The sequence below is a fragment of the Balaenoptera physalus genome (genome assembly GCF_965194825.1).
Source record: "Balaenoptera physalus genome assembly, chromosome: 1".
Taxonomy (NCBI): Eukaryota; Metazoa; Chordata; class Mammalia; order Artiodactyla; family Balaenopteridae; genus Balaenoptera; species Balaenoptera physalus.
Window position 1 is genome coordinate 193,055,033 of NC_138882.1, and position 72,089 is coordinate 193,127,121.

Sequence of the window (72,089 nt, forward strand, 5' to 3'; positions counted from 1 at the left end):
ATTCAATTATGTATTCCTCGTAAAAGTCTGGCATGGGTGGTGTGATTATACTGTTCTGTATATGAAGACAATGAGATTTGGAGAGGGCAAACAGCACGGCCAAGGTCAGATAGCTGGCAGGAGATGGAACAGGAATTTGCATCTACAGAAAGGCTCTATTTTGTGGAGGGCTCCTCCTCATCTCCATAACTATTGTCACAGACTTCACCATTGTCATTTTGTTGTTTTCCTTGGAAGCTAACGTGGGGAGGGAACATCACTTCCTGCAAACTATGCATTTGCCAGGATAAAATATTAGTCATACCAGCATAATCGAGCGCTGAAACTTTTCAAATGAGTGGAGAGGAAAACAGGAACCAAAGGAGAAATGCTGTTTATTTAAAGAGACAGCTTGGACCCCAGTCCTGGAAAGGCTTAAACTAGGGTTCAGTGAAGAGAGAAATAATTGAGGTGAAGACCCCAAACACACAGAGAGAATGGATAAAAGGATTTCCCTGGGCCCCAAGGCACAATAACAAATTTAGGGTGACTTGAGGACCCATTCATTCATTCATTCATTCAATCAACATTTATTCAGTAGGCAGGATGCTATGCCCTGGAGAAAGAGTGCTAAAAGATGTGGAACTTACATGCTAGTGGGGGCAGCAAACAACACATAAACACATACTCCATCACTTCTACGGAGAAACACTGAGTAGAGCAAGAGGGTTAGAAGGTGCTAGATTGCCATGTATGTGTGTGTGTGTGTGTATATATATATATATATATATATATATATATATATATATATATATATATATACACACACACATATCAGGGTCAGGGAAGGTCCCGCTCAGAATGCAGAATGTAAGGTGTGAGCAGGGGTCTGAGGAAGAGAGGAAATATCTGGAATATCTTGGAATTTCTTGGAATATCTGGGAGACATGCATTGCAGCAGAGGAAGAGCCTGTACAAAGCCCTGAGGCTGAAGAATGCTTTGTGTGTCTGACGAACAGCAGAAGGTGAATGAGGTTTGAGAGGAGAAAGCAATGGAAAGGTTGCATTTATTAAAGTCAAACACGTACTCTGGGGCCCATCACCTGGGGCCATATGGATCATAGTGGAGGCTTTGGACTTAACTCTAATTGAGATGGAAGCCATTGGAGTGTTTTGAGTAGAGGAGAATCCTTTAAAACAATCACTCTGACTAAACTATTGAGAAGAACGGCAAGCACAGAAGCACAATCCAATTGGGATGCCATTGGTCCAGGTGAAACATGGGGGTGCTGGCTTGGTCTGGGTGCAGAAGTAAGACAGAGTGTAAGATGTCTTCAGAGTCTGGACACAATTTCAATGTAGAGGCAGCAGGAATTGGGCTTTGGGATATAACAGAGAAGAGTGAAAGGTAGTTTTTGTCTGAAAATTCAGAAAAACGGTGCTGCCATCAAATGAGATGAGGACAATCACAGGAGGATCAGTTTTTGAAGGGTTGGTAATCAGGATTGTGTCATGAATGTGTTAAATTCAATCTCACTTTTAGATTGCTAATGGAGATATCGAATAGGCATAACATATGCAAGTCTAGAATTTTGGAGTTGGTGTTTAAATTTGGCGGTTTTGAGAGAATTTAAAATCAAGGGATGGAATGTGGACAGAAGTGGAAGGAAGATTCTAAGGTGGCTTCCATGATCCCCACCTCCAGGGGGTCACGTCCTTGTGGGATTCCCTCCCCCTGAGTGTGAGTGGGACCTATGACCTGCCTCCAACAAATAGAATATGGTAATGGTGATGGGACATACACAATTATGTTACCACGATTCTTACAATTGTTACATTGTAACACTGCCATGCTTGTCTTGAGGACCCACGTGCTGGATTTGAAGATACAAGCCACCATCTTGTGAGTTATTCTTTGGAGAGGGCCATCTGGTGAGCAGCTGACAGTCAGCAAGAAACAGAACCCTCAGTTGAGTGGCCTTCAAGGAGCTGCAACAACCGTGAACTTCTGGGTCCTTCCCCAGTTGAGCTTCAGGTGAGACCACAGCCCCAGCTGACACCTCCACTAAAGCTTTGTGTCACCCTGAGCAGAGAACCTAGTTAATCTGTGCCTGAACTCCTGACCCATGGACACTGCAAGGCAACACTTGAGATTTGTAGAAAGCGGCTACATTTGTGTAATGTCATAATAGAAAACTAACACAAGAGGGAAAAGGAGAGGTCAAGAAGTGAAATCTAAGTGGGACCTGGGGACTCTTTAGAAGGGACACCTGGGCCAGGCAGCCCGATGGCAAGGACGCTTGTTAGGGGTGCATCCTGCTACCCAGGGGACTGAAGAGAACTACCACCAGCACTAACTGTGCTGCTTCACATCTTCTCCAGCTGATCTGAATTCAGTAAACTGGGCAGTGAGGGGCTGACTGGCAGGTGCCCAAAAGCCAGCCTGTCCCTCAGGGCTGCACAGTACACACTACAGCAAATTAGCTCTAAATAGAAAATGGAACATATGGATCAGGAGATAATGTTTTCTTATAAATGAGAGCCCTCTGGGCTACACTTCCTCCTGATCAAAGAGGGTTTCTTTCTCTCCTTTCTTTCCCCCATCCTGCTCAGTAAGTCCGAGGCCAGGAGCCAAACCCTCCCCTCCCCTCCCGTCACTGTTCTCAGCAGTTATTTGCAGAGGGATTTTTATTGTAATCTCAGAGTTTTTGCTGTTTGTCTTCCAAGTTGTAAAGGGCAGAAGCTCTCAGGCATCCCTGTTGACTGCCCAAGGAAGTGGCTTCTGGCTTCTCTCTACTGAATTCCAAAAAGTGCCGCTTGGTTTCCACGCCAGCTCATTTTGTTGTTTCCTGGGGCTACGTCGTTTCTCACTGATGGAATATTTATAGACAGCAGGAGAGAAGACGGTGCCTTTTCTAATTACACACCATCTGAGGAGCCTCTTCATTCATTCAACCGGCATTTACTAAAACCAAATACAGTCCTTGGCCCTGAGATGCAAAGAAAAGTGAAGCATGATTCCTGCATGGACACTGACATCACCATCTAAAGAATTGCTTCCCAACAACTTTAGTGACCTGAGGACTCACACCGGAGACACAAAACCCAGGTCTTTGCTTTACTTCCTCCTGACCATTCATGAGCACCTGCCTCTCTCAGTAAGTGGGCAGGAAATGCACAAGTCAGGCCAGATCATCTCCCCCCTTGACCACAGATCTTGTTTAAAATGATAGTTTGGTCAGGAAAGAGGCAGATGTGAAATGTGTACAAAAGCACTATTGTTCTACCGTGCAACAGAGCACACGATGGGGAGAGGATGTCCCTTACCAGAAGGAAGAAGACTTCCCTGGGTTCTATAGCTTCCATACAGGGCATTCACAAAACTATGGAATTGATGGGTACAAAAATAATTTGGATTAGATTGTTTTATAGACTGAAAATGGTTATTGCATGCAAGGTAAACCACATCTCTTCCAAAGAGCTCTAGCTTTCTGTAGCTCTACCTAAGAGATCAGAAACATGGGTCATGAGGCTTTGTGAGGAGGCATCTCACTGAGTACAAGAGCAAGTCACATGACTTGTTGGACAACAGTTGATTTGGTCCCCCAACCCCCAAGGGCCAGGCACTGTTCTAGGTGCTGGGGATGCAGCAGTGACCACAATATACCCCAATCCCCTCTCTCTTGGCTCTTACAGTCCAATGAATCTTGGATTGTACAGAACTCTGCTAAAAATGGGATTCTGGAACAGCCTTGGACACTGATTTTCCATTTTCTGGGGCTTTTGAAGAGCCTTAAGCCTAGGTATTGCAATCTGTGAAATTTGAATCTATGCCTCCACAGTATTTGGGAGGTAGAGGTCTGAGGACAAGAGACCTACTATTCTTATCCAAAGGACATCTTTGTTCCTTTGGCGTTAAAGGTATGAGTCTCTTTCCAAAGATGAGCAGGTCTTTAGTGTACAGAGGTGCAAACTCAACTTGAACAGCCCATTTGCCTTGCAAAGCCACAGCCCGACACCAGCACCACATATGTGTCTGGTGAATAACCAGTAAGCATCCCACAGGTCCATCTGTCTTCACAGAGTTGAAAAATGCCTAGGAATGATGTTCCTAAACAAAGACATGTTAGGTGTTTTGGACACACTTTAAATGAGATTATTATAGACTGAGAAACGTTTCTGCCTTAATTAGAAAAAAATCTTGGCGCTCATACTGGGAAGCTAATTGGCACCATCAAAGCACTGAATGATTCCTAATTTTGCTAGTTAGAGGCACACCTGGTGACTCATCTCTCAGTGGTACCCAAAATCTTGGGCAAAGAAGCTATAAAAAGTAACCGCTGCGGTGATGCCAAGGCTTCAGATATACACAGAGCTGAGAACTTGCTGATGGGCTCCATTCCCCTGGTGTTGAGTTGGTGCGGAGGCTCGGTGGGCGACGCAAGAAAGCTGCAGAGAGAGAGGCAGAGGACAGAAGGTACCCAACCAGGGGCAGTCTTGCCTCTAATGGGATTCAGGTGACATGAAATATCTTTGAGGATGGGATTGCAAGGGCACTCAGCCCCCTGAAATAGTTTCCATCCTTTTCATACAAAGACCGAAAGCCAAGAGAAACAGGAGTAAAGGCAGATGTGGACACGGGACATTTTAGCCTCTGTGACCCCGAAGGGAAGGAAGAGAGGAAAGAGCAGGAGGTCTGTCTCCTTTAACTGGGCAGTTAGCAAACTGTACAGCACACAAAGTCCTTCTGAGGAGCTGGTCTAGGTGCTGAGTCATGGACCCCACCCTCAGAGAGCCTGATCCAGGGGCGTGGGTGGGTGCCGGGACTGGGGGGCTCATTGCCCTCACCCGGAGACTCTGATGTAGCTAGTCTGCACGCCTTCCCTGGTTTCTGGGTCGACACATGATGCTCTGAGGAGTCTGGAATGCAGACCAGGTTCAGCGGGGTTGGGATACGAACCAGCCCAAGTACATGGGTGGGTGACGATGCCCCTTTACTCTTCAGCCGTTCAAAACTGACTTTCAGTTAAACTGAGATAATTTTGTGAGTCCCATCTGGCACTTTAGCAGGATGGGTACAACATCATGAATCTGTCGAAACAGAACATTCTTGCCCAAGATGATGAGTATAAAGCAGAAAGGGCTTTATCTCTGGGTCTAACAGGAGCTTTCTATTTCTGAGGTGTGCTAACAAAGATAGTAACGAAAAAATACACACACACCAAAGACTGACCATTCTTGACCATCCTGTTCCTTATTAAACCTCTGACTTCTTCTCTGCCCTTGACTTACCTTGTAGTTTGGGAAAATTCCCTCTGATAACCACTATTCCCCCTCCCCTGCAACACACACACACACACACACACACACACACACACACACACACACACACACACACAAGCTTTGCAGATCCCTTATCTGAAAACAGATGTTTGAAGGCTGGCCTCTCTCCCAGGAGAATGTCTGTGGCTGAATTTGTCTCTGAATGAAGGCTTTTGAGTAATTGGTGTATTATGTAAGCACACATTAGTCTATCACTAATAAGGAAACTTCTTGAAGCTGAAACTAGCCCACTGGAGGGATCATGCCTTACTACCCTCTGCTTCTCCATGGAGCTTTTTTAAAAGGGAAAATTTGTTGCTATCGAGATGAAGACTTCAAAAACATTTTGCTAAAGTAGGGCACAGGTGACTTAACCAGGTCAAACGACTTTTTAAAGGCTTATACTTAAGTACTAGTCTTCTTAGCTAATATCCCTCAGACTTCAAAGGGTATAAAGAATATTCAGAAGGAAATTCGGTGAACTCAGTAGGGGCTGGGGGTGGGGAGCATGCCCTTAACTTAGACCATGGTGACCCAGATTATGAAAGAGGGTTTTCTTAATTTTTGGATCAGTTGACTTTTTAAAAAAGGTCTTTCTTTGAAAACCAAAAAGAGTGTCTTAGCCTGAGACAAAGGCTTAAGCGGGAGTAACTTTTTGTGATTCCAGGGAAGGAGGGAGAGTCAACACAAGGACACATTATAGACATGGCCCCACTAATGAGCAGCTAGTTGCCAGATTCAGCAAATAAAAATACAGGATACCCAGCTAAGTTTGAATTTCAGATGAACAGCAGATACTGTTCTTATTCATACAGATACAGTTCATATTCCCATGCAATATTTGGGATATACTTGTACCAAAAATTATTTATTATTTGACTGAGATTCAAATTTACCTGGGTATGCTGTACTTTATCTGACAACGCTAGCAGGTAGGATCTTCGGGGACGCCTCATGAGTTGTGTCTTAGAACCACCGCTCAGGGGCTGAATGGAGGAGCATTCACCCATCTCTTCCTGTCGCCATTAGCCAAGGGTTGCCAGGGGAGATGGTAACTACTCCACACTTCTGGTTGTTGACGTGAGAGAGCTGATCAGGTTTGCATAGGGTTCCCATGCTCACTGGGCATCAGAGAACCCTGAGGACGGCAGTGCAAGGTGTGCCACGGGCCTCAGGCAAGGTGCTACCAGGTAGCACCTGCATAAAGCCAGCCAAGACTGTGCAGAACTGGTCCCCATCACAGCAGCTGGAAGAAGAGTGAGCCCAAGAGGGTCTGATATGGGGTCTAAGAGATGTTTAAAGCACACAGTTTCCTAGGAAGGACAGAGAACGGGTGTAGGTATCAATGATTCATTTATTGGTTCACTCAACAACTACTGACGTGGACTTGCTATGTGCAGATGAGTGTGAGAGACTTTTGCAATAGAACAAGAAATAACAACTAATTTTTGGCATAAGTGTTTTGCATCATGTAGACAACCAGAAGTGCAGAGGAGTTAACATCCCATGTGTCAACCTTCACTAATGGGGACGGGAAGAGATGGATGCCATGCTCCCATTCAGCCCCTGAGCAGGTGGGTCTAAGACATACCTCGTGAGGTTTCTCAGAAGGCCCTACCTGTTAGAGTTGCCAGATAAAGTACAGAACACCCAGTTGAATTTGCATTTCAGATAAATAACAAATAACTTTTGGTATAAGTATATCCCAAATATTACATGGGGTATACATACCCCATGCTGTCCTGCAGCTTCTGCCCTCCTCAGAGACACAGATGGACAATGCAGAAGGTGGGCTGTGTGTCAGCAAGCATTTCAGCTGGGTTGCTCGCTGCTGTTTCCTCTTTGCGTGGAATAGGACCTGGTACATCATAGATGCTCCCGGACATTTTTTGTTCAAAAATTCTCACTATAAGTGAATAACTCAGTGTGTGATGTACCATAAACTTTCAGGAAGAGGAGAGGGCATTGCACGCCCTGAGGCAGGAAGGTCATGGCACATTTGAGGATGGAGGGCATGGAAGGGCAGTGTGGTGGGAGCACAGGCAGAAACCAGAAGAAGAGCTGGGAGGGGGTGAAGGTGGTAGAGACAAGATCACAGGGGTTCTTATCCATGATAACGGCCAGGTCTTCTTACAAGGACAAGTAGGAAGCTCATATGGGAGGTTTACACAATGGAGAGTAATAAACATCCTCATCTTTAAAATTAAACATTTTATCTTGAAATAATTATAGAGTCACCTGTGATTGTAGGAACTAATACAGGGACATCCCATGTTCCCCAATGGTAACGTACTGCAAAGTTATAAACAACCTCACAACCAGGACATTGATGTTGATACATCAAGATACAGAACAGGTATCTTACATTGTTGCCCTTTTATAGTCGCGTCCACTTCCCTCAGATCCCCAACTCCTCCTCAACTGCTGGCAACCACTGCACTGACCTCTATTTTATAATGTCTTCATTTTGAGAATGTTACATAAATGGAATCATAGAGTATGTAACCTTTGAGACTAGTTTTTCTCACTCAGCATAATTCTTTGGTCATGCAGGCAGCTGAGTGTATCCATAGTCTGTTCATTTCTATTGCATGTAGTATTACCTGGTGTGAGTGTACAAAAGTTTTTTGGCCATTCACTTATTGAAGGACATTGGACATTGGATTGCTTCCATTTTGGGGCTATTAGGAAATTCAAGCTGCAATAGACATTTGTGGCCATGTTTTTGTGTGAGCATAAGTCTTCATTTCTCTGGGATAAATGCCCAGGAGTGCAATTGCTGGGTTATATGCTAGTTGCATGCTTAGTTTATAAAGAAAATCCCAGACTTTTTCTGAGTGACTGTCCCATGTTTAATTCTCACCAACAATGTAAGTGATCCAGTTTCGCTGCACACTCACCAGCATTTGGAGTTGTGGATTTTTTTTTTTCTTCTTTTAGCCATTCTGATAGGTAGGTAGTGGTATCTCATTGAGATTTTAATTTGCGTTCCCTTCATGGCTAATGATGTTGAATATCTTCTCATTTGGTAATTTTACATCTGAGTATCCTCCTTGGTGAAATCTCTCCTCATGTCATGTGTCCATTTTCTAACTGGATTGCTTTTTTTTTTCTTCTTTTTTTAACACTATTGACTTTGGAGAGTACTTTGTATATTTTAGATACTAGTTCTTTGTCAAATATGTGGTTTGAAAATATTTTCTGCCAGTTTGTAGCTTGCCTTTTTATCCTCTTAATAGGGAGTTTCACAGAGCATAAGATTTTAATTTTGATGAAGTCTAATTTATCCATTTTTCCTTTTATGGATCATGCTTTTGGTGTCAAATCTAAGAACTTTTTGGCTGCCCTAGATACTAAAGATTTTTTCCTGTGATTTTTCTAGAAGTTTTATAGTTTTACATTTAATTCCATGATCCATTTTGAGTTAATTTTTGTATAACGTGTGAAATTTAGGTTGAGGTTTATGTTTTTGACAATTGCTGTCTACTTGGTCCAGTACTGTATTAGTTTCCTGGGGCTGCCATTAACAAAGTACCACACACTGGGTGACTTAAACAATGGACATTTATTCTCTCACAGCTCTGGAGGTCAGAAGTCCAAGATCAAGGTTTCAGTAGGGTTGGTTCCTTCTGAGGCTGTGAGGGAGAATCTGATCAAGGCCTCTCTGCTAGATTCTGGTGGTTGTTGGCGTCTTTGTGCTCCCTAGCTTGTAGAAGGAACACCCTGACCTCTGCCTTTATCTTCACATGGCCTCTCCCTGTCTCTTCACTTCATCCTCCCTCTGTGTTTGGCTCTCTCTGTGTCCAGATGTCCCTTTATTATAATGGCACCCGTCATGTTGAATTAGAACTCACCGTAATAACCTAATTTTAGGTTGATTACTTATATACAGACCCTTTTCTCCAAATAAGGTCACAGTCAGAGGTGCTGGATTTTAAAATTGCCACATACTTTTTTCGGGAGACGCAATTTAACCCATAAAAAATGTCATTTGATGGAAAGTTTATCTTTCCTCCGTTGTATTACTTTTGCACCTTTGTCAAAAATCAATTGGGAATGCTTTCATGGGTTTATTTATGGTTTTCTGTTTTGTTCCATTGACCTATGTGTCTATCCTTCTGACAGTACCACCCATTCTAGATGACTATAGATACATAATAAGTCTTGAAATTGGATAGACTAAATCTTTCCTCTTTATTATTCATTTTCAACATTATTTTAGCTATTATAGCTCTTTGTCTTTGCATATTAATTTTAAAATATTTTTTCTATATCTACAAAAAATCTTGCTGAGATTTTGATATGTATTGTGCTAAACCTGTGTTTCAATTAAAGGAGGACATATTACTGTTTTGAGTCTTCTAATTTGTGAACACAGTATGTCTCTCCATTTATTTAGATCTTTGATTTCTTTCATCAGCCTTTTGTAGTTTTCAGCAAACAAATCATGTACATGGTTTGTTAGAGTTATACCTAAACATTTAATTTTTAAGCGATTGTAAATTATATTGCATTTTAAAGTTTGGTGTCCATGTGTATATTGCTAATATATAAAAATACAGTTGATGTCCATATGTTTACCTTGGATCTTGCAACCTTAGTGAATTCATCTATTACTTCTAGGAGTTTTTTTGGAGATTCCATGGAATTTTCTTCATAGAGAATTATGGCGTTTGCAAGGAGGGACAGTTTTATTTCTTCTTTTCCAATCTGTATGTCTTTAATTTCTTTTACATGCCTTACCTCCCTGGCTAGAAATCCTCCACTATATTGAATAAAAGTGATAAGAGTAGACATCCTTGCCGTGTTCCCATGCTGAGGAGGAAAGTGTATAGTGTCTCACCATTAAGTATAATGTTAGTTGTTTATTTATTTATTTATTTTTGCAGATGTTTTTATCAAGCTGATGAAGTTTCCCTGTATGTCTCCTTTTCCAAGATTTTTTTTTTCATGATGAATGGGTGCTGGATTTTGTCAAATGTATCTTCTACATTAATTGATATATTATTGCGATTTTTCTTCTTTAACCTGATAATATGTTGGATTACATTGATTAATTTTCAAATATTGAACCACTTTGTTTCCCTGGAATAAGCCCCACTTGGTCATTGTGTGTAATTTCTATGTTTCTGAAATCTATTTGCTAATAATTTGTTAAGAATTTTTTTAAAAATCTATATCCATGAGGAATATTAGTCTGTAGTTGCTGTCATTAGAGTTTTTTCATACTGTCTTTTTCTCGGTTTTGGTATCAGGATAACACTAGCTTCATAAAATAAATTGGGAAGTGTTTCCTCCTCTTATATTTTCTGGAAGAGATTATGTATAATTGATGTTCTTTTAAAAAATATTTAGTAAAATTTTCCAGTGAAATCATTTAAGCAGATCTACATTTTTAACAGCTCACTTTTGCTGCTGGGGGAAAAACAAGTTGGAAATGTTTAGGCAAAATGGTGGTAAAATTTGAAATGGGGGAATTCCCTATCCTGCTTCTAATATAAAGAAATACTAGATAAACTATAACACAGAAACAATAGATGAGGGAGCAAAAGAGTAAGACATGAAGAGGAAAAGCTAGAAGTTGTGAGCAAGATCAGACAGTAAAAAACATGGGTAGGTAGTTCTGAAAATAACCAGAGAGAAATTCCAGAAAACAAAATTATGTGGGAAAAAATCTATTCAATGGGTGGACTGAAGAAACTAGATAGAGCTGAAGAGAACATTAATGAAATCAGCCAAAATGTTGCACAGATGGATAAAGAGATGGAAACTTAAAGAAGAGATAAAGGGGAAAAAATTGACACTCTAAAAGAAGATAAAAAAGAGATCACAAATGGATGAACAACAAGGAACACAGAGAACTATATTCAATATCCTATAATAAACCATAATGGAAAATAATATTTAAAAAATAATGTATATATACGTATAACTGAATCACTTTGCTGTACAACAGTAATTAACACAACATTGTAAATCAACTATACTTTAATTAAAAAAAAGAGAGAGAGAGATCATGAAAAAAAGTTTAGATATTGAAGGGATAGAATATAAAAACAAACTCAAATCTAGAAACAGGGTAGCAAAACTGCAGGAGGTTGAAAAACCAGAGAACGAATTTTAAAAGTTTCCAAGAAGAAAAGAAAATTATTTATAAAGGAATGGCAATTAGAATGAGAGCACATAAATGCCATAAGACTTTGGAAAGATAAAAGATTTTCAAAAGGCAAAGAGGAAATAATAATCAATCCAGAATTCTATACTGGGATAGTTATGATTCAAGGTTGAAAGCTAAATAAGAACATTCATACATGTATTTCAGACATATAAAGATGAAGAGATTTTATATTCATAGGCCCTTCCTTAAATAACCTCAAAGGGAATTATTTTTATAAAATTATATATATATATATATATATATATATATATATATATATATATATATAAAGTAAAAATTTTAAAATGTATATAAATATCAAGTGTTGGCAAAGGTGTTGAGAGACTCATCCATAGCTGGTGGGATGTGACTTGATGCTTCCCCTCTGGAAGAACATTGGGCATTGCCTAGGGAAGTGAGATGTGTAACCCTAAATCCCAGAAATGCTGCTTTTCTCTTTATATCCTACACTAGAAACTCTTATTTACATGCACCAGGTTATGTGCACAAAGATCTCCTTTGCAATAAGGTCAACAAGAGGGAAAAACATGAAGTAACTGAATGTTCACCAAGTGGGGAGTGTGTAAATATATCGTGGTGTAGTCTTACGATGGAATACTACTCAGTCCTTGGAAAAATGACTTTGTTTTGTTTGAATCAGCCTGATAGTGCTCAAAATATGAGGTTGAATTTTAGAAGGCATAATAGAATGTACAGAATTGTTAACCTTATGGAAATGTAACACATACAATGCTAAAAATATTTCATAGATTAACATGGTATGTGTGTTTGTGTGTATGTGTGCATAGTAGGCATATAAAAACTTTGACAAAAGGATGCTATCTGTTAAAAAAATATTCATTCTGAGACTTGTTAAAATGGTAAGGAAGACTTTGTTGAAGACTATTGCTATAGGAGAGAGAGATCGGACTCAACCCAAAATACAAGAGATAAGTGGGGATTTATAGCCAAGAAGCAGGGTGCAGGGGTCAGTGGATGGAAATTATGAAGAGCAGGCATCAAGGTGGGGGGATTCTTGCTAAAGTGATTTAACAGGATTCTTGATGAAGGCAGGCCAAGGTAATAAGCTATCAGGGGTGGAGGCATTCTTACCTAACTGACTTATCAGGATTCTTGCTAACACTGGACTCGGCAGGCTGAAGACAGGGCCCAAAGATGAGGCCTAGTGGAGAATAGGGCACAAATTTTGAGGCTGCCTAAAGTTTGGTCAAGGAGAGAATCTTAGTCAATACAAAGAGTTGGATAATGGTTCCTACTGGAGTGCTTCCTGTGGAGAGGAAGGGTGGGAGTATTATTGGGAAAGGGCTCAAAGGGACTTTATTGTTTTTATATTCAAAACAATTTGAATTGAAATATCAAATGACATTTTAAAAATATGCTGAGTACAAAGAAGTTTGTTAAATTTTTCTGAGTACTTTTCTATGTTTGAATTCCGATAGATTGGATGAAGCAAAGTGGACGCAGAGGTACCAGTGAGAGGCTCTGGCAGAGATGTCAGTGGTTCACACCAGGATGGAAGGGTGGGAACTGTAGAGAAAGCTGTGGACCAGATAGAAGCACAGAGACCCAAGATTACCAAGGCCATCGCTTCACTTATCTATTTCTGATAACCAAACACCCCGAAGCAATAGTGACTCTTTTTTTCCCCTCTGTGAAGTGACCCACACATTCTGCTAGGCTCGCCTTGTCTCACTGGCTGCATTTGGAAGTGTGTGCCTGGGTTCAGCTGCAGTGGCTGGCATGGCCCAGCCATTCTCTCCATGTGGTCTTTCATGCCATGGTCATTCTTGTGCAGCATTCCAGGGGGTAATCCCCAGTGAAGGAGCACTTATCAAGTCTCTCTGTCCCATTTTCTGATGTCCCATTGCCCAGAGCAAGTCACAGTGTGAGATGGAAACACACAAGTGATGTGATCTACTGGGGACCATTACTCCAAAAATCTACCACAACAATCTTTAAATGAGTAAGATAGTGTTGTATTGACATAGACATAAAAAAGGAAACACATAAAAGCCAAGCAACAAATGCAGGGAAGGATAAAACAGATAAAGCTATTGAAGAGCAAGGAGGGATGATTTCCTTTACCAAGAATTATCACGAAGGGTGAGAAAGGATTTTTTTTTAACAAGGTGCTGACAGCACTAACTATAAAATAAAGGATCCATAAATTTGATGACATTAAAATTAGGAATGTTTACCTCAAGCAGAAGAGAGGTGTCTGGATTCTTTTATCAGTAGAGGACCAGTGTCCAGATGATAGTGAGAACTTGTGTGAATCAACCTAGAGACGATGGACAACCTATCAGGATCCATCCACAGCCCCTGTTCTGTATTCTTTTATGGGGTGGTCAGTCAGGTGTTGCCACAAGAGAAGGTGGAGGAGAGGTGCAGGAAAACACAAAGTTTGTTGCACTTAGGAGTCCTAGACACAGGAGCTGGCATGCCATGCAGGGCCCCATGGGGAAGCACCAGAGTGGTCAGGAGGCAGGAACAGGGTGGGGGTGGGGAGCATTTAGTCAAAGTCTTTAGTGGGGCTTCTGCAGAAAAGGTGGGGCAAGGTGAACAGCTTAGGACTGGCTAGTTTGAATAATTCTGGCTAGCTTTGGGCTATGGGGGTGGTCCCTAGTTACATGGTACCTGGCTCTGGATGATTAAGGCAAGGGACTATTGCCTCCTGGGATGCAGGGTCAGATAAAGGAGGTCTGGCTCTGGGTTAGTCACTTTGCGCATCAAAGGCTTGCTCCCTGCTGGGTCCTTTGCCCTCTCTTTGAATCTGCTGGCTCAAAGAGGGGCAGTATCTTCCCAGCTAGAAAGTTTTTGTTTTGTTTTAGGATGCTATAACATCTTAATATACAGAAAATTAAAAGCATCTACAATACAGCCTCACAGGCATTACATAAGCATGTCAAAAAAGATGAAATCCAATTGGTCAATAAACATATATAAAGATACCCCAACCTCATTGTTAATTAGGAAAACTCAAATTAACACCATAATGAGCTACACCACATACCTCAGAAGAGTAGAAGCTTAAAGACCTGAAAACAGGAGGTGATGAGATAGATGAGGACTTGCAGGACTTCCCACTTCCCATTGCAGTGTTGTGTATTTTATACAGGGGACCTGCAGAGGGAATTTTCAGAGCAACAAACTGACTACACCCCAGATGTCTATCAGCTGTACATCAGATAAATGAATTGCTGAATACTTGAAATGGAAATGAATAAGTTACAGCGCTAAAACCACTCACCAATAAATGATAAGCTACACAAGCAAGTCACAGAGAACACATGTAGTCTAATTCTTTTTCTGTAAGATCAGTAGCTGACAGAATCTAAACTCTGTTGTTTGGGGATACCTTTGTAAGTGGCAAAGCAATAAATAAAAGCAAGAGAACTGTTGTTAAAAAGGAGCAGGGGTATGGTTGGGGAAGGCATGGGGGAGGGACAAGCCCTCTGAGACTCTGGCCAAGGTCTATTTCTTGGGTATCCAGTTGCCCCCTTTGTAATTATCCTTAAAAAGAAAAGAATAATAAGGGTTGAAGGGGACAAGAGTGGGTGAAGAGCATTTGAGAAGCACACTTGCAAAGAGACCAATGGCTTTTGGGGTGCAGGCACTGGAGACAGAGGAAGCTGTATGAACAGCCAGATATCTGGGGATAAAATTGGGAAGATTCAGTGATGGGTTAGATATGGGGGTGAGGGAGAGAGAGACAGCCAGAGGGACTCCTAGATTTCTGGCTTGTTTACTGGGTTCATGGTGGGCCAACCTTTCAAATAAGTAAGATTGGCTTTGTTATGGAAAATCGGGGCTCTTAACTTTTTGACTTGGTGGTGCATTGTAGGCTTTTGGTCAAGGAGACGATTGGCCATGTGGCTTTGGTGCTCAACGAAGACGTGGGAGCAGATGCAGGTCTTGGGGATGCCTCTGTGCAGTGTTGATGAAGCCACGGGTGTGGGTGAGAGTGCCTGTGGGGGCAGGGGGTGAGCCCCTGGATGAACACCTGGTAGTATGGCACCCCAGAGCCCAGAGGGGCTGTCAGTTTGAGGAGAAGGTGATGGTTTAATGTGAAGAATGCAGAAAGGTGGGTATGATGAAGTCTGAGACACATGCTTTGCATTTAAGACAAGAGGATCACCAGTGGCTTCAACCAAAATCACTTGGATGGTGCAGTGAGGATGGAGACCAGATAGGAGAGGGTAGATTGAGGTTGGGGGCAGAGGTCAGGTGCCACCCTGTCCGCTAGGAAAAGGAGCACACAGTGGGTCAAGAACTAGGCTTCACATGTGTGCATCGTCCATGCAATGCTACCAAGGAGCTGTCAGTTTTATTTGCCCCTGCATCCCCAGCACCTGGGAAAGTGGTCCTGACACCTAGTAGAGCCTCAATAAACCCTGTTGGATGTGGAGGGAGAGTATCCCCCAATTTCTGACACCAAACTCAACCAAAACGATGTCATTTAATTTTGATTTCACACAGCTGTGTTTCAAATATTTACACCTAAGCAGACATGCACGCTAATGGAAGATTCATTCATTATACGCACATTGTTTTAAGCAGCCTTGTAATCATGAAATGAATTCATTGCAAGTGGAAAACTAATTGCATTATATCATGTCGGTAATTGAGAGTTAACATCAAAGTTCTCTCTTGCCCAGGAGGGTTGGACACCTGGGAGTGTCTTGAAACAAATGTCAGGGAAGGAAGGGAAGTGACAGCCAACCCATCGAGGGCCAGATTCCCAAGCATCCTCTCTCGCAATCCTCAACTTCTCTGAGCAAGCAGGTGGGTCCCCAACAGCAGATGGGGAGCCTCGCGCTCAAGGGCCCACAGCTGTTACTTGGCAAAGATGGGATGCAGGATGTGTGCCCACATCATCTGAGTTTACAGCCTTTCCACTAAGACCCATAACCTTCCAGAACTATCCATACACTGAGGAGTAAATTCACGGTGTGCAATCATAATAGATCTTTTTGTGGAGGCAACCACAAACTAGAAACTTTCCAAGGGCTGTCAATGACTTAGCACACACCTGGGAGTATCTCCAGATATTTTTATTCCCACTAACTTCTTGAGCTGTTTCACAATTTTAAGAGAGAGTCTCCTGAAGTATGCAGGGAGAGGCCCAGCTTCTCCAAGTACTGCTTAGAAATAAACACGGGAAAGCAGTTTAAGCAGAGCTAGAAAACACTTTCTTCAATTAGACCAAATCAGGCACCTGCCTCTTCTCGGAATCTTCCCTAGATAGTCATCCAAATTTCCATAATACACGCTTCCCGAATTGACAGTGTATGAGCATCCTGTCTTGTCCACCACTGTCACCCTGCTATCTCAGGTGACTTTGCCAACCCTACGGAAGGCCGTGGTTCCCTGGAGGGTCAGGAGGGACCAGGTCTGTCACGGTGATGCCTTGGAGCTCATAACCCCACAACCCCACTGGGCTGGTGGTATTTTTAAAATAATAAAACACAGATCCTAAATGATTTACATGGGTCATTTCTTTTTACCCTCACACACAAAAGTATTTTTTTAGAGAGATACTCTTTTTCAGGCCCATTTTACAGATGAAACTGAAGCCCACGGAGCTAAAATGACTTGCCCAAATCACACAGCTGTTAGATGGGTTTGGGCGTGGGGGAGCAGGATTCAGACCTTGGCATCTGAAATGAATGCAAACTTCCCTCAGAGGGTGTCCCCATCTGACTGACTACCTGTTGCCTCTGGCGCCCCAGACTTTTTAGATGAAGGTAAGATTTGAAGAGGAGTCGGTGACAAGCCAAGAGTTGCTCAGGTTTAATGGAGTTTAATCTGGAGTTTTCTGTTTCCCTTCACCTTGCTCCTCAGCTGGAGCTTTCTCATTAAGAGAATCAAGCATATTTGTTTCTGTGCTTGAAGCTGCAGAGGTGAGAGGTTTAAATCTGGGAGGGTTGGGGGGACACGGGAGAGAAAACAAAAGAAATAGCAATTTTGAAAGTGCACGGATTAGCCCAGAGGCCGTTCTCTGTTTTCATCCTTCGCTTCCACACAGAGGGTTTTATGTACAGCCTCTCCCACTCTTTTTTTTATGATTATTATTCCTCATCAATTACAGAGGCCTGTTTTCGGGAGAGAACAGTGAGCAGAGATGGTGCGGCGGGCGGATGCTTTTATATGCAAAATGTGTCTCTTAAAAATGGAAATAAACAGCGTTTGCTAGGAGTGAAGCCTTTGACTTTGCAATGGAGAGTCATTCTTGACTCCGCACCCCAGCATCTAGGGGGACGTCTGCATCCCATCCAAACCAAGATGACACAGATTGGGTGATTGATGGATGCTATTTCGGGTTTTATTTTTATTTTTCGACTCCAAATGCTGTAGACTGAAACACGGATTTGTTCTCGGTATTGATTCCTGGGATATCTGCACACGTTTTCGGTGCTTAGAGAACACAGTGTGAAAGGGAAGGGGCAGTAAGGCGACCAGCAGAGCCATTTGGAAGAGAGGGGAAAGTCTTCTGTAATTCTCAAAGCTTTGATTTATTGCCATATTCAAAAATCAATTATAGCCTAAGGGCCCTGGAATGAAGGGGGTGGGGGGAGAAACAATATGACAGTTCCACATCTGGTGGAAGGCACAGCTCTTTCTGCTTAGGAAACTGTCCCCATGCCCAGCTCCCTGAGCTAACGCAAATGGTCCTGCCTTGCAGGCTGTCTCCTGCGGGTCCCGGGGAGGAAATCACATCCTCAGTACAGCTGGCATCTGTGGCTACGGTTTTAAAATGAAGATATGCAGCCAGTGGTCTCTGGTCTTTGCTCAAGGTAACCTCTGCTGATGCATTATGTGTTGAATAAGATCTCTTGTCCAGGCAATGAAGGATGGATTTGCGCTGAGAGCAAGCAGGGCAGAGTGAAGGAAGAGGAAGAAGAGACGGTTTGAGACGTGAGATCACGAGTTGTTTCTACCTCTTCAGAATCTGTGGCCGTCACCAGCTATCAGCCATCAGCTGTCTGCTCTGAGCACTACCATCTCCCCAACCAGCGAAAGTTAGGGGAGGGAGGCCAGGGCTCCCTGCTAATAAAGAGTCTCCCTTATTTGCTGGTGAACACAGAAGATGGAAGCAGCCTCTCGCCAAGTTTACAGCCAAATTCTTTCCCAGGTTTGGTGCAGCAGCTGCACCAAGGATGAAGGCTCACCCTCCCCTCTCCAGCACAGCATCCTAGGACAACAATCAGAAAACCTAGGGTTTATTAGCACTTTGGGGCATTTTCTTCAAGAGTGTGAGGCTCGGGCAACACATTTCAAAAAATACCCATTAGGTGCTCAGCCATAAGGGTGACACAGTCCATGTAAGAGTCTCATCACTCTTCAAACAGCTTTGAATCTGTTAAAGAACCCAGGATGTGTGAGAGGGGGGTGGGGGGACACTCTCAATGCCACGGGAAACCAAGGAAGGTGGAGGGTCAGCGAAACTTTACCTCCTCTCTCTTTGGTCTCTGCTGGGCCTAGGAGCCAAATTGACCTAAGGCAGAGGAACAAGAGAAAAGCATGCAGATCTTCACATTTACGTGGAAGCCCCCACAGGAAAATGAAGACCCACGGAAGAGGTAAAACCTTAGTGCCCACAAACCAGGTTGAATAAAGAGGACGATTGTAGAAAATAACTGGAACACATGGGGAAACCACAGGACAGTGGGAGTCATGCTAACAAGGCTGTTTGTACAGATTTCTGTCTCATCCTTGACTCCCATCTCTGAGGATAAGAACGTTTCTTTCCTCCTGGTACAGGGAGGACATCTTCCACATGGGAGTATTATGTCCTGCTTTCAGGAAGAAAAGGGGTTCAGAGCAACCTTCTTGCACCTACTGTTTTCTCGGGTGCCTTTAGCTCAAAAGAGCCCTATGACAAGGTGGCATATTTGGGGGGTGTCATTTTCCGCCACGCTTTGTAGGGGTTTGTGAAACTAGATGGTATCAAAGACAGCTTCATGGATCTCAGCTGGAACTCAATGTTTGGGGAGAGGGTGTCTCCTTGGAGACAGACAGGGCCCAGTTAGGGGGTGTTTGGTGCCATAAACCTGCTACATCTGGGGCAGGAAAGGACCCTCTGGTTGGGAGCTTGTGCTCTTCGGGGGAATCATAGGAAATTGGTGTATCTAGGTAGGGTGAGGTCAGATGCAACCAGATGTGACCAACCATCTGGAAGAGATGGCAGTTTCAATTCCCCCAGGATGGGAGCAAAAGAAACTCTAAACTCAAGTTCTAAGCTGACCAATCGCTTCTTCCTGCAGAGCACTAAAAATAGGATTGAGAACAGCATCCAGCATCACACAGGTGAGGCAACAGCCTATGAGCCAGACCATGGGCTGCCGGCCCCTCCCACGCCTTCACCAGATCCTGGTGTGATTAGCTACCTTTATGGTCAATCTTCCTGTCTGGCTTCCTTCCTGGTCCATCTGGCTTGTTTCCTCCCCTGACACCCGGCCGCTTCTCCTCCTGAGCCCTGAGGGGATCCACACACTGCAGGCTCTCTGTCAGGATGCTTGTGAAATGAGATGAAACACACAGATGCCAGCTCCGAGCACGGGACATCCAGGGTCCCGGCTGTGTGGAACGTTCCACAGCCTCCAAAAAGATAAGGGGAAACTTAAGTCATCCAGACAGAGACTTTGCGGTCCAACATCTAAGGTGGCTTTCAGAACGTCCATAGTTATACTTCGTGCACATCTGGGAGCTGAGAGAATGGGGTGATCCCGGGAATCGAGGGCCGGTAGGGTGCCATGCTTGCGCTCAGATCCATCCCTCACCAGGTGGATCCAAACCGCGGCCAAGTCCAAATCCCACCCCTGGCAGTGCCTTGTGGCTGGTCCCCGGCAAGATGCTTACATCCTTGGGGGCACCTTTTCCTTACCTTTGAGAGTGAGCAGGGGATTGGTTTTGGAAAAGTGTGGGTGGGAACTCAGAGCCCCTCCTCTGTGGAGCTGAGTGAACCCTGGGGTCTTGGCATCCCAATCTCAGGAGACTCCAGGCTTATAGGGGAGAAGGGGGAAGAGTATCCAAAGGAGTAAGGCTGTCGGCCCAAGCCTGTCTGTTGCTAGAATATTCTAGTGACCCCAGGAAGAGGTCAGTTTATGTCCCAGCTTCCTCCCACACGAGGCTCTGCTCATTCGTTCATTAAGCCAGGCAGAGAATGTTGCTAAAATGTCTCCCAATAACCTTCTCTTTCTTCCCACAAGCTTCTAAATTTCTCTGCACAGTGATAAGGACTTCTCCTTGACCAAACTTTAGTTTTAGCAAGAATCCTGCTAAGCCAGTTTAGGGAGACTTTCCCCTGACAATATCCAATCAAGGCCCTCAAGGTAATTTATTTTTATTCAGTGACCCCTTTGCCCTCCTGTTGGCTATAAATCCCTCCCCAGCTGTCCTGTTGTATCCTGAACTGAGTTTAATCTCTCTCCCTCACTGTGTTAGTCTTGACCCCTATTGCAACAGTGTTAACTCACGGCTTCCTTGCCTGATTGGCTCAGTCCACTGCAAGTTTTCTTTGATAAATTCATGACCAATCATTTCCTCAAGGGGAGTCAGGAGCCATCCACTGGTTTTGAAAGTCATAAACCCAAGTGCATCCCATAGGGTCATGAGTCATGAGGAGTGAATGAAATATTGTAACTTGCACAGTCCCTGGCTTGGAGTAGGAGCCCTAGCAGCTCCAGCCCCTCAGCATCCACTGCCCATCGTAGTCAGGAGTTAGAAGACAGGAGAGAGGGAGCTAGAGGGTGTAGGGAGTCTGCAAAGACCGTGTCTGTGTGTCATTGCTACTTCCCCGCATTTTCCATACAAGCAAAACATAGCAGAGGGAGCTGGACTTCCCCCAGCCTCTGTAAATAAAGATTCTGAGTCTGAAAGATGCAAAAAGTGAGAAGAATAAGCCTAAAGGCAGAAAATGTAATTCCAGAAGCCGGTGACTTGTGAGTGTTTCCCACAAATATTTGCTTGACTTGAACTATTAATCAGAAATATTATCTGATAATATTCTGATTATATGTCTTTGCCTCTCTCATCCCGCACGATAATTAGCTATGACATGTTTAAAACCCTGAACGAGTATTCTGAGACTTGAAGGACCAGAGGGAGATTGACAGGGATGAATCTGGAAGAGGGTCAAAGGTGAGCATAAACGACTGGTTTTGTGCATCTTCTCATATCCACGGGTGTGGGATCCACTAACCCTGAATTTCAGCTTCTAACTAGTCTACACTATTGTGTGTTCACCTATTACAAAACAACAACAACAACAACTTAAAATGTTGAGTGGGACGCCCATAATGCTCTGAAATAATCTCCTGTTCATTTCTTTTTCTGGATTTTTCTACCTCCTACCAGCATTTATTTCTTGCAAAGTATGGAGCATCATTTGTGTGAATCAGTCATTCAAAAGGGAAATCATTTAAGGCATTAGGTGTCTATTTAGAAAACCATAGATTCAATCTAGCCCATTGCCCAAACAAAGTTTTTTTCCAGGCTTTTAGTTTTATATATCATTTCCCTTTACAAATATGTGTTGTATAGGAGGCAATTAAAATCCTTCCTAAGTTGTTTGTGCAAAGAAAATGAATTGATGCTTTTTTATTTCAATGTAAATAAAATGAGGTGTAATAACCCCCAATTAGCACATTAAAATAAGTTGAAGATTGGTTTTATCATTTCATTGTAGAGGAAAAAAGGCAGCAATGAGAACCTTATATTAAGGACAAAAACAGAACTAGTTGTTTGCCTTGAAGAACAGAGAAAATCTAATTTAAAACTCTGCGCATCTTTGATAATTAATTTTGCACCAAACATGCCATTAGAAGGTCTATAAAATATCTGATAGTTTTTAGAAAGCCAAACCAAAGTATCCCAACAAAGCAGAAACCTAAATGAGAATGTCAACAGTAAAAATTTAGCACGCATGATGAAATTAGGAGAGAAACAGAGCCAAATCAAAAGTTTTGTCTTGCGTTCTTTCTTTCAAACTTGGCAACTCTAGAAGTGAATTCAAACCTTATCAAGTGAGGGGATAATTGGGACATTTTAGACAATAAAACTAACCAAAAAGTAAGTGAATAATCAGAAAAATCAGGGGTGTGTGTGGTGTGTAGTGGTATATATGTGCGTGGGTTTGTGCGTGCAGGTGTGTGTATGTGTGTGTGTGTCTGTGATGTGTTGTTAGGAGATAGAAATAAGCAAAGTGTGAGTCAGATATTGTTTTGAGTATATGTGAACATGCATAAGTAAGAAATCCGGGGTAGGCAACTTCTTTTTGGGTTTACAGTGCGGGACAAACTGACAGTAGATGACAGGCCCTATTTAAACCACCTTTGGATAAATTCACCCACCACAGAAAACTGTTGTCCCTGAAGGATGGGCAAGACAGGGTAAACGCTCCAGTGCACGCACATGTGGTTTAGCATTCAAATTTTTTTTTCCTTAGTCAATACTGAGACAAAGTGAAAAGACTTCTCAGGTTTGCTGAGAAGAATAAACTGCAAAAATTGCCCAGAATTGTCCTGTTTGCTGTAGCCATTGGCGCAATTCCTGATCTCAGGGCCTCACTCCCAACCCACATTTGTATTTGGTGGACCGACCAGGAGGCATACAGACAATCCCAGAGGTCTCTTCATCTGCCCAAGTAGCAGTCTGAGCTGCAAAGAGAAAGTCCATTAGAATTATATGGGATGACAGAATCAAGGAGAAAGTCTTAGAATACCCAGGAATTAAGGCGGCCTTAAGGAAATAGAAGGATGGAAAAGTGGATAGTAGTTTCATGTGCCTCTTGATGGGACTAAGTATGACCTTTAGTTGTGTGGTTTGGTTTACCTTATGCCAGTGGAAGATGAGAATTTCCAGGAGAGAGAAGGTGAGAAAGCATGTCTAGGTTGGGCCCCACATTCTACCTTGGCCAAGGACAACTGGGGCTCTTGACTGACATGACAGCTCTACAGAGATTCATGTCTTAAGGGAGCTGGGGTTCCTGCGAGGAAAATCCAGGTGCTGTTACCGAAAAGGGGAGTTGGTGTTCAGCTTCTTGTCCGTCTCTGAGGCTCCTCCAGGACACTGATCAGTGGTCAGTTCCCAGGCTAACCTTCCTTGACCTGTGGCAGACTTTTACCCTGTAAGTCTTCTGCCTCTCCCAGAAACACACTTGTCCGTTGGCCCATTCATACCACACCTTCCTCCATTTATTCCTGTTCACTGGCTGCTTCTTCCCAGCCCCAGGATAAAGGGATCCATCCTTGTTCCATCATGCTACCCTGAAGCCAAACACCCATCACATCTCCCCGGACCACCCACGTGATCTCTTTTCAGTTATTGCTCCAACCACCACTTCCCTCTAGTTTCATCCCAAATAGAACGCACATTCATAATCACAGTTGGGTCGGGTTCCCCTTCTGCACAAACCCTACAGCTGGTTCCCAACGAGCTCAGAATCAAAACCCAAGGACTCACAATGGCCTACCCACTTCCTTTCTGACCTCATCCCTATCTGACTCCACCCACCCTCCTCACCGCTGACCTTTGCACTCTCCATGCTTCCCCCCAGGTTTCCCTCAGTCTGGGTGGTCTTTCCCTCAGATGTGTCCTCATGCCTTGCTCTCTCACTTGCAGCACGTTGGTCAGTGGTCATGTTCCTGGTGAGGCCTTTCCTATGTCTCTGTTTATTCTCTCCACACTCATTACCACATCTAATATATTTTATTATTTTACTCATTTATGCTGCTTATTGCCTCTCTCCTCAAAACAAAGTTAACTCCCTGAGGGTAGGAAGCTTTGCATAGTTTTGTGTATTTTGTTTGCCGTTCCACCTCCAAAACCTAGAATGATAATTGGCAAACGGTCGACACTCACTAAATACCCGTTGGATTAATGAATGGGCTTGTGGGAAAATTAATAATATATCACAAATTAAATTAACACAGTGTCAGGCATTGAGTAGGCTTTCAATATATTTATTTAGTAAACTAAGGGAGAGGCCATGGGTGATTTCCACCCACTTTATCTAAATAAATTCTGAGAGCAAATGCTTAGTATTATATGACTGACTAGTACTAAAATCTTCACACAGTGCAGTCTCACATGGGGTGAGACTGCCCATTTTATCAGGCAGACACAGATCAACAAAGCAGAAACCTATGTTAATGCCATGATTATGGATATATATTGAGCTCTCACTTTGTTCTGAGCACTTCACATGTATTAAATTACTTAATCCTCATAAACCCTGTATTAGTTTCCTATGGCTACTGTAACAAATTACCAAAAACTTTATGGCTTTAAAAACATGTTTTAAAACAAATTGGCTCTCAGTTCTGGAGCCCAGAAGTCCAAAGTCAATGTATCCAAAGGGCTATACTTTTTCTAGAGGCTCTGGGGGAGGATACTTCCTGCCTCTTCCAGAGTTCGGTGGCTGCCAGCATCCTTGGCTTTTGGCTGCATCACTCCAGTCTCTGCCTTCTCAGTGTGCCTGTCTGTCTCCCTCTGTGGGTCTCTTATAAGGACAGTTACCTTTGCATTTAGAGCCCACTGGGATAATCCGGGATGATCTCATCTCAAGATCCTAAACTTATATCTGCAAAGACTCTTCTTCCAAATGCAGGAATATACAGGGTTCTGACATGTATACCTTGGGGGAGAGGGGGCATTTTGTGGCCTACCACAACCCCCAATAAGGCAATTACTATAGTTCCCTGCACATTTCAGTCGGGGAAGTGAATCCTGGGGAAGTGAGATAACTCACCCAAGATCACACAGCCAGCAAGAAATAGAACTAGTGACTCAGCCCATATGCTCCACCACTGTCATTACTGCACCACAGTCATCTTAGAGACTGATGGATCCTATTCTATTCCATTTCTACAATTCTGATTCTTATTCTAATTCCACACCCTAAGTATTCAGGTCCAGTTGGAGTCTCATCTGCTACTGATGGCATCGAAACATCACTAAAGTATCTTCAGAACCCAACAGCCATCGAAGAAGGCTGCCTGGGCCAAGGAAACCAAACCTAATAACACCCAAGCCCCCAGTCCCTACCTAATGAGATCCCAGGTTCCACAGTCTGATGTGTTCTGGACATTCTCCTTCTGCCCAGGCCATCCCCATGGAGTTAAGATTCATGATGGTCAGAGCAAGGGCAGGCACCCTGGCAGCAGAGCAGTGGTGAGTGCAGACAAGAATCTCTTCTCTACTGGTAGAGGAAGCCACACCCGAAAAATTTGGACACTCTGCTGTCTGGAAGCTGCCAAGTGGAGGCCACGGCCAGGACATGAAGAAACAAGACCACGTCTCACTGGCATCTGGCCAAGTCCATCAACAATACAGCACTGTTCCACTGGAGGCCCTCATTAAATGTCATCTCATTTGAGAGTTGGAAAGGATGTGGACACCACCAAGTTCAAGGCCCTCATTTAGAAGCAGGGCATTTGAGGCCCCGCTCGCCCAAGCAAGCTCACCTGGGGACAGAGTGACTCCTCCAAGTCCCAATTCAATGCCTGTTGAGTGACCATGATGGTGAAGGTCATTTCCGCCCCTTTCTGCAGCCTCCACACTGATAGAGACATTTATTCCCAGCACGGGAAGAAGCTTCCAGTGGAGCCTTGGTGAGCTGAGCCTCAAGTCTCCATGCAAAGTGTTGGACTCTCCACTTAGGAGCCCCCTGGGGGGCTTTTCCATGGCTCCTGTGGTTCTCATCATGGTCTGGTGGCATTTCCCCACCCCAGTCTTCACAGTGGGCAGTGGCTTTGAGTAGCTAACCTCTACTTGTGGGCTCTTTGTAGGGAACCTAACCCCACTGGTACTTACAAAGCAGTGGAGGTGCTGACACCTGGAAATCTCCTTGTGTGTCCCTTGAATGGCTGCACCTCTGAGTCTTGCAGGGGGGTCTTTTAATAAGAAAGATAAGACGTATCAGTTCACCCACAGCCACATGTCACTGGAAGGAAGGACAATCCCTGTCCCTAAAGATCCCTTGGTTTAGCTGGGGAGAAACATAAGGAAAGAGATGATGGCCATCCAGGGCTGCTGTGAAAGGGGTACAGAGGAGAGGAGTGAGGAGTGGGAGGTGTAGTCCTGGAAGGCTTTCTGGAGGAGGTTGTGATGAGCCTTGAGGGACTTGTAGGGATCACTTAGACATAGGAGAATAGGAGGTGTTCTCCAGGTAGAATAAAGCAATTTGATCAAGAGCAGAGAGATGGAAAAACCCATGTGTGTCAGTTTCCTGGAGCTGCCGTAACAAATTCTCACAACCTGAGTGGCTTAAAACAGCATACATTTCTTTGCTTATACTTCTGGAGTCCAGAAGTCCAAAATCAGGTTATCAGCAGGGCTGCACTCCCTCCAGAGGGTCTATGGGAGAATCCGTTCCTTGCTTCTTCCATCTCCTGGTGGCTGCTGGCAATCTCTGTGACTGTGGTCATCTGGCCTTTCCTCTGTGCAGGTGTCAAATCTCCCTCTGCCCCCTTATTATAAGGACACATGTGGTGGCATCTGGGCCCATTTAGATGACCCATGATAACCTCTCCACCCCAAGATCCTTAAGTAAATCACATCTGCAAAGATCGTTTTTCCAAATGAGGTGTCATTTACAGGTTTGGGGAACTGGGACCTAATCTTGGGGGCTGTTATTCCACCTATCACGTCATGCCATGTGGGTAGGACTTGGCGGCTGTTTGGGGCAGAGAATATAGGAGCACCAGGAGACAGGGCAGGTGCTGGGCTTCAAGGAGGCTTGTACATTCTGCTAAGAAGTCTGAACTTGGACCAGATTCCCAAACATTGAACCAACCAACCTTACTATGACCACTCACATTTATTCCCTGAGGCTTGGGAAGTTAAAAATGACCGTCGGCTCTGCAGCTTGTCATCCACGTTATTCACCACCCTTCAGTCAGTCGTCCAGCACATGTTTTTTAAACGAAAAGTCAATTTCTTCCCAACTGCCCCTTTCTTAATGTACAATATGGAGTTGATTCACAACTGGTAGGAACCCAGCTTCCCTGTTTACTTGTAATGGTCACATTACTTAACCTCTGTAACAACGACCACTTTTGTGGAGTCCATGCAAGGCATGGATGAACTCATTTTATCCTCACAACACTCCCCTGGGACAGGTAATATTATCCCTGTTGTACAGGTGAGGAGGCTCAGAAAGGTAACCCACCTACATACCTGGGAACTGATGGAGGCAGGAAGCTAACCCAAGAGGCAGGCTGCCTCCTGCTTTCTTAACCATTATGTTCTAAACAAAGCCTCTCAGATTCATCACCTTCCACTCTCATGGGGCACTCACAGTATGCACTGCCCAGGAGAGTCTGAAGATGCAAGGGGGTGACCCAGGCGGGACTTAGAGGGAGCCCCGCACTGGTCCATGCTTGGCGGATGGTTGTTAGAGCTACCCATTCTTGTGGGTGAATTGAGGGGGATTCGGCTAACATTTGACAGCTCCCCAGGGTTAGTGAGCTTGTAACCAGGTGAAGAAGAGGCAGATGCACTGGGGACCCACTCTCTGGACCCTTTAATTTCAGGTTCCATTGCCACCTTTCTTTACCTGGCTGTCCCTCTCACAGTGCATCTCTCCCTTCTGGGCTTAAATTCAGCAGCTGGGGCCACTTGAAGAATCCTTTGCTTGGGTTCCCGGTCTGCTTGTAGCTGGGATGTGCCCCCCACCCCCTGCCTCCTCCTGGGGTAGGGAGAAGGGTCTTCAGGCTGGGAAATTAGAATGAGGAGATATTCTCTCTCTAATTTAATTTCATCTCTGCCAGTAATTCAGAAACCATCATTTGCACACGTTTCTGAAAGGTTTTTCAAAGAATTTAAACCCTCCATTTAAAATTCTCATTATGGTGGGAAATGGCCCCTTTGGGGCCCAACAGTTTTCTTTTGGTCTCACAATCCCTAAAGGTACAGATTTCAATTTAGAGCTTTCCACGTGGAAGCCGTGAAGGTGCTCGGCCTCACGTGTAGCTCTCTCCTCCCATCTGGGCAAACTCACTCATTTCCAAGTCATATGAGCACATGAAAACATTCATCAAACTTCCGTAATGTAATGGTCCTTGCTTCTGGGATTCAATGCAACAGGTAGATAGAATTACATCTAATGCATATTTATTGGCCAATCTCTCCATTTGCTAAAGAACATTAGTACAATTGGTAACGAACTTTCTGTTGACTTAGATGAGTTTGTACTAAACCAAAGGGGCCCCACACCTTCCCCAAACCATGATTGCATTTCTCAGGAGAATCTCGCTTTCAAATGATCTTGTTAGATATTGTTAGAAATTGATACACTTGCATACCATGAATGTTAAAACTCAGAAAATACTCAACCTCTAATTAACGCCCCCGAGTCTTTCCCTAATTAATCAGTCACGAAAGAGCAGATCCAGGTGCCTTTTCCGTGGCTGAGCATGAGCTAAAGCCTTTGTATTTATTAATCTTGATGACCCACCAGTCGGCTCACGAAGGTTCCTTCAAGGTGATGGAAAACAAAGAGCACGCTGGGTACTCAACCCGTGTCAAGTTGAGAGTCCTTTGGGCAGATGATTAGGTTATTCCTAGTTCTGTCCCTACATCTTGACACATTAAACTTCAGAAATTGCTCAGAGCCCAGAAAAATCTGGCATTCCTAAGCTTCTTGATAAGCCTTTCACAAGTAATCCAATGAGTTTCATTCTGTGAGTCATCACTGAACACCCCTTGCGTACCCAGCCATGCAGACAGACAGACAGATGGAGAGCAGAGGCCCCTCCATGAACTGGATGGATGGATGTGCTCATTGGGGCAATGGGGACGGTGGTGACTCCAAGGTCCAGAAGGGGTGGGGTAAGTTTAGGGAGAGAGGCATTTAAAGGAAAGAGTCAGGAAAGCAAATTACCCTTGACCCAAATCTTCGTAAAAGAGAAGCCCATCTCAGGAAGGTCAAGAACGGCGTTTGTAGATTTGGGCTATTTGGACAGTACTGAAAATTCTTGTGTCTAACAGTAGGGCAGAATAGGCTCAAGGAAATGAGGGACATTTGCTCTTAGTGGAGGCCTCAGAGCATACATGATGCTGGCTTCCAGGTGCACCCAGACGGGTCCCAGGACACCAGCCCTGCAGGCGGCCATCCAGTGTGTCCACGGTTTGGCCTCTGGCAAGAGCAAGTCTCTTGGAACAAAAGAGAGCACTCTGGCCCTCCTCCCTGCCAACAAGCCACGGGGCATCCCCCAAGACCCCTTTCCCAGGTACTTCTTTCTGGTTGCTTTTGCATTTAGAGACTCTCTCTAGGTTGGGGGCGGTCCTACATCCCGCTGGATCTGATGCATGGGACTTTGGTCTAGGGCTTAATTTGTCTGTTTTGGGAAGAGAGGTGTTGAGCAGGTGGAGTAATTGGTCACTGCTTCCCAGGGACCCAGATAATAAACGAGCTGTCCGCCCTCCCCCCACCCCAGCTAAGCGTTAGGCTGTCAGCCCCGCCACCCATCCTCAGCTCCCACCAACACCGCAATTAGCGATTCCAGCCCCAGTGCTTTCCAGTTTGGAGAGATGAAAATTCATTAAGAGTTTAAGTAAATTTATTCATTTAGATCTACCTTAAAGAGCTTTCTGTAATGGCCTTCATTACATTTTTAAATGGGATTGGGAGGATAGTAATTTGGAAAAATCTGCTTCAGTCGGGGGCACTTGGGTGTTGTACACAAATATATCACCCTGTCACACACACCCCCATGATCTGGAGGTGACTCAGTCCTAAGTGTCAGCCCTGGCCGTGAATCACAGCCCACGGAGATGTGGAGGCATGCAGCTCCGGGGAGAGGAACGGCCCAGGTGGTGAGCAGGATGAGTTTCCGCTTTAGCCTCCAGGGGAAATTTTTTTTTTTTAAACCTGCTTTACCTTCTGTCTTGGCCCCAAGAGTTCCCATATTTTGGCTGGGTTGACCTCTGTGCCCACTGTTCCCCATAAAGGTTTGAACATTGACTCCAGAGTTTCTATTAGGATTTCCAAAGACAGTGAAGACATTGGGCATTGCTCCATCCTTGGTCTTTCCATGTGAAGTCACAGTCAAGAATATTTTCATGTGGTTATTTCAGACATTTCATTAAGTAGAACATTGTCCATGGAATTAGGAGTAAAGCATGTTTTTGTAAGACCATAATGGAGCAGGCTTTGTTTTAAATGGATGGCGATAAAAACCTGCATGGCGTGGATTTCGCCATTGAAACAGATAAGCAGGTTTTGATTCGTTTACACTTCCTTGGCATCCTGTAATTTGTGTCATAAACTAGTTTCTAATAAAATCCGCAAATAAAATTTCTGACGGGGAGTGCTTGTCATGCAGAATGGAAATATCCTGAGCTTCTGGCTTTGGGAGTTTTACTCTTGGTTTTCCCAGCAGTGTGACTTGAGATGCTTTGGTCTCCTTTCTGACTGGGAAAGAAAAATGCTCTGGAGAAACAACAGGAAGTTCCGGGTGCCTGTGGGTACAGGCCCATCTCAGCTGTGGGATCACCACCCACAGGTAGAGGCCCTCCAGGTAAGCTCAGCTCCCAACGATCTTCCACACCTGCCCAGATGTGTCAGTCTGAGCTAAGTCACTGACCCCTCAGCTTCAGCATTGGAGTCTGGCATTTTAGGACAGATAGGCCTGACACAGACTCACAGATCCTTGGGGAACTCCACCTTATGCCAGCCTCCTGATGTTCCTGGGGGTACCTCTGGGCCCACTTTTAGGAAAGGCCACACCTGACACATCTTAGGATTTCTCCAAGGCACCTCACCTGGAATTCTCCCTCGTTCTTCTGCCTCTATCACCAGAATCTCCTGTTTGAGACCCACTGGAGGGTGAGGGGGACTGTCTTAGTCTGTCCTGCCTGCTATAACCTAACACCCTTGACTGAGTGCTCTATTAACAACAGACATTTATTGCTCATGGTTCTGGAGGCTGGAAGTCCAAGATCAAGGAGTGGGCACATTCAGTGTCTTGTCAGAAGCTTCATCCAAGTTTCAGATGACCGTCTTCTTGCTGTGTCCCCATGTGGTAGAAGGAGCAAAAGAGCTCTCTGGGGTCTCTTTTATAAGGGCACTAACCTCATCCTGAGGGCTCCACCCTCATGACCTTAGCACCTCCCAAAGACCCCACCTCCATACATCACTTTGGGGGTTACATTTCAACGTATGAATTCTGGGGGGCACACAAACATTCAGTCTATTGCAGGGACCATAGTCGGGAGTCTAGAATTGTCCTATTAAAATGTAGATAAGTGACCAGAAAGTGTGACAGTATGCCCTTTGCCACTTACTATCCCATCTCTGAATTGGAAGGTGCTGGGTTGGGCTGGGGCCCACAGGGGATGAGGAAAAGCAGGCCCGAGGGGCAGAGACCCCACACCTCTGGAGGGCAGGGTCTGGTGTGAAAGGCCTCGTGGGTCTGAGTCAGCCCTCTGAGCACCACCATCTACTGGGAGCAGAGCCCTGTGGTGGACGTGCCAGTATCCGCTGTGGGGACCTTGAAGGCTCTTCTGGAGAAGGTCCAATTGGGTGCAGTGCCAAAGTGTGAACGTGCATCATGACCCCAGATGGGAGGAGAAGTGTGGTGCATCTCACCAACCATTGCTCTGAGCTCATCCACATTTATCCTTGTTCCCACATGAGATGGATGGCGATACTGACCCAGGCTGGAGGCCAGGTGGGTGGACCTGGGTTTGGCGCTCTCTGAACACGTAGAGGGCGAGACATGTAAAAAGATCTTGCATCAGTTTGAAATTACAGATTTTTAAAACATATTGCTTCCCCTTTGCATGCCCTTCCATGAATTCTGATGAAAATTCACACATTAGCAGCATGCCCCAGTCAGGTAAAAGATGGGCTTCTGCTCCCAGCAAGACTAGTGGTTTGCCTGGGACCGAGGTTCCTGTGATTGAAGGTGATTATGGCTCAGCTGTAATGAATATATATTAAGCTTTCCCTCTGAGCCCACAGAACCATTTGATTCATAAACAAATTTCTCTGAGCCTGTGATGCAGGAGAGAGAAATAGCAGCTAATTTAACCACTGAATCAATGGCGAGACAGCACAATGTAGATCAAGCAATTTGAAGTATAATGGAGGAAATGAACGTGACAGCAAGAAGCCAGGATGCTCATAAGGACAGCCCAGGGGCTCTGAAGTGAAGATGGTAGAAGACGTCCATGGTTAGGGTGGTCTCCATGCCAACACGATGCCTTCCCACTGAACCAGCAACCCAGCCAGCCCTCAGCAGAGACCATAAGACAGGGCATGCCAACTGCCCCCAGGGTGGAGAGGACAGGTGTGTCCCAGAAACAGCACCAACTATGGAGTCAGCCAGTTCGAGTGTGAATCCAGGTTCCCTCACTGTCATTGTGGGACTGCAAACAAATTACTGGACCATTCTGAGCCCCAGTTTCCATTTCTGGAGAAGCAGAGCCATAATTTAGAAATTAGAAGCAGCCCGTGCAGTGTGAAATGCAGAGCTTCTGGATCTGAACTCTGACCCTACCTCCTGGATGGCCTTAGGCAAGTAGCAAAGACCTGGTTTTGCCTCAGTTCCCTGTCTACAAAATGGGTTGATGTGAGGATTCAGAAACACAAGTCAACAGCTAACCCTGCAGTCAGACCACAATAAACATTAACTAGCTTTCGTATTTCATCATAAGCTTATTGTAAGTATCCAAGCTAGTTACAAACATCAAGTCCAGTTCCAGGCTTTCTCCTACGGAACCCAGAGAAATGTCATTTTCTTCTTTCCCACAAATCCTAGATCTCATCTTCTTGTGGGGGTTGGGTCAGCTACCTTCATCTTGAGACAATTCTTATTCTTCCCTTGTAGACATTCTGGGGCATTCTTACACCAATTGCTTGAATCTCCATTTCTGTATCTGTTTCACCAGTTTTGGGGGAAAATTTTAAGTAGCCATTTTCCAGAATGTGTCCCGTGGTACATGCATCCTCCCGGGTGATGTGGAGGGGAGAAAGAAGAGTCCCATTCCCATAGCCCCTCCAGTCACCTGCAGATGGTCCCATGACCCCACTGGGGACCCACTGCCTGACTTCAAGTCATTTACCTTCACTCAAAAGATGATCAAAGTTTGCTCCATCCTCTTACGCTCGGGGTAGCAGCAACTACCTGATGATGGGCACAAACATATTTCTTTTCTGGGTGTCGGTATTTCACCTTTCCAGGGCTGTCTCACCATCTGACTCCAGTACTTTGTGCCTGAATGTTACCTTGAATTGCTTGACCTGGCGAACCCGTGTCTTCTGACTCAGAACCTGTTTCATCCTGGTTTGACTCATCACTTCCCATTTCAAAAGAGAGGAGGGGGGGTGAAATAAGCCTGTGTCTGGCGATATTATATAAATGCCCTCACACCAAAAATAGTTTGCACACATCAGAAGGGCACACAAAAATATTCCATCACATTTGCTAAACCTCTAAATCAAAATTTTATGATGCCAAAGAATTTGCTCAGTCACCAGTCTGGTGATTTTTATGAGATTCATTTTTCTAAAAGGAAAGAGGGAGGTGAAATAGGAGTTGTAAGCCAGGCCGTTTCAAAGAATAAACACAGAGACCCAAAATAGGAAACACAAATAGTTTAAAGGCAACTGCTCCAATTTGACACAATCAGATAGAAAATGATAAAGCACAGCCACTCTTGGTCAATGTCAATCACGTCAAGATGGCAGACTTAGGTGGAATCAGGCTCCTGGGACCTCCATCAGAGCCCCGAATTTTCCTGGGTTTCATGGTTATAGTTCTAGGAGCCTGGATGACAGTAATTCTTGAGATGCAGGATGGCGCTTCGGGTTTCATTTCATTTGAAGAAATGAAAGATAACAATGCAAGTTTCTGTGATGTTAACTGTGGACAATGCATGTTGTCAAGCGTTTCATTTTGCGTTGGTTCTGAGTGTCCAAGCACTTGACCACGCAGGGCTCTTGAGTTAAGAAAGATGTGTGTGCAGCCCAGGCCCTTGGAACTTAACCCCAAGCCCCGCAGGGGAGGGGAGCCCTGGGGCTCATTAGCCAGGAGACCATGCACACATGTACATGCGGGCATGTTGATGGTACCCAGGATCTGAGGGTGAATCTGACCAATGGCTTGTGAAGACAGGTGGACAGCAGATGGCTGAAAGGACATCATGGCCCCAGGCTTTTGAATTTGAGTGTGGGTTGTGTGGGATTCTCATTTTCAGAATTCAGTTGGAGTGGTGGGCATTGGAAAATTCACTGACCTGGCTTATGTTGGCTGGTCGTCTGGGAGCAGTGGTCCTGAGCAAGGATCCCTCCTCTTGCCCCCAGGCCTTCCCAGAGCACTGTGGACCCATCCTGCCCCCTCAATGCTCTGCCTGCTGCCCATGACCTTCCTGAAAATGAGATGAAATAGCTCATGCCCTTGGCTGATTCCTCCTCAGCTGTGAGCCAGGCTGATGCTAGCGGAGGCAATCAGATGAATGAATGAATGAATTAATAGATGGATAAATAAATGAATGATCAAACATGGAGCTCTTAACTGGAAGGTTTACTCAAACATTCTCTGGGAAGGTCTAGTGCAAGAGGACTGGACATATTGCTTGTAGACTCAATATATTCCATTTTATTTACAATATTGCTGTAGATTAAATATTTGTGTCCCCCCAAAATTTTATGTGTTGAAATCCTAATCCTCGAGGTAATGGTATTGGGAGATGTGGTCTTTGGAAGGTGATTAGGGTTTAGTTTCCTCATAAATGAAGCCCAAGAGAGGCCCCTCACCCCATCAACCATGTGAGGACACAGCAAGAAGATGACCATTTATGAATTAGGAAGAGAGCTCTTACCAGGTGTCAAATCTGCTGGCACCTTGATCTTGCACTTCCCAGCTCCAGGACTCTGAGAAATAAATTTCTGTTGTTTATAAGCCACCCAGTGGCTGGTATTTTTGTATCTACCACTATTGAGCCTACTCAACAGGCACTCCACAAACTCTTTGTCCATGTGAACTGTGTTGACAAATCACGACAATTCTGAGGTAGGGGTTACTATTCTCCCCACTGTGGACTCGAGGCAGTGAAGGCTCTGAGAGGCTGAGTTTCTGGTCACAGATGGTCATTGGGTCTCCTGACTCCAAACCTTGCACACTGCCTTTCCTTACTTTGGAGAATCTGATCACAGAAGACCTGACATCCTGAACCTTAAATACTTCTCCAGAGAAAAGAGGTGGCTCCTTTGGATGAGGAGCCCCTAAAAGTGATGGGAGCTCAGTGGTTGGGCAAGTCCTCACATGGGTAACAGGAGAGGACCAAGAGATCCACAAGGATGCTGGCTCGCTCCCAACAGGACCACCCATGATGTCCTCGTCAGGGCCTGCTTCTCCTGCAACGTCACTCATTCCTTCCTTCACTCACTCATTTCTTCACTCCTTCATTCAACAGACAGTTGTGAGCTCTGTGTGGTCAGGGTTCTCCAGAGAAACAGAACCAACGGAATATGTCTGCATACAGAGAGATCTACTGTAGGGAATTGACTCATGTGATTATGGATGCTGACGAGTTGCAGCAACCGCAGGATGGATCATCAGGCTGGAGACCCAGGAAAGAACTGATGCTGGGGTTTGAGTTCAAAGGCCGTCTGCTGCAGAATTCCCTCTTGTTGGGGGGTGGGGGCGGTGGTCAGTCTTTTGTTCTGCTCAGATCTTCAACTAATGCACTGAGGCCCACCCACACTAGGGAGGGTGATCTGCGTCACTCAGAGTCCACAGATTAAAATGTTCATCTCATCCACAAACACCCTCCTAGAAACATCCAGGATATTGTTTGGCCACATCACTGGGCACCTCGTCCCAGTCAAGCTGACATGTAAAACGGACCATCGCAAACTCCTATCCCAGGTCACAAACAGAATTTACGAGATTGTGGTGAAGATGGACGATTAACGATAAGCATAATACAGAAGTAAAAGCAATGCGGTAGGTTAGGCAGTGAGTGGGAGGGGGTGACTTTAAATGAGGTGGCCACGGTCAGGCTCCTTCAAAAGGCACATGTGAGCTCAGAGTGACGGGGCCAAATGAGAGAATCAGGCAGACACTTGGGGGTAAGGACTTTTGGAACGAGGGGCAGTGGATGGGGGAGTGCCTGGAGGAGCAGCAGGGATGTCCAGCAGGGGGGCGAGGAACGGTGGTGGGAACGGCAGTGGAAGTCTTTAGGGCCAGCTCAAGAGCCCCCGGAAGTCTCCTTTGTTCCCAGGGATCGTATGGTCATTACATTAAAAGGAATGTGGACTTGAGGGCAGGACAAACTTGGGCTCTCCTGCACCCTCGCTGCATGGACTTCGGCAGGTTGACTCATGTCTCTTGGTCTTGGTTTCCTTGACTGCAAAGTCAGATGCCAACAGCCTTGGAACGTGGCGGTGGGATTTAACCCAGTTGCCTGGCGGTGTATCTCAAGACTGGAACTTGCTAGAAGGAGGCTCTTTTGTCTTCTTTGCTTTTGTCTTCCTTTAAGGTGGCTCAGAGGGGCTTTGAAAGCCTTTCACAATTTGAATGTCTTTAAGCCACAAAGACATTTTAAACCACAGACATCCTTCCCTACATGTTGTATTATTAGCATGATAGAAACTATGGATATCAATGAATACACTTTTCTGCAGATTTGGGATGGACTTTCTTCTGCCTGTGCAAGCATTTGAATTGTGCATGCAGTGTCATTGATTAGGAAGTGGTACCGCTGGAATCAGGATGGTACACGCTCAGTCACGTAAAATTGTGCCAAAGAAGATTCTTCTCCATCCAACCCTGGACCTGCAGCCCCCCAGGGGCGCTGGGAATACAAGAGGCAGGGTGTGTGCCGAGAACGAGAGTCACAAGGCACTGATGACAACCATCATACGTTGTCTTAGAGCTTGTTGTAAACTTTGGGTGCCTCTTATCTGATTTTTTAAAAAAGTTTATGATAAAGCCTGCAAGCTGCTGTCTCTAACTCGGTGATTCAACTTTAAGACCCACGTTTCCTGCTTTTCTTCTTTCAAGTTTCTGGATCAGCCTAAAGGAAGTAGATCTTGAAGATGAGATGCTAAAAAGTGACTCTATTTGTGACAACTTATCTACACAAATCAAAAATTTCAGGTTTTGCCCCAAAAATATTGGAAACAAAGGTTACTATAAGAGGTGTTTTTTTTTTTTTTTTCTTTTTTCTTTTCCATCTACAAGTATCAGTTTCGATTTTGGTGTTCCCCCTGATTCTCATTTCATATTGATTTTGCTTTAAGACAGAGGAACAGAATAATTTGAGACTTGTAAAATAGACTGGCACTAATATAACATAGGCCTTGTTTTGTTTCCATGCATGATTTCCTTGAGGAAAGAGCTTTGCTGGTTTAAAAGTGGTTTGACAAGGATTTCTTCGTGCTTCACTGCTAATCAGCTCCGGTTCTGACTATAATTTTCTCTGAGGTACGTTTTTGTTTTGTGGTCCATTGGCTTGAAGGAAGTGGAATTCCTGTGTGAGTGACAGAGGCGGAAGGGGAGCCCAGCACAGCACCCCGTCCCTATGTCAGGTGTGCGGCAATTCGCCTGCTTCCCTGTCTGTCCCATCCTCTCACAGGAGGCGCAGGAAGGAGTCAGGATCACAGGAATTCAGATGTTCACCTGGAAGGTTCTCACCGAGATCCCACAGGTAAGTTGGAAGAGCTGGGCCCTTCACTCTGCCCTCTGTCATCAGGGACTGAGAAGCGGGGATTTTGGGGCACAACTAAGGGACACCAGGGCAGACAGCAAAGAGCAGACGCCCTTCACATTGACCTACCCATCTGCAAGGTGATTAGCCAAGATGTGTGGGTGGCGATAACAAGCCGAGAAGAATCAATAATGACAAATGGTACTAACCGATATTTTTAGGGTTCTTGATAACCAAGAGACCCCTAACACCTCCCGAGGGCTTACTATATCCCAGGAGTGGCGGTGGGCAGTTCACAGGCTCCATCCCTAACCTGTGTCCACTCAGAAATGACTCTGCTTCGTCTTGCTTCTCAGACAAGGGAATCATGGCTCCAAGGAGTCAAGACCTCACAGCCTCTGTGGTCCCAGGCTGTTGTGTGTGGCCCATTGGGTGGAGGAGAGGGGCTGGCAGAGGGCACATTTACCGGCCAAATCCTGACCCACTAGAGTTCAGGAAGATGTGTCCTGAGCTGTGGGAACAATGTCCATCTCAAAGGTTTCTCTTTGGGGCTCTCGGAAACATCTGGGCGTTTGGAGAATGAATCCAGAGCCAAGGAAGTAAAGAAAGAGCCGCCCCTGAGACTGTGTTTTTGGGGGCTTCCAAGAGGGACACAAATTGCCTCCAGGGGGAATCAGCTCCAGGACCTCCAGGCGCCCACTCAGCCCTAATTCCGGACTGACCTTCCAGGAGTGGATGCTGAGCGTGACTCACAAACTACTTGCAAGTGCAGGTGGGGACCCCTCGGAGGCGTCTGTGTTTAGATCTGAGCTTCCGATCAATAAATAACAAAACAGCAGTGTGGGTTTTGGAGAAGGCATCTTAAGCAGTGTTCACAGCAGGCAGCTTGGGGCTGTGGCCCACCCAACACCAATGAGGGGGAGGGTCCAACTCCCTCTGCATCTTCCAACCTCTGCCCTCAGGTCCCGACTGTGGGTTCACACTGATCTTTCCAAGTGAAAAGGACCCAGAATTCCACATGGATTGTCGGTGTCTGTTCAGGTGCCGTGTGTCACTTTCAGAAGTTTGTGCGTGTTGGGAGGTGTGTGTGTGTGTGAGAGAGAGAGATATTGAGATTCACCCCCGTGACTGGCAAACATCTAGAATAAAGTTTCTTGACGCCTTTTTGTGTGACATTTCGAGAAGATTAGTGTGTAGGTGCCAAGGTATTGATATTGATCTCTGCTCATTCCTTTGGGTAAACCGTGGCTTGAACACACCACCACTTGATTACTTCTATAAGAAAGAGCAGGAGAAGAAAATCGTCCCCTCTTTTTGTCTTTATGTGATGGCCCTGGAGGGCTCTGGATCAAGCAGGTGCAGGCAGCGGTGGGCAAGGGCGATTTTGGTCATTGTGAAGTCACCTCGGTGGGCCCCACTGACACCCCCGTTCCCTGCAAAGGCGCTGTGACTCTCCCCAAAGGTGAACCCAGCAGCCTGGGAAATGGCGTAGTCCCAGGACTCCAGCCTGTGGCTTTTTTTTCCAGGGCAGCGTCAGTCGCCCTGGACCACACAGGGGGTGCTGCCGCTGCGTCCCATTTCTCGTGTGTCCCCAGCAATGGGAGTCCCTTCAGCTGCCCTCCAGGTCCTCCTAGGAAGGATGTGGCCAATCCTAATTCTCCAGGATGTGCAGCATGGCTCAGACGTGTTGGCAGGGGTGTGGTAAAGACCTCCCAGGGCAAGCCTGGTGTGTGAGCCTCTGTCCCCTCCCGGTGGCCCCGGGGGAATCCTGAGGACTCTGCAGTCAGGCCGGGAGCAGAGGGGAGCCGTTCCGTGCTCAACACGCTGGCATTAACCACAGCATTTATTCCTGCAATTATTCATTTATTTAGCCCATGTGATTGAGAATGACTCCACTTTGGCAGGGTCTGTCCTGCTGATGGGTGGTGATTAATGTTAAGGGGACGGGTGATTAAAGCTCATTTTCACTCCGGGGTTTCTGGGAAAGACAGCACATCATTTGGGGTCTTGATAGGCGGTTCCCAGGGTCGTGGGCTGGAGGCTCCCCAGGGCTCCCTTCTCTAATTGCTTTCCAGAGTGGTTTTGCTTTAATTGGCTGCCCCTGGTGGTCTTGGGGACCAGAGGCCGCGTTGTATCAGTAGCCAAGGATCTCATTTTATGACATAGACTCTAACTCTCTTCTTTCAGCCAAGTAGCAACTAATGATCCCAGCTGGACCCTCCCATCGGGCCTCTCCAGGGGCAGTTTGCCCTTTCTGCTTCACTGGGTCTGTTTGTTTGTCAGTTGTGTTTAACCAGCACCTGTTCTGGGCAGATGCTTGGGTTGGGATGGGCGCCAGGGTCCACCATGTCCATCCTATAGCCAGGACTCCAGCACAGTCTCTGGAACCTTACCCTATTAATCAAAGTTTTCTTGGGAGGATGGATGGATGGATGGATGGATGGATGGATGGATGGATGGATGGATGGGTGGATGGATGAAGTAGCAGCTGTCAAAGTAGAACACTCTCATGCACCTGCCTGGGCTCCTTCTGCTTCGAAGGAACCCAGGTGTCGATTGAAAAAAAAAAAGCACAACATAAAAGTTGAGAGTTATGTTTTATTCTGTGGACAAACTTAGGGCTTTAAGCCCAGGAGGTAGCCTCTTAAAATAGCTCTGACTGACTGTTCCAAAGAGGTAAGGGAGCAGCCAGGATATATAGGAGTTTTTGCAACAAAGACCAGGTAGTCGGACCATTAAAAGATTACTGTTAATTAAAGAAAACCAGACATCTCAAGTTAACAAATTTAGCACGTTTTTCTGTTTGGGAAGATGCAAGAGTCTGGGCTCATTGAAATCATTCCTTTGATATTCACCTTACCTATCTAGGGCCAGTATCCTGTTCTTTCCCATCCTGAGTCCCCTCAGGGTGCACCTTTGAGGGTGGCTGCAGTGGTCAAGGGCTTGGCAGTGGGTAGCCCATTTATCTCCATCCTGAGTTCCCAAGGGGCTCACCATCAGGGGTAGCTGTAATGTGATGGCTTGATGGCCACAGTATCCTTTGTTTACTGATAGGCAGCACCATTTTTCATTCACACAGGTATGTCTTGCTGGAATCCTGGAACTAGCAATACCTACAAAGCATCTGTCAGGCATCAGGAGGCTGAAGTTTTCTCTTCCCTTGAGTCAGAGAACATGACAGAAGGACCGCACCTTAAATAACTCCCCAAAACCTTGAAACTGGTTGCTCCTAGAATCGGTATGTAGCCTCTGGAGGAATTAAACTGAAGTGCATCCGGGACCCTGTCCTGGTTCTAACCGCTGGACAGGATGGTGGATATGCCCTGTAAACGTGCGTCCGAAGCTGCACACACAACGTGCCTGATCTCAAGTGTGGGTGAAGGAGAGACAGGCTCCCAGCTCTGTCCTCCCCTCTGGGCGGGGCTCCATCTTCATGGACCACAAGGACCCAAAGCACGATCACACCCTTGTCAGTTGTCCTGGTCCTGCCACTGTCCTGCTCCCTGAGTCTTGTTACAATACTTCCTGGTGAAAGTGTCTTGCTTTTGGAAGAACTTAGTCCCGCTCAAATGCTCAAAGCGTTTATGTAACCAAGGTCCTTGAGCTGGCACTCTTCACCATTCCATGTGCAGGAAGCAACGACATCAAGAAAATGTCCAGCACAGTGCCTGGGACGCGAGAGGGACCCGTGCATTTCTGTCCCCTCCACTGTCACCATGGGACATGGGTGGCCGTGTGTCCATGTCACCATGGGGGAACCTCTGTCACTGTGGGTACAGGCAGCCGCCATGCACGTGACCTTGGCTGCCTACAGAGGCTGCTTAGATGTGGGTGTGTTGCCAGTGGACATCAGCACAACATCAAACAGGATCCAAATGAAACGGCCAGCTGTGGAAAAGGATGAGAGGCCTGGTTCTGTGGCTGCAAGAGGCAAGTGAAATCCCAGCGGGGCACCAAGGAGGCGGGTAGCTGATGGGACCCACAGAAGGGCAGGATGCCTGTGGGTCTCGGTGGCAAGAAGGGCAGAGCTGGTGGGGAAAGGGTGTTTGCCAAGAGCAGAGGTAAGGGCAAGGATGAAGAGGAGCCCGCCTGGGCTGGGGGGGCAGGTGACCCGGGCAGAGCTCAGGGAAGGCAGCCAGAGGGAGGCAGGTTGGACCCTTTCAGTGAGAAGCCCCTCGGTTTCTGGTATCTGGTACCGAGCGCTGTGCTGGAAGCAGTTTTAGACAAATGCTGTTGATGCAGGACAGGAGGCCGGGACGGGGTTGGGGGGTGGGGGGGGAGGCTTCGCAGAGTCCTCTGCAAGACAAGGAACCAGGATGTCTCTGGTCATCCTGCCACCTTCTCACTAGCATTTTCCCCACAAAAACTCCTGTGGACTCAGGTTGGAGATGAAGCTTCCCAACTGAAGCCTGCAAGGCACTGGTTTCTGTGGGGGCAGTAGCTTTCTCCCAGGGATCAGCTAAGGGAGGGCAGGCTGTGACTACTGATTATTCCCGGTGTCTCCCAGCCACCGGGGCCCGAGCACTTGACCCTGGGGGCTGCACCTCAGAAATCACCACTGTTCGTCCAGCAGCTGCAAGAAGATGGTGCCCACGGTGGGCACAGAGGGGTCTCCCGAGACCTGCGAAGTGGGAAGAGGATGGGGCTGTGTGGGGAGGTGGGGGATTTGGGGTTGGGATGCAGACCTTGGAAGGTGTGGGGATGCACACTCAGCGCAGGAGAAAATAATCCGGCCCGAGTGCCGGCCAGTGAGGGAGAGGTGGCCCTGACCTGGCCTCCCGCTCCCTTCCCAGTTCTGCACATGCCAGGGTATTTGGGTGATCAGATGGCTGGGCTCCATTGGCCCAGACTTGAGTTCATTTGCTTCTGTATAAATTGTTCTCTCCCCATTGGAGGAAATGCCCATTCCTGGATTTTTCTAAAGCAAATTGAATCTGCTCTGAGCCTCCAGGAGATAAGAAGTCTGGAATCAGTTACAATACTGTCCCAGGTGGGACAAGGGCCTGGAGCTTCCCACTGCAGGACCCTGCAGGTGGCCTGGCCAGGTGCCCTTCTGCTTTGTGGGATGGTGAACCAGGTGAGCCTTGGTGACCCTCCCCATCCCTCTCTCTTCTCTGTCTCTCTCTCATTGTTTCTCCAGGGGGACCACAGCAGAGTCTGGTCACGTGGGTCCACAGATCAGGCCCTCTTCAGGTTAGTGACACCCATCCCCTGCAGAGGGCCCAAGGCATCTGTCTCTCTGTGTGTGGTCAGCCCCTAAAGATGCCCACACTCTAATCCCTGAACCTGTGGGCATCCTATGTTATGTGGCAAAGGGACTTTGCAGATGGAATTAAAGTTACGGGCCTTAATGTGGACATTATCCTGGTTTTTCTGAGGGGGACCTGTGTAACCCCACAGGCCCTTAAATGTGGGCGGGGGAGGCAGGAGGGTCTTAAAAGAGAACTGAAGTGTGAGAAGGACTTGACCTGCTGTTACTGGCTTTGAAGATGGAGTTGGGAGGAGGCATCTTAATCGCTTTGGCTGCCTTAGCAAAACACCCCAGATGGGGTGACTTATGAACAACAGACATTGATTTCTTGCAATTCTGGAGACTGGAGTCCCAGATCGAGGTGCCGGCAGATGTGGTTCCTGGTGGGAATTCTCTTCCTGGCTCCCAGATGGTTGCTCTCTCGCTGCCGTCACATGGAGAGAGAGACAGAGACAGAGGAAGACAGTAATCCTATTGGATCAGGCCCCAACATTTTGACCTCGTTTAACCTTAATCACTTCCTTAGAGGCATCAACTCCAAATACAGTCGTTCTGAGGCTTAGGGCTTCAACATATGTATTGGGGCGGGAGTGGGAGGATAAAATTCAGTCCACTGCACAGGCCAAGACTCAAGTAATGTGAACAGATTCTAAAAGTTGGAAACAGTCTCCAGCTGACAACCAGCAAGGAAACAGGGACCTCAGTCTTACAGGACAAGGAGCTGGATTCTTCCCTGGAGCCTCTGAAAAGGAGCCTGGCCTTGTCTCCTTCTTGGTTTTAGCCCAGTGACCCATGTCAGACTTGTGACCCATAGAACTGTGAGATAATACATTCATGATGTTTAAGCTCCTAAATTTGTGGTAATGTTATGGCAGCAATAGAAGACTGATATACCCAGGTTGTGGGCAACCATTCTCGACACTCTTCCCTCTATACTGGGCTCACCACCTGCTGAACCCACCACTCAGCTCCTCACCAGCCTCCCAGGGCTCAGCTCCAACCCAGTGCCAGAACACAAGCCTCCTCAGCTTCCACACACCACGTCCTATGACCTACAATCAAATTAGGCTGCTTATTAAACCACTCAAGTATCCATCCATCCTTCCATCCAACCATCCATCCATCCATCCATTCATCCATCCACCCACCCATCCACAAAACCATTCATCCATCCATCCAAACTTGCTTCCATCTATCCATCCATCCATTCATCCATCCACCCACCCATCCACACACCCATTCATCCATCCATCCATCCTTGCTTCCATCCATCCATCTGTCCATTCATCCATCCATCCATTCATCAACCCACCCACCCATCCACACACCCATTCATCCATCCATCCATCCATCCATCCATCCATCCACCCATCCATTCATCCATCCACCCACCCATCCACACACCCATTCATCCATCCATCCATCCATCCATCCATCCATCCATTAAGCCAGGGACCATTCTAGATTGTGGGGATGCTCAAAGGACAGCTGAGTGGTTAGGTGGTGTGTCTGATGTAGTCGGAGAGAGGAGATGCATATGGGGGAAGAGAATGGGGTGACCTCCTTGACAGGCCATGGTTGGTGAAGCCTCTTCAACTCAGCACTGGAGCAACCCCAGATCAGGTGAGGGAGCTGGCCAGGTGCGTGTCTGGGGACTTGATCACCATTTGATGGAGGACTGCTCTTTGCCAGGCCCTGTCCTCAGCACAGGGCAGACCCAGGAACAGAACCAGGGTCCAGCCCTCATGCAGCTTGTGTGGCTGGCCACTCTCTCTCTCTCCTTCCAGGAGTGGAGGAAGGGTTTGCAACAGGTTTACAATGGGCCCAGTGACACCTGGTGCAGAAAGGAAACAGGCCAGGGAGAGTCTCTAGGACCATCCTTGTCCTGTTTTCCAGGTACCATGACCAAGGCCCCTTCCAAGAACTGAGTCCTCAGGAAGTGGCCACTTCTGATTGATGGAGCAAGAGTGAATGTCAGTGCCCTGCCTTGGGGGGCACCTCTGGCACCCAGAACGTTTAAGAAAGCAGTGCTCTGGTGGGCCAGATTGTGGCCCCAAAAGATCTGTCCATAACTTCATCTTGAAAGAAAGAGTCTTTGCAGATGTTAAAGATCTCAAGATGAGATTATCCTGGATCATATGGGTGGGCCCTAAATCTAATGGCAAGTATCCTCATAAAATACACACAGAGTAGAAACACACAGAAAAAGGAGAAAGCTGTGTGGAGATGGAGGCAGAGGTTGGAGGGATGCAGCCACAGCCAAAGAACACCTGGGCCACCAGGAGCTAGAAGAGGTGAGGAATGGACTCTTCCTTAGAGCCTCTGGAAGGATCATGGCCCTGCCAACACCTTGATTTTGTATTTTTGGCCTCCAGAATTGTGAGAGAATAAATGTGTGTTGTTTGAAGCACCCTGGTTTGTGGGACTTTGTCACAGCAGCCCTAGGATGAGAAAAGAGACATAGATGCAAACTAGTGTTATCAGTATTGCTGGGATAGCTTTGGAACACATGTGCTTGGGCCCCACTGTTGAGTTGGCAGTTGAGGAAATCCATCATTTTTAAAAGTCCCAGATGATTCTTGCATAGCCTGTCCATGGACCTGAGTTTGAGAACCACTGTTCTGGTCCAGTCTTCTTATTGAGCAGATGGTGAAACAGAATCTCATCCCTGACACCCCAGCACGTTAGGAGTCCAGGGTCCTGGTCCCAGCAATATCACTAACTCCTCGCTTGGGACCCTTTGCTGAATGGCTAGTGGATGGGCCAATGGTGTGGGTTAGGGGTTGCCCAGCCTTGCCTCTTGCTCTCCTGTCTCCCCTTGTTCCTTTGGATTATGGCTCAAAGCTGGGCTCAGGGACCTTGGGGATGGGGGACCAGTATCTTTGCCTTCAAGGAAGATGACTGGTGCTGATAATCCCACATTTTTCACTCCTTATCCAAGGCTCCTGCCATTTTGGAAAACCCCATTTGGTAACAACTTTCCCCCTGCCTTATCTTGCATGATTTCCTCCTTACCTAAGATTCAGCCTGAATGGTTCGTGATGCACTGTACTTCCAGGTAAATCTGGGGAGAAGAGCATTAGCTCCACTTTATTCATTAGATTAATGAAATGATCCTATAAAGTCCTAAGGACAGTAAGGACAGTTTCATGCAACTCAGGTGTCCATCCCTTGGCCTTCCCCTCCCCTCAGGCAGAAGAGGGACCTCAGCCCCCTGGATGGGGTCAGACAGGGATCCCTAAGAAGCAGCATTGCTGTAAGAAGCATGATGACTATGTCAATATTACTACTACCATTTAGTTAAATTAAATCTACTCTTCAACTGTATTTGTAAGAAATCAATATATGGCACATGTATCTCTCTTTGTCCTGTCTTATTCTTTTCTATTTGGGTACATTATAATGGTTCTGTATAATTCAGAAAGGAAATCGAAAATGAAAGCTGCCAGGATTAATTTGTCACTGATCTATTTTCTCATATTCGGGACAATCACTAATGCATCGGAGCCCTTCCAGTCCCATGCTCTCAGGTCGTCATAATGGACTTTGGTCGATATGGCTTTTGATGGTAAAACTCACTCTCTGTGACCTTCTTGTGATCCCTCCTGTCATCCTGACAGTAAATGGTTGTGATAAGCTATTTTATGTTGTGATACGCATTCTTTAATCTGAAATATGTTTGCTCTCCCTGCAAATCCTACTGCAAAATGAAAGTCACTTTCCTCATTGATCAACAAGAGCCTTTACTGACAGTAATTGTGCCAGGAGCAGGAGATGTGGACATGAATGACCCACAGCCATACCAGTGGTCTTAGTTGGGGACAAGGGGAACCCAGCAAGTTCCAGCGTGGAGAGGGCTGTCCTAGGGAAAAGCAGCTGGGACTTTGGGGGCACAGAGCAGGAGCCCCATCGCCAAAGAGGGGGATGGCTGAGTGAGGGTTTTCTGAAAGCCTATAAGTTAATAAAGGAGGACCTTCACATCTCTCAGCGGAGTGCGGTTGGTGGGTGGCTTCATAGTACGATGGGTTCTATGGTTCTACAGATCTGAGTTCAAATCCCAGGCCCATAATTAAGCAGAATCTCATCCCTGACCCCCAGCACCTTGGGAGTGCAGGGTCCTGTTTGCAGCTCTGTTACTAACGCCTCACTTGGGACTCTTTGTTGAATGGCTAGTGGAAGCCCCAACAGGATGGGTTAGGGGTTTCCCAGTCTTGTCATTCTTGCTTCTCTGAATAACAGGCTTAAAGCTGGGCTCAGGGACCTTGGGGAGGGGGGACCAATGTCATTGCTTTCAAGGAAGATGACAAGTGCTCACATTCCCACATTTTTCACTCCTGCCATTTTGGAAAACCCCAAATGAGTAACTACTTCTCCCTTGCCTTACCTTGTCTGGTTTCCTCCTTAGCTGGAATTCAGCCTGAATGGTTCATAATGCATTGTACTTCCAGGTAAACCTGGGGAGGAGAGCATTAGCTCCACTTTATTCACTAGAGCAAAGTAAAGAAATGTTCCCACAAAGTTCTAGGGACAGTATGGACAGCCTCAAGCAACTCAAGTGTCCATCCCTTGGCCTTCCCCTCCCCTCAGGCAGAAGAAGGACTTCAGCCCCCTGGACGGGGTCAACCATGGAACCACAAGAAGCAGCATTGCTCTTAGTGATATGATTCCTATATTTCTAAGCCTCAACTTCTTCATGTGAAAATGGAGATGGTAATGGTACCCTCTTGGTGGGTTTGTTATATATGGCCTTTATTATGTTGAGGTAAGTTCCCTCTATGCCTACTTTCTGGAGGGTTTTTTATCATAAATGTGTGTTGAATTTTGTCAAAAGCCTTTTCTGCATCTATTGAGATGATCATATGGTTTTTCTCCTTCAATTTGTTAATATGGTTTATCACAGTGATTGACTTGCATATATTGAAGAATCCTTGCATTCCTGGGATAAACCCCACTTGATCATGGTGTATGATCCTTTTAATGTGCTGTTGGATTCTGTTTGCTAGTATTTTGTTGAGGATTTTTGCATCTATGGTCATCAGTGATATTGGCCTGTAGTTTTCTTTCTTTGTGACATCTTTGTCTGGTTTTTGTATCAGGGTGATGGTGGCCTCGTAGAATGGGTTTGGCAGTGTTCCTTCCTCTGCTATATTTTGGAAGAGTTCAAGAAGGATAGGTGTCAGCTCTTCTCTAAATGTTTGATAGAATTCGCCTGTGAAGCCATCTGGTCCTGAGCTTTGGTTTGTTGGAAGATTTTTAATCACAGTCTCAATTTCAGTGCTTGTGATTGGTCTGTTTATATTTTCTATTTCTTCCTGGTCCAGTCTCAGAAGGTTGTGCTTTTCTAAGAATTTGTCCATTTCTTCCAGGTTGTCCATTTTATTGGTATGTAGTTGCTTGTAGTAATCTCTCATGATCCTTTGTATTTCTGCTGTGTCAGTTGTTACTTCTCCTTTTTCATTTCTAATTCTATTGATCTGAGTCTTCTCCCTTTTTTTCTTGATGAGTCTGGCTAATGGTTTATCAATTTTGTTTATCTTCTTAAAGAACCAGCTTTTAGTTTTATTGATCTTTGTTACTGTTTTCTTCATTTCTTTTTCATTTATTTCTGATATGATCTTTATGATTTCTTTCCTTCTGCTAACTCTGGGGTATTTTTGTTCTTCTTTCTCTAATTACTTTATGTGTAAGGTTAGGTTGTTTATTTGAGATGTTTCTTGTTTCTTGAGGTAGGATTATATTGCTATAAACTTCCCTCTTAGTACTGCTTTTGCTGCATCCCATTGGCTTTGGGTCACTGTGTTTTTGATTTCCTATTTGATTTCTTTAGTGATATCTTGGTTATTTAGTAGTGTATTATTTAGCCTCCATGTGTTTTTGTTTTTTACAGATTTTTTTCCTGGATTGATATGTAGTCTCATACCATTGTGGTCAGAAAAGATACTTGATACCATTTCAGTTTTCATAAATTTACCAAGGCTTGATTTGTGACCCAAGATATGGTCTATCCTGGAGAATGTTCCATGAGCACTTGACAAGAAAGTGCATTCTGTTGTTTTAGGTTTTGTTTTTCTATGTCCCCTTTTTAAGACCTCTTCAAGTTTTCCATGCAAGATGAGGGAGGCAATAAAAATTATGTTTTATGCAAGAACCAATTGTTTCGTAGCTGGAAGGCTCCCCAGGGTATCTCTCCATTTCTCATTGTCATCATCCTTGATTGAACATTAAAGGGAAATGTAATCATGTGTGTGATGTCATTGACAAAAAACTGGTAATGAATTACATTCCAGATGATTCCAAATGAAGCTTTGTTCTGTTTCCCTCTGCTCACACTTTTTTATCACCTATTATTATAATATCATATAATTATTATAATATCATCGTTTAAAAGTGATAGTATTAGGCTGTAGGATCCACTAAGATAGAGTAGTGTAGAAGTGTAGAAGGAGAGGATTTCTCCAGAGTTATTCGCCAATGTTTCATATACGATCACTCCTGGCATGTAGTAGATGTTCACTGAGTATTTGTTATCTACTAAATGGATAGTAGGTTGGCTTTCCAAGCCTGTGAAGAAGAAAATTGTGAATTCCCTTGTGCCCTCTCCCCACCCCACCACCCACTGCCACACTCCCACACCCCCACACATGCACACACACACACATACACACACACACACACACACACACACACAATGCTAGTATTTGGGAGAAATTCAGTATAACTTCAATACCTTTTTGACATTCTGAGGGTCTATTATGTCTTTCTTTAGGCGGTGCACGCCCACAGGGGAGAAGCTGCATTCTATCATGTGATATGACTGTTCCTAGGTTTGTGTCACTGGGAATGCCTTCCGCAAATTATTGTCACCACTTGTTTTTCAAGTCTCATATGGAGCAGAGGTTCCCACACCTGAGTGTCTATCAGAATCACCTGGAAGGCTTGTTCAGACACAAATTACTGGCCCCACTCTCAGAGTTTCTGATTCTGTAAGTCCTGGGTGGGGCCCAAGAGTTTGCAAGCCTAACAGGTTTTGGGCTGCTGCCAGCCAGCGTCCACACTTCAAGGACCCCTGATCTAGGGTTTTCTCATGCAGCCATTCATTTAGATCTGAGAAACCTGTATGACTCCCAAGAGGAAAACCAATGCTTGCACTTTTCTATACTTTCCGTAATGAGGGCCTATTAACTTTATCAATTAAAGTTCTGGATCATTCTAAGGCTCATTCCATGGTTTTGGGCTTACTGAAAATTATTAATTTAAAAACAAAGGAACAAAGCCAGCCTAGGAGAAGCAAGTTTGATGGGTACAAATTGCAAGTTCTCATATGCAAATGCATAATAATAAGTTGTTTCAGCAGCACATCTTTTATCCCATCCCTTCTGGAAGGATGACACCTCCTGCCTCGTTTTATTGAGAAGATTGATGGTCTAGGGTAGGGATACAGACAAAGCTTTCAGTATTTCCTTCCATCCACTCCTCATCCCCGAGCACGACCATTGTAATAAATGCAGTGTAAAAGATGGGGCTGTCAGCGTAATGAGTTCTCCAGCAACAAGACAGTTGGTGATTTATAGACAAGTATCCATGTTCCCCTTTGTTCTTAACCTATAGTCAATAGTGAAATGAGAAAGTCCAATGGAGATTCATGGACAAACCAGTTTGGTTGTCTTATAGACAGAGTATCATATGTCAATATAATATTATTAACATCCAGGAAAAAAAAGAGGTATTGTAAGAATCTTCCCTCATTTTTCTTTGACCATTTACTATATCTGAACCCTAGCACATTAGCACACTTCTCCGAAGTTATGTCTCTCCTCTCCTTTTCCCACCAGACCTCCCTTTCTTCTTTCCCCAGATTGAAGATTCACCTGTACAGAAGGCTCCTCCCTGTTGGCACAGAGTATGAAGGTTTTGCCCACACACTGATGGATTCCTCGGGACCAGAATCCACAGTGTCTTCCATCCACACCATGCTGCTGAGGGCCACACTGTCCCCTCCCTCTGGCTGAGATGAAAAAGGTTTTAAAATGAAGCAGCTCAAATCCAGTCTGAAGCCACAAAGGGACCTCTGAGCAGGCAGAGGCTCTTCCTTTCTCCGTCCTCCCCTGAGCACATGGTCTCTCGCCCCAGGTATACAGTCAGGAGTGGCCCCTGTTGGATCCAGAGCTCACTTGCATGCTGTAGCAATTGGGTGATAAGACAAAAGAATAGCGAACCAAAATAAAACTTTTACTACTGCTAAGGCAGTCTGGAGAATGTGGTCTAGGGGTGCAGCCACAGGGAGCTTCCTAATTCTCAGCCCCCAGATGAAACTTACCCGGGGTCATCACAAGCAGAAGAGCCGCAAATGGAGCAAGGTGAAGACAGAACTAAGCCATCCGACACACTGCCTTTTCCAAACTCACCAGTGATTCTTGTCAAGAGATGGAGGGAGGCCTTAGGTGTTACAGACATAAATGTCCCTTCCCATGGAAATGTGAAGCCAAGAGAAGGAGGATCCGCTTCGTCTACAACTTCTGATTGGAGTGTACAGCAACTCACATCCTTTGAGACATCCACTGCGGTGTTACCTCTTCTGCCAAGAGAGCTGGGGCCAGGCAGAGCTGTTGTGGACCGTTTCACAAAGAAAGAGGCACACTGCCTTTGTCGTGTGTGGCAACAAGGAGGGTGAAGTCTCGTGGAGGAGTGTCACAAAGACTTCCTTTAGATTGTGTGTATCAGTTCCTAGTGTTGGGGATGCACAGGTCTCTCTGTGCAAACAGAAGCCCCTATCAGCAGGGGAGGGAAATGGGTCCCAGCCCTCTGTCTACATGTGCCTCCTCGAGGCCCCTGTCAACCCAAACTAGCATCAGTGTCCCTCTCAGATTTCCTGTCCTCACCCCCTTGGTCCCTCAGACCAGCCCATTCACTTTCATCTCAAAGGAAAGAAAAAGTCTCATTTATCTTGACCTGGTGTCCATTGGGCCTCTGAGATAGAGGTTAGTCTGTTTTTAGGACCAGAAGGGAGAATCTCCACGTGATTTGAAATGGAAATAGAACTTCCAAGAAAATGTGCAAAGGAGAAAGGAGGGAGTCAGAAGGAGGATCTCCATCACCGGGCAAAGATCTTCTAGGAAGCTGGGCAGCATGTCCCAAGCCTGGTTGAGATTGGCAGCTGCCTCCAAAAACAGTCCAGGAGGGCTTCCTCTTTTTGGAACTATCACTTTGAAGTTACTCACAGCCTGCAGCAGCCTCTGGGCTCCTCTCTCTAAAGTCACTAGTGGGAGGGGAAGGTTGCCTCTCCCGGTGGAAGCTTTGAGCATCTCCCTGGGATGCTTAGCAGTCAAGGTGTAGAAGGGTGTGGAGTGCAGTGATCAAGAATGCCCCAGAGGCTCTCCTCACTGCTTTACAAGGAAGGGACTCTGATCTCCCAGGCCACGTCCGTGTCCCAGGATCCCACACTTTGATAACGAAACTTTAGAACGATGGAAAGGGAAATGTGTTGAGGAAAAAAAGCCCTCTTGTTTATCTATTGTCTAACACCAAAATCCACACTTTTTTCTTGTTTTATCTCTTCTTTGTCACTGTTGCATTGTGATTGTCCCAATTCATCATTTCCATCTTGTCCATGATGTGGCACCTAGAGGAGAAAAATCCTCAGAGTCTTGCAATTAGCAGTGTTTATGCAGATGACTGAACGGATTTATGTCTTTAATTAAGGCGGTGTTCCTGGGAATGCACCGGTTAAACCGTGGAGCAGAATGTAGCATTGCCCATATGAGAGAGTGCTTGTCCTTTTAATTACAGCTGCAAGGGCGACAGTTAAGCAAGTATTTTCCATGTATTCAGACAACCGCTGTGACTGTGACTTAGGAATCCTGGTTGCACTGTCTCCTCAAACTGTCCTTGGGCCTTTGCCTTGTGGTCAAATAGAAATTTACAATCCATTCCAAGATTGCATGCAAGAGAATTATAGGCATTTTCTAAAATAAAAACCATATCTCCATATATAAGTAGGATTACATTCCTAGTAGCTCACATTATAGTAATAGTAGAAAAACTTTTTCTATTATAAGTTTATTTTTGATTGATAATTACTCACTCTGAAAATGTCTTTGGGGCCAAAATTGTTTCCTGTTGGTCTTGACCAGAAAACAAGCTATTTTTCTTTCCTTTTAAAACACTTTCAGAACTTAATCCATTTAGCCATCTTGGGAATAATAAGAAGCCAAAGGAGAAAAACAAAATACAATAGTCATTATTCTGTTTTGTATTCACATAATTCAGAAGCAAGTCAAAACTATAGCTCCCAGCGGTGACTGTGGGGATCGAATCCCAACACATGGAAGGAAGGAGAAGTCCCATCTGAATAAAGAATTACAAAGCTTCTCTTGAGGACTTGAATTTGCTTTGACATTGGGCCATTGTACATAATAAAATTCTGATCTTACCCTGGCCGGCCCTGTGCACATCGTTTGACCAAATTAATTCCTCATTGAAATTAACACATTCTTCTCGAAGCACAAGAGGGAAAACACAAGTTTTCTCTCATCTTATGCCAGGGTCAACAACCCAGTCAGGATGAAAACACCTTCGTCTGGCCGTGTGGCTGACGTTCATGTCTCTGCTTCGATTCAATTGTTTAGTCTTTCCTTTGATTCCATATCATGTAATCCAATTAAACTCCGCCAATATTTTTGGACCCCCTTTTATAGGCAAGAAAGTGTCCTCAGAGCAGACCAAGAAGCTCCTGGAAGACTTGAGAGTCTGATAAAATCGACCATGAGCGTACACTCCCAAGGTTTTTCCTTTTGAAATTTAAGATGAAGATGAAGTCTGGATTGCAGTCTTTGTCATTAGCTGAGTGCAAGTCTGACTCGAGAGCCGAAGAGCCACCTAACCGATTACATGAGTCCTGAACTCCACAGCAACCTTCCTTGTTACAAAGTAAAGAATTGCATCACACCTCACTCTCTTAATTGCAGACAAGCTCCGGGGAGATTGATGCCGGCTCACCAGCTCCCTAGGTGTGAATTCCATTTTCAGATCAAGAAGGGACATACCCTGAAGTGTGAAACTTACACATGCTGTCTGCCATGCTTAACTGATGTCACTACAGATGCTCCGCCTATGATCTGAGAGGTGACACACATGCGCATACTCATGTATTTGTGCGAATACTCATAGCACACACCTACACACATGTACACACCCTCCCGTGCTTCAGTACATGCTGCTGAAGTTGTTCTCAGGACACTCTGACATCTGAGTCCTTGCCTGCTCACTCCCACCCTGACCCACAATTTTGACCTTGTGGTTCTTTCTTGTTCAAAATTAACTTTCATGGGACTGTTTCCCATAGATCTTAGAAAAGCTGTGTGTCACAGACCTGTGTTTATGATGTCTAAGATGACCCTGTTTGTCCCATCATGCATAAAAGATAAGCTTGGAGCAATGTCTCAGTGGGGCACCTTGGCAGGGTCCCCATGGTGACCGGTGATAACCATCTTCAGGTTGACACTCTATTTCCGTGGAAAAAAGCAAGGAGACCTGGGCCACACAGAACCCAAGCCTGCAGTGTGTGAGTTTTAGATCTGACACTCCCTTGTCTGTGTTTACCATTGAGAAGTGGCTGGGCCTGGTGGATGGGACCCAGGGCTGGAGCCAGAGACTCAAGTCCAGTGTTCATCTTTGGCCAAGTCTAGCATCCTTAGCTGTGTTATCAGAACTGGACATTGCTTGCTTAGCCATGGAAGCAGGGCAGGTGGGAGGTGCTTTAATCTGAAATTGTGTCTCATTTACTCTACCCTTAAGCACTTACAGTTTTAGAAAACTTCCTATCGTCATAATTTTCATTATAATTGGTTCCTAGCGATCCAAGTGAGTGCTCCTAGGACCCAGGAAAGGGGGAAACACATTGTCCTGGGCTTTATCTGATCAAAGTGACTTTAAATGTTGGGAGGAAGGGGACAGGATGGCGGAGTTGTTTGGTTGGGTTTCTTTCTGGTTTTGTGAGCACCATTTTATGTGTCTTTGTTCACTCTCTTATCTACACGAACCAACACACAAGAGAGAAAAAGGGTAGGAGAGGTTGTATTTGAGCCCATGTGGGTTAATTCAACTCAGCCTGTGATGTTCCCAGGCCAGGAGTTGGTCTGTTCGAGCCCACCTGGGAGAAACGTCACAGAATATGCCCCTGAGGTTTTACCTCCCTTCTCCTCCCAGTTCCGGGAGGGACCCTCTCTGTGACAGGATCCAGCTCTCCAATGAGAATTCTTAGAAGTTTCCACGTACCACAGCCTCGGGAAACACGTGTAAGTCCATGCTTTGCAACACTGGCCCGTGAACATGCCAAAACACGCTGACTACACCTCCTTGGGAGCTCAGGCAAATGCAAGAAATCCACCGTTTCATGGGACACGAGTGGCAATTAAAACCAATTTTCTCCAAGGAAACTGATTGGCAAGTCAATGAGTGAACTGTATACTATGATAAGAGAATTATTTCAGAGACTGAGCCACATCAATTGCTGTTTTGGCACCAAGTACAGAGAACCACAACTTGTAAACCCAGAAAAGCTCTGACCCACAGACACCACATGGGTGCCAGCCAACGGGTCCATGAAATTTCCCTAAAAGTCCTAATTAGCTACAACTTTGACCAGCTCAGGATCTATATGCCAAGAATGGAGACGCTTGTTCTCTGGGAATTAATAAATTAACAGCTGGTAACAATCAGGAACAATTGACATGTCATCAAAATCTAAACTCCTTAAAAACGCAAGGATTCCCCAACCTGATTGAAGTACCAGGAACACTGCAGGTATGAGGCTCATGCTAAGACCGTGCTCTGGGCCATGATGATGGTTGAGCTGGAATAGCCTCCCATTCTTGACAACGTGGATTAATAATCATGTTGATGAGGAACGTAGAAGATGAAAAGGAGCCATCCTATTCGACTCCTTGGCACCAGGGAAATTGTGTTCAGTGGTTGAACTAGAGCAAACCACCTCCCTTGTTGTCAGAAGAATTGCCCATCATGTCCCCCAGTTGTCCTCCCATGCTGGGCCCAGGCACATGAGTGGTGCTATGCTGACTGGCCACATCTGAGCCACCTGTGCTGGGGAGGACCATCCACTGGAGTCCTGAGACCCTGTGATGGTTAATTCTATGTGTCAACTTGATAGGGCCATGATACCCAGGTATCAATCAAACACTAGTCTAGATGTCATGGTGAAGGTATTTTTATGTGATTAACATTTATATCAATAGCCTTTGATTAGAGCACATCACCCTGCATAGTGGGAGGGCCTCATCCAATCAGTTGAAGACATTGAGAGAAAAAGACTCGGTCCCCCAAGGAAGAGGGAATTTTGCCTCCATACAGTGTTTGTTTGTGTTTTTCTTATTAATGAAGTATAGTTGACTTACAATGTTGTGTTAATTTCTGCTGGACAGCAAAGTGATTCAGTTATTTATGTACATACATATAAATGGTTGAGTAATAATCCATATAATCCATCATGGTTTATCACAGAATATTGAATATAGTTCCCTGTTCTGTACAGTAGGACCTTGCTGTTTATCCATTCTATATATAATAGTTTGCATCTGCTAATCCCAAATTCCCACTTCATCCCTTCCCCACCTATCCTCCCCCTTGGCAACCACGGGTCTGGTCTCTATGTCTGTGAGTCTGTTTCTGTTTCATAGATAAGTTCATTTGTGTCACATTTTAGATTCCACATGTAAGTGATATCATATGGTATTTGTCTTTCTTTTTCTGACTTACTTCACTTAGTATGATCATCTCTACGTCTATTCATGTTGCTGTAAATGGCATTATTTTGTTCTTTTTTATGGCTGAGTAATATTCCATTATATATATGTGTGTGTGTGGTGTGTGTGTGTGTGTGTGTGTGTGTGTGTGTGTGTGTGTGTGTATACATCACATCTTCTTTATACATTCATCTGCAAATGGACATTTAGGTTGTTTCCATGTCTTGGCTATTGTAAATAGTGCTATTGTGAATATAGAGGTGCATGTACCTTTTTGAATTAGAGTTTTCAGATGGCCTTTGGACTTAAGATCACATCATAAATGTTCCATGGGTCTCTAGACTGCGTGCTTACTCTGCAGATTTAGGACTTGTCAGTCTCACAATCTCAGATAGAGAGATAGATAGAGGGAGATACATCTAGAGACACAGATACAGATACTGACATAGGCATCCTACTGGTTCTGTTTCTCTGGAGGACCCTAACTGATACAGACACCACAGCCATGTTACTGGCCTTCTCTGAGGATGTTTCTCCTTGGGATCTCCCTACCAGCCCTCAGACAGCCTTCACCCCATCTCGATGAAGTTTGCTTTGGCTGCAGGAATGCCTCTGTGTTCTGAACGGATCTCTGACTACAGCAGGAGGCTCTTAAGGAGACACCACCCCCTGGAACACCATCTCTAGGCTCTGAAATCATCCCAAAATCCAATTCCATTGTGTTCCTCCCTCAACTTCTCAGAGACCCCAGGATGTTGGCAACCAGAGGGAGAACCTCTAGGACACATGGGTATGGTATCTGTGGCATGGGGCATTTCCTGCCTGGCTTCTGCCACCACCCTCCCTTCTCCGATGCTGTTTTTAGTGAAGCTGGGTTTTCCTTTAACCAGAACTATGTCCAGACTCATAATTTTTGGCCAGGCTCATAATTTTGGGCATAAGACTAACACTGTAGTGTTTAATTTTAAAAAGTTTATATGAAAATAAATGCCAAAATTTAATATTCAAGAACTTTGCTAATTTAAGAGTTAACTTGAATCAAAATTCTCAGTTATCATTATTCTGCCCTAAAGGCCGTCCACCATGAGCAAAGACAATAAGAGTTTTGTCCCCTGCAAGAGCCCCATTTGTTACAGAGCTTGTAATATGGCTGGAAATCTGCTCCTCTCCTTCTGCCATATGTTTGTGTTTTCCATTTGCTGGTGCTTTGGCTGCACTTGGTCAGATGGAAGCTTCCATCCAAATAGTCCATTTGGATGTGTCAATTGCCCAAGCTGAAGACTGTTAGGCTCTGAGATAGCATCACAGATTTCACAATAAACGGAGTAAATGAAACATCTGACATGGAAATATGTTGTTGGAACGTGTCCAGTCACAAATTAAAGCTCATCTGATCCTTTGATTCCTCTGCCAGAGGAGAAAAAAACAGGGCATGTGGGGGTGATGGGGCCGCCGTGGGGTGGGAAAGGGATGCCAGGGCAAAGACAGGTCTGGGTGCTTGGGGCAGATGGTGCCTGGTCACCTCTTGCAGAGGGACTGTCACACCCAGTGAGGGCAGAGTGTTCAGGGGTGGCAGGACTGCAGGGCAACAAGAGTTCAAACATCCCAGGGGCGTCTCTGCTCAGCCAAGTACAAGCTGAGTGGACCTGGGTGAGTCACTTTTGGGCTGGATGGAAAAGAGTTTACATTTGGCTCTGTCTCATTTTCAAGGATCTCAGGCAAGGCATTTAATCACTTGGATCCTCGGTTTCCTCTTCTCTCAAATGGGACAAATAGTTCCTACTTCGTGGGATTGTTGGGAGAAGTCAAGGAGACTGGAGGAGTCTGGCAAGTGCCTAACAGCTATGCAGTAGGTGGGAGTATTTTTATCTTTATCTTGGATGCATCAGACAGATGGATCTACCTTACAATGAGGATGCCTTGAAGGGGAAGAAAGTGAGTATGTGAGACTGCACAGAAGGGGGTGAGGGGAGGAAAACACTTTTTATCTACCCATCTTAGGTTCTCCAGCTGGGGACCCATAATGATATGGACCAAAGACAGGTTAACCAAGAGGAAAACAAACATGTGCCTTTGGCATGCGCACATGGGAGCACCCAGCGATAAGTGGCCCAAAGGGATGGATAGAACTTGGGCTTAAAACCAGCAAAATAAAAGGAGTTTGGGGTTTCTGGGTGGGGGAGTCAAGTTATGGGAGGGTGACTGGAAAAAGTATGGTTAACAAGGGTTGTTTAGTGAGGTGTGTTTTGCAGATGAAGTTGGTGCCTTCTTCACAAATAAGGGTTGTGAAGAGCCCTCCTCTTCCTGGTGTGGGAGAGTGACACATCTCCACAAATGGGAATTTCCTTTACAAAAGGGGACTCTGTGACCTGTTTTTAGTGTGTGCTGGTTCTCAGTGGCTTTCAGCTCAAAATAGTCCTTGTGCCAAAGAGGCATATTTGGGAGTGGCAAATTTTGGTACCTCTCAAACACTTGGGGGTTTTGTGACTGCTTCTGCATTTATTCTGTACCTGTTCCCTGGAGGCTCTGTCCAACTGTACTGTAAACTTCTCAGGGTTAGGGTTAGGATTAAGGTTAGGGTTAGCAAATTTCCTTTACAATAGGGGAATCCATGCCCCGCCTGTGTCCCCTCCAACTGGTGCCCCAGCGCCCCTCCACGACTTAGCAGGGACAGATGCTCCTGTTAAATAAAGAGGGTGCTATTATGGGGTGCTGGTGGAAGAGAAAGTCAGGGACCACTGGGGGCAACAGCTCGTAGGGCACGTCCTGAAAGTAGCAATACTGCCCTGAGACCAGCGAAGGAGGCGTGAGTGTCTGGAATGGAACCACTAGCCCCCTGACACTGTGGAAACAATGATGGGCTCCCAGGAGATGCCTGCTGGAGAGAAGACCCTGAGCTTGGAAGCCCCCCACATCTGAGTCTGAGTCTAGGCTGCATCCCTCCTAGTAGCAGAGCCTGTAAGATGGGGATACCTTCGCACCCTCTGCAGCAACCAGGCATCGTGGGAACCCCAGAAGCGTGAACCGGGGCTGATGGCCAGGATGCAAGAACATCTTCTTTAAGAAAATTGAAGGGCTTCCCTGGTAGCACAGTGGTTGAGAATCTGCCTGCCAGTGCAGGGGACACGGGTTCGAGCCCTGGTCTGGGAAGATCCCACATGCCGCGGAGCAGCTAGGCACATGAGCCACAACTACTGAGCCTGCGCATCTGGAGCCTGTGCCCCACAACAAGAGAGGCTGCGACAGTGAAAGGCCCGCACACCATGATGAAGAGTGGTCCCCACTTGCCACAACTAGAGAAAGCCCTCGCATAGAAACGAAGACCCAACACAATCAAATAAATAAATAAATAAATAAATAAATAAATAAATAAATAAGTCAGGAGAAATTTTTAAAAAATTGAAGTACAAGTTATTTGTAATATTATATTAGTTTCAGGTATAGAGCATAGTGATTCAGTATTCGTACAGAGTATAATGGCTGTATTCCCTGTGTTATACAATATATCCTTGTTGCTTATCTATTTTATACATAGCAATTTGTATCTCGAGAACATCTGCTTGGGGTCTAACTTCTTATAATTGTCAGCAATTCATCCTTGAAAGAATGATTGATTAGGCGAAGAGGATTCTCAGGCACCATCTTCCGAGGCTGTGTTCTACTGGATAAAATCATTTACACGGGGGTGTCAGAGTCTTAACAGACCACCTCTCCCCGAAGTGCAGGCAGTTAAGAGAGAGAACTCCCATCTCAAGGCACAGAGAGCTAGTGGTGGGATTCCAGGCATCAGCAGGGGAGTGATTTTTGATAGAAAGACCCTCTACTCACGTGCCCTAGGCCCCTCCAGTCTTCCTGAGGGTGAGGTTGCATGGGGAGAACTGCGAGGGGGTTAAGGGTGGTTCTCCAGGTTGTTAAAGGAGACGAAGGGAGTGGTCAGTGCACTGCGAGTGCCCAGTGAGGGGACTTCTCCTTGGTGGGCAGTCAGGTGTCCCCAGGGCAGAGTCCCTTCGGGCACAGTGTGGGTAGCATGGGTCTATCTCCCCATAGATGCCTTCCCACTGGCCCTGTTCTCCTCGGGCTTGTCTTCCTGGCCTTGGATACTTAAGGCTGACCATGGCTTGACCTTGGCTAAGCGACCCTGTCCCTGTCATATATTTGCGGAGTGATGCCAGGTAGCAGCTGGCTTGTTACCTGCACGGCTGTGCAGCTCACATTAAAAGGCTGTTTATTGTTATGCGTTACCTGTGCGGAGGTAATAAAGGTCCATCTCGGAGCATGAGGTGGTGTTCAATGGGGGGAATTTAGTGCAGAGCGGGAGAGAGGAGGGACAGAATTACATATGTGCTGCTGGCGTGACCTGCGGCCGCTTCCTGGCCGAATCCCCGGCCTCGCCGGCAGGGCCTCTGTGTACCAGAATTGCAAAGTTTCACCCCCTGAAACTCAATTTGTATTCCATCTCTCACGCCCTTTCTTTCTTTTGGGCCTTAATTTTATGAGCGATTGCTTTGAAAAGGAGGGATGGTCACCCATTCAGCGAGAGGCCATGCAATTCCTGATTGCCTTTCCAGAGAGTTCTTCTCGGCACACAGTGGCCTCCCTTCTGTATCTTCATTATCTCCTCCCTCCGGCTGGTGACTCCTACTCTTCAACGATGGTCAGCACTCCCTCCCGCCAAGGCAGTCTTAGACCCAGATCCACGCTCCTCACTGGTAACCAGGGGACCTGCCTCTCCCCCATCCTCACCCCTCCTACCCACCAACTTCCTATCTGTGCCCCAATCCCACTGGCTGCCTGAAATTTGGAGCTTCTTCGCTTTATTGGAGTACCATTGATATACAAACAATCGCATGCATCTTGATGTGTTTGGACACATGCAAACACCTGTGATGCCATCTCCACAGTCAAGGTACCAAACCTCCGAAAACTTCCTCTTGTTCTTTATTTCTAGTTTGCTGTGTGTGTGTGTGTGTGTGTGTGTGTGTGTGTGTGTGTTTGTAAGAACACTTAATATGAGATCTAACCTTCTAATATGTTTTGAAGTGCACAATACCTTATTGCTCACTCTAGACACGGTGTTATAAATCTCTAGGACTTTTCATCTCACATAACTAGAACTCGGTGCCGCTTGACCATCACCTCCTCTCAGTCCCTGGCAACCACCGTTCTACTCTCTGCTCCTGTGGGTTTGACTGTTTTACATTCTAACTATAAGTGGGATCACATGGTATTTGTCTTTCTCTGTCTGGCTTATTTCATTTAGCATAATGCCCTTCAGGTCCATCCATGTTATCACAAATGGCAGGATTTTCTATTTTTTTAAAAGGTTGAATAATTTTCCATTATATATATCACACTTCCTTTATCCATTCATCTATCAATGGACATTGGGGTTGTTTCCATGTCTTGGCTATTATGAATAATGATGCAAAGAACATGGGAGTGTAGCTATCTCTTTGAGATCCTGATTTCAATCATTTTAGATATATTCCTAAAGGGGAAATCGCTGGATCCTATGGTAGTTCTATTTTAAAATTTTCGAGGAACCCCCATGCTGTTTTCATAGCAGCTGCACCAATTTCCATGCCCCCCAACAGTGCATGAGGGCTCCCTTTTCTCTGCATCCTCCCCAGCACTTGTTATCTTTTGTTTTTGATAATAGATTTGCATTTCCCTGATGATTAGTGACACTGAGCACCTTTTCATGTGCCTGATGACCATTCATGTGTCTTCTTTGGAGAGATACCTACTCAAGTCCTTTGCCCATTTTCCTTCCATCTTAACAGCCCACCTTCCTCTGCCCCAGGGCCTTAGCACCTCCTGTCGCCCCTTTCTGAAAGGTTCTTGCTTAGATCTTCCCGTGACTGACTTCTTATTTTGGGGTTTCATCTCAAACGGCACTCCTGACCACCCACTCTGGAACCATCCCCCCCAGTACTTCCTGTCACATTATCTTGCTTTATTCTTCATGACACTTGTCGCAAAGCTGACATCGTCCCTATAATGTATTTGGGAGTGGTCTGTTGCCGCTCCCTGGAAAAGAAGCTCCAAGTGCTCACAGAGCAGCCTGTCTTGCTGTGCTGTCTCCACATGCATGGAAGGTAAAAGCTTATTAATATTTGTTGTGATAATAAATGGATTTTTTTTTTATGGCAATTCCTTTGCTTACCTTTCCCTCTATCTACTTCCCAGCCTCTCTCTCTTCAGAATCACCTTTTAAGATGAATGGTCTAAAGCAGAGCAATCTAACGGGCCTGTCAGTCTCCCGAGGCCCTTACTGAAATCAGTCCTGATTTGCAGGTCTGGGGGCAGAGCCTCTGCACTTCAGAAGAGCCCCAGCGAACTTGAGGCTGCATCTCTGACCCCACCCAGCCCCCAGTCAGACTGCTCATGCCAACGAGCTCCCCGGACACTCACTCTACTCTTAATCACAGAACCGCTGGTGTCAACCTTCACCGCCTTTCCTCACCCCCTCTCTGCGCACCCCTGGCCCTCCCAACCCTAACCCCTGCTCCATGTAAACAAAAGGGGTCCACCCATCACCCACATGAGGCAGCACAGCAGGCTCAGGGCATGCGAATCCCAACACCTTGCTACCTCTCCTTCTTCCTCGTTTTTGTAAGGTTGTTACAGGCCCTTCTCTGGAAACCCAGGGTCCCAGGAGACAGCAGCAGCCCCGTCCCATGGGACCCCGCCTTGGGCACCTCTCTCTCTTCTTCTGCAGTGGTACCTTCAAGGTAACCCTTGGTGAGGGCGTCCAAGAGGCAGGCACCCACAGCACCCGCTCCCTCCTGGGTCCCAGCCTTATCTCTGGACATTTCTGCTCGTGGGCTCACCCCTTCCTTCACCAGCACCATTGGCAGCTCCAACTCCTATTCTAAATCTAAAGAAAAAGAAGAAGGAAGCGGAGAAGGAAGGAAGGGAGCGGGGAAGAAATCTTGGGAGGCTTCCTTTGACCTCTCTTTCTTGTCCATGCCCAGTGTTTCCGGGATTGTCAACTTCAGAGGCTGGTTATGGGCTGCTAAGCCATATTCTGGGGTCTCCTGTTTGCTAGTATAGCCACAATAAATTGCTCTGGTGGAAGTGGGTTCTACCACTTCTGTTCACTGGATTCCTATTCCTGGACCAGTCTCTGATCTCTGGTCAGAATGTTTTCCTGCATAGCTTTTCTCTTAAGGATAGGCTACAGCACAACATTCTTTTATTTCTAACAGCTAAACTTGCTGCCACTTATTTATTTTTTTAATTTTTATAGGCAACAGCTCTGCTTTTTTTTTTTTTTTTTTTGAGGGAAATGTTCTTTATGTAAATGCAAATCTAATGAATAAGCAAGTAAATGTCTGCCATAAAGCATTTACTGTTTTGATTCAAACCACAAATCAGTTCCTACACTTCTGGGTTTGATGGAAGTGTGGCTGGGAGACAGATGAAAGGCAGCCCACATTTTGGAAAGGAGTCGGTGCTCATTCTTGCCTCCACCCTCCCTCATTTCCATAATGAGCTGGTCCTAGCTCACCTTTAAATGTCATCGGAAAGAGATTGGCTTGTTCCCTTTCAGTCCCAAGCTGACTGTGCCATTGGGTGTGTCCAGAGAGGCACCGTTTCCTGGCTGAGGTAGAGGGAATTTGCTGGTGGGAGCTCTGATTCTGTGTACGAAGCAGTGCAGAGTTAATTCATGGACTCAGTGATTGCGTTGGGAAGGAGGCTATGCTCAGGACATTACTCAGATTTATTGTTATTAATACAGTAGAATCCACATAATCACTGCTCCCTTAATAAAGAGCACATCTGCTTAACTGGGACAATGGCCAGGGGACTTTCTCTGTGCTTCACACCAACTCATTTTAATGGGTCCAAACCCTTCTCTAGGCTTGGCCGGCACCTGTCTCTTGCACTCAAACCTCTGATATGGCCCGAAACCTCAATCACATTGGCCTCTTAGCTCCGCCTGAGTGTCTTAAAGGTTAAATATAATAATATCAACAACAACAAGAAAAACAACTTGCTCTGTTCCAGGTACTTTCATAAATGGTCTCAGCAGCCTTGCCAGGCTGGTCCAAGCACCCAGCCCATTTCATCTGCGATAAACAGAAGCCTGGGAAGAAATTGAGCTCCTAGCTGAGGTCCCACAGATGGAAGCCACAGATGGAGGATTTCCACCAGGTCTGCCTGTTTTGCAGCTGTATGTCCCCCATCCCAACATGCCATGGTTATCAGAATTCCAGTCGCCGTCCTCCCCACGGCTTTTCCAGAGCAAAGGGAGTGCATCGCCAAGCAGAGAGCCTTTCTTCATTTGGGTATCAACCTCACAAAACAGGGGGTGGGTGGGTGTAATGAATGAGCTGTCAAGTGTTGGGTGTGATTTTTATTTTTTAAGGCAAATGCAAAACAGATCAAAACATCCTTTATCCTACCACTGTTTCTCCAAATAACCTTAGCCTGAAGGTAGAAATCAATGTTCAAAGGCTTTACCCATTTTTTTTTACAAAGATAAGTGCTGCGTTTAATACAGAATAGAATGCTGTTCAAAATCCACCGCTGCTAGAAGCCAGGCAGTGGTCAGACGCTGTTGAAGCCTGCTGATAGATTATTAGCCAAAAAGAAGAATTAAGTATGAATCAGAAGCCCCAGGAACAGGCAAGGGATTCAGAGCTGCTGGGGACCCCCACCCTGGTATTCTGAAACCAGAGTTCTCTCCACCCCTGACTCATGGAGTTCCCAGGGTCGGGGTCCCTTGGTGACACTGATGAACACTGGAAAAAGTTTTCATTCAATTGAATCATGCACGTGGTAGTAATTTGCCTACTACGTGCTGGGAAATGAGCTAGATGCTAGGCAGGCACTGAAAATGAACAGAACACAGGTTCTAATCCCTTCAAACAGTAAGGAAAGCAAATGTAGCTATAACTCATATAGATCACACCTGACACACTCATTAGAGCATGACCTGTGTCAACAGGGCAATTGGACTCAGCATCGGGAAAGAACCCAGTCTGGAAGATTGTGGTTTGGAAGGCGCAACATGGAGTGTGTGTGTGTGTGTGTGGGTGTGTGCTGTGCCCTGTGAGCCAGAGGTGGCAGGAAAAGGGGACAGCCCTCTGTTTTGTCTAGGAGGGCACTTTCCTGGTTCCCTCTAGCCCATCACAGCTAATGAAATCAGAGATGCAGCCCTTCCCTGGCCTTCGCGGTCTCTGCAAAAGCCACAGCTGTTCTTCCAAGTCAGCAATGCATAGCTGATAACTCAGAGCTGGGGGAGAGCACTGCCTTCCCTCCTTCCTCCTTCCTTCCCTCCTCTCTCCCTCCCGGCCTGGTTCTCGCTGGCTGAGTGGCTCTGGATGCAGCTTTCTCTGTGTGCCGGCACCCTCCTCTCCCAGCCCCACCCAGACCTGCTGAGGGACGCTCCATGACCACTCTGGGTGCCAGCTCCCTTCCTGTAAAATGAGAGCGAAGGCCCCTTTGTCCCCCAGGCAGTGTCCTAAGATTACATGGTAGAGACGAGGCCTAGAGTGAAAGTTAGACGGCACTTCGCGGTAGGCCATGGGAAATTTGCTGAAAAGAGCAGTGATGGAGCCACTTTAAGGTAAACAATTCTGATCCACAGTTAGGAGGTTAGAGCACCCCACACACCCTCTCCGCTCACTCTCCACCAAACCTTAGTTGCCCCTGGGCAGGTGACTCCTGACCTTGATGAAGGGACTAGATGGCTCGTTGCAAGGAAACCAATGGGAACCAATGCCCGCGTGGAACTCACTGTATTCATTTTCTGGAGCGGCCGTAGCAAGTACCATAGTCGGGGTGGCAGAGACAACAGACATTTGTTTTCTCAGAATCCTGGGGGCTGGAGGTTGGAGATCAAGGTGTGGGCGCTGTTGTCCCTCCGAGGTCTCTCTCCTTGGCTTGCAGACAGCCATCTTCAGGAGTCAGGACTACCTTCTGAGCATGTTGGGCACAGCTTCTCTCCCTTGCTGGGGTGCAAATCCATGCACGGCCTTGATGGCAGAGCCTGCCCTGGGTGGTGGCTGCCAGCGCCCTATGCCCAGAGCTTGGTGAGGAAGCATGTGGCAGGGAGTCCTCAGCCCCGTTCCTCCCCTACAGCCCCACTCCAGGCCAAGTCCACCCAGGGTCAATGTCTCATAGGTCGAGTGAGAGGGGCTGAGAGGAAGTTCCGAGCATGCCCATTGAGGAGCATCTTTTCACCCACTAGGATGGCCAAAATCATCATTAACAGTTCATTAAATAACATGTGCTGGTCAAACTGAAACATTCCTACATTAAAAACAGCTGGCAGTTCCTTAAAAAGTTAAACATAGAATTACCACCTGACCCAGAAATCCCATTCCTAGGTATATACTCAAGATTTGAAAACATATTTTCAAAACAGACACTTGTCCACAAGTGTTCACAGCAGCATTGTTCACAACAACAAAGATGTAGACACACCCCAAGTGTCCATCAAGGTGTGAATGAACAGTCAAAATGTGGTGGGTCCATGCATCAGAAAAGATGAGGTGCTGATAAGCGACACACGATAGCACGGATGGATCTGGACAACGTGATGCTGATGGAGAGGAGCCAGACACACAAGGCCACATAGTGTGTGATTCTATTTGTACGAAATGTCCAGGATAGACACATTCCAGACAGAAGGTGAGCTGCTGCAGGAGCTGGGGGCACAGAAGACGGGGGTGGGACTGCTAATGGAATGGGGTTTCTTTTGCTGGGATTGAAAAAGTTCTGGAACCAGATAGTGGGAACGGTTACACAACCTTGTGAGTGTAGTAAAACCACTGAATTGTGCACTTCAAGTCGGTTAAAAAGGTGAGTATTGTGTTATGTGAATTTTACCTCCAAAAAAGGTTATCTCTTTGATGGACTATGGACAGAAATTTCAGAAGGAAAAAAAGAAAAGAATCTCTGGGATGCTCTTGCAGCTCTTTCCACACTCTGCCCTGAGCTGGGTGCTATGTCCTGAGCTGGGTACTCTGCCCTGTGCTGGGTATTCTGCTTGTGCTGGTACTTAGCCCTGTGCTGGGTACTCTGTCCTGTGCAGTACTCTGCTCTGTGCTGGGTACTCTGCCCTGTGTTTGGTATTGAAAAACTTTGCTATGGCTCCCTCCCAGCTGGAAGCTTCCTGAGGACAGGATCTACAACACGTGCATTTTTGTTTCCCCTACAGAACCAAGGACACCTGTCTGCAGAGGAAGAGCTCACAGGCTGTCTGTGGAATGATCTTGAGCCCACAAAGGTCCTACTATGCCCCAAACCATGATACATGAGGTAGATGAGGGTCATCCAAGGACACAACACCTGGGAGATGTGGGGAGACACACTACCTCATTGTAGAGTTGGTTTTTCTAAAACAAGATACTAGCAAACACACAAGACCCAATAAAGAATGTGCAGCTTGATAGGGTCGGGCAACGGAATCTAGACTCAGGCCCAGCTGAGCTTTGGGGAAGGGGCAGAGAGTCAGCAGAACCCAAATAACTGTCAACTCACCCCCCTTCACCTGTCACCTGCCCCTGCTCTCCTGCCACTTGCAAACTGTGACCACCGGGAGAGGATGGATTCCCTCTGAAACCTGCAGATGCCAACTGCGTCCTCGAGAAAGGCAGGGAAGGTTTGAGCAGGGAGGCGGGTTTGGGGGGGGGGGTGCATTGGCACACACAGACCCAGTCCTGGGGTTCTAGAAATTTAATTAGTTTCCTCCTCTTCTATGTGGCCTGAGAAGAATCTGGCCACGGTCCACGGGGAACAGCGCCCACTGTATTCCTGTCTGCATCAGGCCTAATTTAATTTTGAAATTACATTTGAAAAAAGTGTGAAAATACCAATTGCATGGCATAATTTAGAAAGCCCGTTATCTGCGGGTTGCCTGCCAATGCAGTGATCTGGCCACAAAGACTCTATATCACAAGCCTCCAAACGACAGCACAGCCGTTCGTCCCGCCCCTCCTGGTCACGGTGGTTAGTGGAAAGGATGTGCCCACGAACAGATGCGGGGCAGCTTCCTTCTGGGCCCACAGAAGACAAAGCCTTTGTTCCTGGGAAGTCAGTTCAACATTAGAAACAAGGGCGTGGGACTCCATTCGTGGTCCAGGAGACGCCCTGCCGACCATAACTTGTCATGTGCGTGCATCCCCGCAGCCATGGTTTGGAAGAGTAAAGAAATTATCCTGGGATGAGATGAGGTGATGTTCCAGAGTCATTATTTTCTCCTCCTAAAATTTATTGCAGAAAAGTTGTCAGACTTCAGGGAGCTTAAATTTTGTACCATCAACTTTTGGCATAAAATATTAGGAGGAAATGGTTTATATCCTCTCATCAGACTCTTTGAGGGCTGTAATTCTCCTGGTGCCAATTAGCATTGGACAAATCGACCTGGGAGAGACACCAACTAACCCCATACTCCCCCAGAATCTCCAATCCAATCCCAAACCTTTCACAATGGCTGATGAAGCCCAATTATACAAACGTTCTTATCTGTACATTGTCGAGCTGTGATTAGAACGATCTCCCCTATCAAGAGAAAAATATAACCATCAACGTACATCTAAGCAAGTACAAGACCACCCACAGAATTCTAAGTATTCTCAGAAATCCCATTCAGCCACTAAAATGTGATGTGATGCAAATTAATTTACTGAACAGAAATATTCTAATAAAGTTGGCTATAAACTGAGCATCTGTATTTAAAAATCATATTTTCCAACTCACCTATGCGATGAAAATCAGAATATATTTCTTCAAAGGAAAAACAACATCTCCAGTAGGCCTGGCAGACGAAAGTTCCCTCACAGAGACTGTCAGCATCTGCATCCTCTGTTATACCCGCGGCATCTCTCTATCTGCCTCTCTTTACTGGTTCTTTCATCCCTTCCCAGGGATTAATGGATGCCCACCCTGTGCCAGGCACTGTTCCAGGGACACAGCCGTGGGGAATCCAGACAAAACTCCCTGCTCTCCTTCGCTTACATTCTAGTGGGGCAGATGGATATGTTAAACAAGGTAAGGATACCAAATATATAGGAGGCTAAATAGTGATGTACACTAAGGAGGAAACCAAAGCAGGAAGGCAGGGAGGTGTCGTGGGCCGGAAGGTTGCAAGGTTGCACGCAGCGCCCAGGGACGCCCCACTGCTGGAGGAAACATGGAGGGTGGACGTCTCGCTCCAGCCCCGAGAGGTGTCCAGGAAAGAGCTCAGAGGCCAACGGGGACTGAGAAGAAAGAGCTAATGGAGTCTTGGAGACCTGGACACATGAGTCAATGGTGCGAGCTGGCTTTTATTGTGAGCTGGCTAACTTACATTGTAAAGGTCACTCTGCTCCCCAACTCAGGTGGCAGCTGGGGCTGTGGGCAATCCCATGGTTCCTTTTCCTCTGGAGCGGAGGAGCCCCTATTTCCAGCACCCCTGTGTTTTCAGAGCATCTCTTCATCTCCTGTGTGTGAGCACTTACAGTGGGACCTGGGAGAAACACACCTGCGGACGGCTTCTGTGAGAGCACGCGTCCTCCACGGACCTCTGTGAACCCTGAGCTTCCGAGCACCCGGGTTTCTCTTTATCCTCCTTTAAGATTGAGAATCTGAACATCATGGATTTCATGGCCTGCAGAACACTTGTGTTAACAGATAAAACCCAAAACAATCAAGGAGGTGTGTCAACCACGTAAAGAGACACCACCACGTGACTTGTTTTTGATGAAAGAAAAAAAACCCCATCATGAGCTTTCTTGCCCTGCAGGTCTTGCTCTGAGAAAGGGTTCCTGGTGGGCTGGGTTTGACGTCTCACATCTTTCCCATGGTGGACGCCTTCCATCCGTGGAAAGAACTTGCAAGTAGAAGACAGAAACATCTTTGTGGTCCTTGCACGGCCACTTATCCTAAAGACCACTTATCCAGGACATATGGGCAGCTCATTCTTTTCCTCAACTGTAAGTGAGTATAGAGATGGTGCCACTAAGAGAGTTCTCATGAGGGCTGAGAGAGTCCAGGACACCTGATCCTTGCAGCACCTCCATGTGGCCACCATTGCTGTGTGTTCCTGTGGCTGCATGGCGTACAGTGGGGGCAGCCCACAGGGATGATGCCCTCAGAGGTAGAAAGTGGGTTCTGTGGCTGACTCCGTGAGCTGTTCGGATTACATCTTAGCATTTGGGAATGACATCAGTCCCCCAGTCCATCTCCCTTCCCCTGGAGGAAGAGCTGAACCCAAGGAGCGTGCTGTGGGCTGTCGGCACCCTGAGGAGAGAAGCCTCAGAAGGAACCAACCCTGCCACACTGGGGTCTCAGACTTCCAGCCTCCAGGACAGGGAGGATACACTTCTGTTGTCTAAGCCACCTTGTCTGCCGTGCTTTGTGATAGTGGCCCCAGCACCTAACACAGGGCCCTTCCAAAGGGGACACAGAGAGGAGGGTGCCCTAGCTTCCATCCTTTACTGACTGTGCTATAAGCATTTCTTGGTGTCAAAAACCCAGGTGATGAAGTCACACCCCCAGAGAAGGGGCATCTGAGAAGTTAGTAGACTGAAGCCTGGTCTGAAGGAGAAGAGCATTTCCTCACTGTCCCCAGACCACTGTCCTGGGAAACCATTAAGTTTGTTTCCCTTACCTCTACCTCTGTACTCAACTCCACACCCTCCCCTTCTGGTACCTTCCTCTCAGGTCTCCGGAATGCCTCTCTCTGAGTCTCTTTTTGGAAAGAAATAAATCCAACCAGGTCGTTCACATTTGATGAATTTCTCTCTTACTTCTGTTGGTAAAATTAGGTTTTAAAAATAAGAGCCAAAAATCAAAAGATAGAAAGGAAAGAAAAAGAAAGACAGCCAGGTGTACCCAAGGGAAACCTTCCCTAACTGAGGCCTTTTGGTCCCCAGGAGGGCAGAGGCACAAAGGACTCGTGTGGCGGGTTTCCTGCATGATGGACGCCTCTAAGAAAACCCAG

The 72,089-nt window shown here is 46.0% G+C and overlaps 1 long non-coding RNA gene across 1 annotated transcript; it reads left to right on the forward strand.

Annotated features, from left to right (window-relative positions):
* Nucleotides 1-9,909: 9,909 nt before the first annotated feature.
* On the forward strand, nt 9,910-52,342 carry LOC309664399. The gene is made up of 3 exons (XR_014265734.1): nt 9,910-38,143; nt 43,284-43,336; nt 51,227-52,342. It is a non-coding gene; the product is annotated as an uncharacterized lncRNA (long non-coding RNA).
* The last annotated feature ends 19,747 nt before the right edge of the window (nt 52,343-72,089 follow it).